At 33.5% G+C, this 72,089-nt stretch overlaps 1 protein-coding gene and 1 long non-coding RNA gene across 3 annotated transcripts; one reads left to right on the forward strand and one right to left on the reverse strand.

Moving 5' to 3' along the window:
* Positions 1-4,556: 4,556 nt before the first annotated feature.
* LOC143052773 (uncharacterized) lies at positions 4,557-21,516 on the reverse strand. Of its 2 annotated transcripts, none has more exons than XR_012971236.1 (4): positions 21,223-21,516; positions 8,024-8,423; positions 6,720-6,929; positions 4,557-5,296 (listed from the first exon to the last, which is right to left on the reverse strand). XR_012971236.1 is itself a non-coding variant. In XM_076225878.1 (4 exons), exons 1-4 carry the CDS (start codon positions 13,769-13,771, stop codon positions 4,611-4,613), a joined length of 1,341 nt encoding a protein of 446 aa, XP_076081993.1. In that variant the 5' UTR covers positions 13,772-13,795; the 3' UTR covers positions 4,557-4,610. The 2 variants fall into 2 exon arrangements, 1 of the variants encoding a protein (XP_076081993.1); XM_076225878.1 differs by lacking the exon at positions 21,223-21,516 and adding an exon at positions 13,727-13,795.
* Positions 14,835-24,598, forward strand: LOC143052774 (uncharacterized). The gene is made up of 3 exons (XR_012971237.1): positions 14,835-15,295; positions 17,851-18,060; positions 23,841-24,598. It is a non-coding gene; the product is annotated as an uncharacterized LOC143052774 (long non-coding RNA).
* The last annotated feature ends 47,491 nt before the right edge of the window (positions 24,599-72,089 follow it).

Raw genomic sequence — 72,089 nt, forward strand, 5'->3', positions numbered from 1 at the left:
TATGCTATCGCTGCATCGAAGCCGCAACAGTTTGCAGCAACAAAGACGCAGCATAGCCATACTGCTGCCGTAACTATGTGCCAGAGGGCTTATATTTCCATAAGGGCAGTCATGCAATTTCAATGACTTGTTTGCCTTAATGTGCTTTCGTCTTTTTTCATAAAATTGTGGTGTTGTCTGTGTTTATTTGACTGATACGTGAACTTCTGTGACATTAAAAAAATATTGAATGTGTAGTGTATAATACACACGAACTTATACAGGTGTGAATCAATTTTCTTGCAACTGGTCATTTCTTCGAGGAGATGTTCTAAAACATACCAGCAGTTCAGTCGTTAAAAGAAACATTGTTTAGTGGTAACTCAGATGCATCTAAGTTTGAGTTGCCTTGTCTAAGTTCTTGTTTAAGAAAATTCACAATTGTATAGACTGGTGACAATTAAAAGCATGTCATATTGAACAAAGTCAGGCTATGTGGTTACTGTCTCGTAGTTTGCTTGGTTGCAGGTAATGAGAGAAACTCTCACTGACCCTTTCAGTTGCTGATTCATTGACCTACACTACAATTAACATTGTGTTTTGGTGATAGTGATGTCTTTGTAGATCTTACCTTACTGAACATTCTTGCTGCTTACAATTATCTCTATCTAATGAACCTATGAATCTATCCCAGTAGTAAAATCTTTTGTAAAAATTTACAAAATTTACAAAATTTATGAAAATTGTTAAAAATTGACTATAAAGGGCAATAACTCCTTAAGAGGTCAATTGACCAATTTGATTATGTTGCCTTATTTGTAGGTTTTACTTTGCTGTACATAATTGCTGTTTACAGTTTATCTATATCTATAATAATATTCAAGACAATAACCAAAAGCTGCAATTTTGTTCTTAAAATTACTGACTCAGGGGCAGCAAACCAATAACAGATTGCCTGATTGGTCTGAAAAAATTCAAGGCTGACAGACCTTGACCTAACCAACAAATTATTCCTATCAGATTTGCTCTAAAGGCTTTGGTTTCTGAGATTTTAGCCAAAAACTGCATTTTACCCTATGTACTATTTTTAGCCATGTCGGCCATCTTGGTTAGCAAGCAGGGTCATAGGACACATTTTTAAAAATAGATACCCCAATGATGATTGTAGCCAAGTATGGTTAAAATTGGCCCAGTTGTTTCAGAGGAGGAGAATTTTGTAAAAGACAAAAATTTGACAAAAAAATGACAAAAAATGACTTTAAAGGGCAATAACTCGTTAAGAGTTCAACTGACCATTTTGGTAGTTGGACTTTTTTTGTAGATCTTACTTTGCTGAACATTATTGCTGTATACAGTTTATCTCTATCTATAATAATATTCAAGATAATAACCAAAAACGGCAAAATTTCCTTAAAATTACCAATTTCGGGGCAGCAACCCAACAACGGGTTGTCTGATTCATCTGAAAATTTCAGGATAGAAAGATCTTGACCTTATAAACAATTTTACCACATATGTCAGATTTGCTCTAAATGCTTTGGTTTCAGAGATATAAGCCAAAATCTACATTTAACCCCTATGTTCTATTTTTAGCCATTGCGGCCATCTTGGTTGATTGGCCGGGTCACAGCACACATTTTTAAAACTAAATATCCCAATGAAGATTGTGGCCAAGTATGGTTAACTTTGGCCCAGTAGTTTCAGAGGAGAAGATTTTTGTAAAGTAAACGACGACGGATGACGACGCTGTACGCCAAGTGATGAGAAAAGCTCACTTGGACCTTTGGGCCAGGTGAGCTAAAAAGGCATCTTTTGAAAATTAGCAAAAAATATGTTACAAGCATCCAATTATTAAAAAGATGGAACAGTAATCATGAACTAGAGACCAATATTGTTTTAAATATTCGACATGTTTGAAGAAATAAAACAAATCATCTGTTGTTCCATTTTTAAGGATGTGAATTTAAGCATTTATTTAATTTGGGTACTCCTCATTACAGAATCATAGATCACTAGAGGTTGGTTCAAACCCATTTTTCTATGTTCCACGATGGATTTGATATAAAATTGATGTAAATATATAGTAAATAATGATACATGTACACAAGAAACACTGAATGGAATCTTTTGTCTAGATCATAAATGAACATAGGTAAAAAAAACAGCTGTCAGAGTGACAGCAACCCGGATTTTCCTGTAGAAGTCGGTCCCGGAACAGTTGAGCAAGTTTGGACACATCATTTAAGCTTTAAATAATTCTGAATTTGGATTGTGATTGAATACACAGCCTAGGTTTGTGACAGAATCGGTATGGAATTTATAGTGATAGAGATATTGACACATATGAATGGGCCAAAGAACTGAAAGGTTTGAAATTGGGCATTTCTATTATGGTCCAATATCCAAAATCTACTTTGTTAGAATCAGCATATCAAAGAACCCCAAGAATTCAACTTTTGATGAAATCAAACAAAATTTTATTCAGAACTCTTTGGATATCAATGTGGACCAATTTGATAAAGGATCCTAAAATCTAAATTCATCTAAAGACATGGTTAGATTCAGCTTTTCATAAATTGTACAGGTAACCTATAAATTCAATTTATGTTATAATCAAACAAAGTTTAATTTTGGACCCTGCTTTAGAACAACTTGAAAACTTGGCCATGAATCACACATTTAAAAACAGGTTAAGATTAAGCATTTGAAAGAACCCTATGTATTGTATATTCAATTAATGTAAATAAAAAAATAATGTTGAAATGAAACAGTTTAATTTTAGGTCCCCTATTTGGACCAACTTGAAAACTTGGTCCATAATCAAACATAATTTGAAAACTGGACTATAAGCATGTGGTAAGCTAAATTTTTAAAGAAGTTTGCTCCATCAAAAAAATATATATGTGTATAGAATCTATAGTTCGAAGTATTTTTCCTTCAATTGTCAACAATTTATATAGATCTGCAACTTACCTATCAATATCAACAACTTTATCTATGCAATGTAATAAAATGAAATATATCATTTAATAAAAATAGATTATCATCAAGTAGAGTAAAAAAATATTTGCAAATCTGGATCTCCAAACAGGATCAAGAACAAATTAAACATTAACACACACACCAACAAAAAAAACCCACAAAAACTGTGACATCTACCTTAAAAAAAAGTTAAAAACACAAGTTTGACAATTCCTGACTAAAATCAATTGAACAGATACAATCTGACATTAAAAGACTATCTATACATACAATTATGAATTACCCCATTCCTGTTCAAAGGGAAGTAACTCAATTTTATAATAAGTATACCTTCTGGTAACTGAAAGGTGTACAACTAAACAACAACAAAAACTAAAATCGATAAAATTGTAGCTGACCTTCATTTAGTCACAGGAAACAACATATCTAAATTTGAAAAGATTTCGTCATAGCATTTGCATTTTAGTGAATGGACACTGTTTGATACTGTTTATAATTAGTTACCTAAAACTGGGGATGTGAACTAAAAAGAAGATGAATATGTTAATGATATTTAGAATCAAGACTCCCTAGTATTATACAATTACTGTCTTTTGATGAGGTAAATATGCGGTTTTATTGACTTTTGAAAAAACTGATATTCACTGAGGCCGACGGCCGAAGTGAATATCAGTTTTTCAAAAGTCAATAAAACCCCATATTTACCGAAACAAAAGACAGTAATTGTTTTATTCCATAGTCCGAGAGAAGAAAATGTATCTAATGACAAACATATACCAATTTTTTTTTTACATGAAACATTTTACCATAACGTTGCATGTAAAAGCGCGTGACGTTTAGCGCGGTGAATAACACTTTCACAGGTGAATATGCTTTTTTATTCAAAATCGAATTCATATAGAAAAGCCTACTAAAATAATACCAATATGGAATAAAATATAATATTATTTTGGGCTTTGCCAGGCAGGGGATATCCGAAATAACATATCAGACTGTAAATTGAGCATCAAAGTAAAATTCTAATTACAATGTTTGGTATTCTACAAGTTCAAATTTATGCAGGAAAAAGACAATACTGTTATAGATTGTCAAAAAAGGCCCATTTACACAAATAGTAAATATTTTGAGGTTGAGTAAAAGTGTAGCTATGAATTCATTTTGTTTCTTTTGACCAAATTTATACAGGCTCTTTGTTTTTTTGTTTACAGCAGTATGGTGCCTATACGTGCTTTCATCTTTTTTTTTTTGTCTCTGATGAGTAGATGTCTCTCATTGGTAGTTGTTTCAGTCGTTATTATACAACATCATCTCAGTAATGTAAATTCAGATATTAATGCTATTTTTGTAGACAATAAACAATACTGTGAGACTAATAATAGTGATTTCATGAAAATTGGAATACAGATGTAATGTATCAGATATCAAAATACAAGTCCTTATTACTGTTGTACTCAACCAGTTACATTAGTCCCTTTTTAAAACCTCGTAATTTTTTAAAATTTGAAAAAACAATTAGCGAGCTCATTGATGAACAAATATTTTTTGACTTTTACAGCTACTGGTATTTGGTAAACCTTAGGTCTCAACTTGAAATGCTACATAGTATACATTTTTATTTAAACAAAATATATCTTGGATCTTTTCATTGTCTACTGTTGACTTTCGACTTTACACATCTGACTGAAATAAGGTTCAATAATATCACATGATTGCAATGGATAAAAATTCTTCTTAAGTTTGACTGTTTTACCAATTGCTTTCTGTAGTTCAACAGACAAATCAAGACCACATGACTTTTTCAGTCTAAGAACTGTCTCGTCTGACAAGCTAGGCTTTATTGTCAAATGATTCATCATCATCCAAAACATAATTACAGATGACAAATTTAATGTTGGTTCTGGAAACTCAAAATCAGCTAAACATTTGAACTCGGGTTCATTCCACAAAGAAATCTGATTTGCATTCCTTAACAAGATATCATTTTCATAATCATATAAATAGATATCAAAAAAGTTTCCATTTATGGCAATTAGCGGCACAAGTGAGACATTATTTTGTAAATTCTCTATTTTCCTATGTCTATGTTGGAAGGCTTTTTGATAATATGAAAATGTTATAGCATGGGCCACAAACTGTGATACATTACTGGGATATCTCAATATCTCTGACTGTTTCTGAACTTTGAGTATCTGCTGTTCTTCAAAATCTAACTCTTTCATCACTTCCTTGTTCTCTTTTTCATCTTCATTTGAATGTGGTAATGCTATACTGTTTATTTCATTGTCACTTTTGTAAACAACAATATCAGGTGCCCCATACCAAAGCCATTCACTTCCTGTAGAGAAAAAGTAAAATCACAAAAAATACTGAACTACAAGGAAAATTCAAAACGGAAAGTCTCTAATCAAATGGCAAAATCAAAAGCTCAAACACATCAAACTAGTGGATAACAACTGTAATATTCCTGACTTGGTACTGGCATTTTCTCTCTTTTATACTTTTGTAATTCTAACTTTTCAAAGACAGAGTTTGAATGACCCTTACTCATTAGGTATCATGATTACATAAATGGGAAATGTATCCATGGGACACAGATGATGCCCCTGCATATCATATAAAGTTATATAGGGACATAACTGAAGAAAGGTAAAAGTTACGCTACCCAAATGTGTACTTGATCTGTATTATGTAGTAACAAGCATTATGTATAAGTTTCATACCATTTGGTTGAGGAAAACTTAAGATAGAGAACAGAAATGAAAAAATCAGCAATTTTTCCATTTGTAAAGGGGCATTACATTTTTTTTGTACTTTAGTACGGTTATAATGATGCCACCAAAATTGAAACTTTATCTGTGTTTTGTGGCAATAAGCATTGTGTATTAGTTTCATAACATTTGGTTAAGGCAACTTTAAAGTTAAAAAGTGGAAACGAAAACATTTTATGTTTATAAAGGGGCATAACTCAGCAACGGTAAAATTTAAGCCACCCAATTTCAAGCTTGATCTGTATTATGTGGTAATCAATATTGTGTATAAGTTTCATAAGAGTTGGTCCACACGAACTAAAGTTAAGAGAACAGAAACCAACTTTGGGATGTACGGATTACAGACATATGTACAAGGGTAAAATTAAACTTATTAATCCTTTTGCTACGAATGGAGCATAAAAAGAGGCAAAGGATACCAAAGAGTCCTTCACACTAGTCTTTGAAAAGTTAGAAAGGTATAAAAGAGAGATAACTCATGTTTATTTGACTGTTTATTTAACTGGTATGAATGATTGTAAAATGTACAGGAAAAGTCCATTGTCTGTTTATGATGCGTAGATTTTAATTTTCAATGCCTCATATAGATTTTTTTTTATCTAGAACTCTGTTTTTTTCTCTCACAAAAATGCTTGTTTCTCAAAATTACTCATAACTTTATATTTTATATGTTTTCCTTTTAACATGTTGTGAAAATTTTGTTATTACTGTAAACCAACTAATTTTCACAAGCAATTTATTTTTCTCAACTTTCGCAAGTAGAAAAATACCGTGAAGTTAAATCATCGCGACTATGTAAAACTTGGATCTTTCCGTATTTAACAACATCAAGTTAATTAGAAAACCGCGAAATTAAATTGTCGCTAAATGGACTTGAAAGGGCTAAACGCGAAATAAAGTATCCGCGAAAAATAAGTTGGTTTACAGTATTTGTTTTGTCTACAAACATCTGTAACAAGTGAAACAAATAAAACAAAAACCCACACTTACCAATTCCAAAATTATTAAACTGTATTGTATCATTACATCTACTACAGGGACATGTGGATTGTTTTGTACAGTAATCTTTTGCTATGACAATAGATGACATAGTCAGTTTTGAAAACAGATGATTGGCTAAAAGTTCTGTGACAAACAACTCTGGTTCTTGAATATGCCAAGGTATGTCCCGAATCTCCTGCAAACACTTTTCATGAAAATCTGAAAAGGATAATTTATGGTACAATATTTTGCATAATATTGGTAAAATCAGCAATTTTTTATGTCTTTTTTAGAATAATTATAGATTATTGTTGTTCATCTCAAGGAGATCGATTTTCTTGCCTGAGTTAGTACGGCAAAAGCGAGAAAAGCAGTCGAGTTGAAATGACCAATGATAATCTATTTGTCGCTATTTTACCTATGACGACGTTGTCAATTCCATGTCAATTTCATTAGCAACGCCACATGCTTCCTTAGTTTTTAGCGATAATTTTCCATCTGAAGCAAGTATCATGATATGAAAAGTTATCAAAAAAAAGATCAAAGGAAAAATGCACAAAATAGCGATTATCTAACTTACATAAATTTTTGAAGAACTTCAAGAAGTATAAGGGGAGATAATTCAGATCCAGATAATAAAATTTAAATCTGAAACATAAAATACATTTACACAATTATATGAAATATATAGTTTAACATGTTTAAGAAAGCCAATTTTCTTTTTCAAGTAGTTTCAAAAACTGTTAATCTGCTCCATTTTTTGCCAAAAACATTAAAAGTAGGAAATAAGAATATAAAACTGTCTGACAGGCATGAGGACTTGTAAGGTACAAATATGCCAAGTATAGTTGTCCTAATACTCGTAATAAGAAGGAAATTTACATTACAAAAAATCTATAAAAAAAATTCAATTAATCACTGAACCATGAAAATGAGGTGTAGGACAATGAACATATGACAGATGGAAACTTCATATCATCAGGCATTTATATACAAAGTATGAGGCTACCAGGTCTTCCACCTTCTAAAATATAAAGCTTTTAAGAAGTCAGCTAAATGCTGCCGCTTTATCACTATCCCTATGTAGAGCTATAGATCTGCAAAACAAAAAAAAAAAGACAGGGTGACAATTTATGTAAAAATAATCAGGATAATCTAATTAAAAAATTGTAGGACCGAATAGAGTGAGAAAAAAGCAGGACTGAGATTTGCACTAAAAATTCCATTAAGAACAAAGAATATGATGATAAGCCAAAACAAAAATACCAGAAAAAAATATAATTAGATTATATACAGTATACATATACATGTACCTATTTTCCTTAAAAAACCTGCCTTTAAATCACTGATTGAATCCTCCAAATTGTCCTCATTTGAAGATTCTGTATCAGAACTACTAATATTCCCATCAATACTTTGTTGCAGCCGTTCAAATCCATCTTTAAAGATTGAATGGAATCCTTCTGCTGCTGGGACTGATATATATGTGTGTATGCCTTTGTGGTTTACTTGTCCATCAACTGGTTCTATTTCAATGGAAGACTGAGTAAATGTTCGTCCCAAACGATAGCCAACCAAACGATAGGGTACAAACGTGACATCTTCAAAACCATCAATAACCTGTCTTATCAGTTCAGATACATTTTGAGGTCTACCAACTTTCTTATACGGAACTTCTTTGGTAAATTTGCTGTAAAATACTGTATGTGGACACTGAAAAAGCAAAAAGAAAATTTACAAATTTTCAATAAATCATAAACAACTTTTTCACTGAGGGAAGATAATTAATCAACATTTAAAAGTTTGCTATCCAAAAAAACACAAAGAACAAAAAAAATCATATTATTGATTGTAGTCTCCAATGTCATGAATGTAGAGGTACAAAGTATAATGGCGAGAGGGCTACACCCCTGAACGCCCCATTTTTTTAGACGATCAATGCATTTGAATGGGGACATAAGGTTGGAACCCCCCTTTATCCTGTGTTGGGACCCCCTTTTTAAAATGACTGAAGAGTATATTAGAAGACAAATCTCTCTTTGAGGCAAACTCATGCTTAACATGCTAAAGAGGTCAGCCTTTCCCAACAAAAACATGACACACCCAGTAAGACCATTAACCCTAAGGGAAAGGTCAGGTTACACAAAAAACACCCTTAAACATTACAAATTTTAAGTTGCTTAAAATTTAATCCCTTAGTTCTTTATAATTGCTCCTTTTTTTCAGCCTTTTTTTAGCGTGTTATATTGATGTTAAAGTGAGGAATCAAAATAACAAAGTTTTGGGATTTATCTCGATTTTTTTATCAGATTCACACATTGTAAATATTTATTTTTGATTAATTTTGACAAGCTGAACATTCTGAAGAATAATTCTTTTAGAACTTGACAACATGTACTTTAAAAGGTAAGAAATAAACAGACAGGACTTTTTAGAAAGTGTGATAATATTGATACAGATAATGAGATTTATAAATAAGTCTTTAAAGACTGCAGTAAGGCAGCAACCATTTGATTTTCTGGGGGGGGGCTATGGATTTTTTTTCTGGACAAACTTTTTTTTCGCCTGTGGCGAAAAGCAATCTATTTTTTTGGCGAGAAGTCGAAAACAATTTTTTTCTTTCAATTTTAGCATTACATATAGTGGCAGCTGAGGGTGAAACAAGCATTTTTTTTTTCTCAGGATCAGAAACAAATTATTTTTTTCTCCCAAAACTCGAAACAAACTTTTTTTTCCAAAAAAACCCATAGCCCCCCCAGAAAATCAAATGGTTGCTGCCTAACATTTAAGTGTTGAAATAAAACAAAACAGTTAAAATTGAAAGAAATTAAGAAGCAGAAAAAAAATTTAAAGGTGATATAATATAATACAAATACAAATACAAATATTTTATTAGCACAAACTCATCAACAATAAATAGTTAAGGCTCATGGTATATTAATTACATAGTTGGTCATACATAAAAATAAGTATTGCAAATAATGACTATATTAATATGTAATATTACATGCATTATAAACAATGATTATGAATTAGACATATTGACAATTTTAAAGAGTTTGTTCTGCTTTACAAGGTTCAGACTCTCTGAAATGAAAGAGGAAGTCAATTTTAGCAGTCAGGGGACTTACTGAAATAAGTGATTTTTAAAACACTTATTTGAGTAGCAAATTTGAAGTTTTGTCACAAATTGTGATTTTGTAGTTTTATCAAAATTTTAAACACATAGGTTTAAATAATATCTTTTCATTAATAAAATTGGAAAAAAATGAACTTTTTGCTTCTTTTATGTAGCAAGGTTTATGCCTTTGATGCTATCATTTATCTGCAAATTCTATTTTAGTTGAAAAAATACTATAATAATGGCTTTACATAATGAACTGATACTTTCTTAACAGATTTTTCCCACCAGTGGGAGTATTTTTCCTGTAAAGTTCAAGGTTTCATCTTTCAGATTATGTAATAAAATTCTACTGTTCGCGAGGGGGGGGGGGGGGTGTTGAAATTAGTGGGAGTTATTAAAATAATGATACTTAAATAAGTGATTTTTGGGAAGGAAATTGAGGTATGATACTTAAACAAGTGATTTTAATGTCATTATCCTAGATTCAGTACAAGGTCATCACTTGAAATGACCTGGTTATCCTAGACAACACAGATGTTGGTTCTGATAATTTTAGAAACATAATCATGATAATTAGTCCCTGGATCATTAGTATTCTATATTTAAAGCTATAATAAAATTAAATCACTTCTTCTAGTGATTAATTTGTACTACTTAAATAGGTGATTATTAAAGAAAAACAACTCTTAATTACTTCCAATCTTTATGGAAATAATGTTACAATGTACTTAAATAAGTCCCTTGACTGTTTAGGATTGTGTATGAATTATTATTTAATAAAAATTAAGATTATATTATTTTCATGTTTTTGAAATTTTGTAGGATCAACGATTATATTTGAAACATTTTGGTAAAATATGGCCCTTTTAGTTGAGTATTTTTCACAATGTAAAAGAAAATGTTTTTCATTTTCAATTTGATCAGAACTACATACAGAGCAGTATCTCTCATTTCTGGGAATATAATACAGTTTTTGTACATGTAATACATTGGTGTCTCAATGTGAATACTAATAAGACAAAGGTGCTGATTTTCAACAAGGCAGGCAGACATGTAAAACAGATATTCACATTTCAGAATATAAATCTGGAATGTGTTTCAAAATACAAATACCTAGGTTTATATTTAAGCTCATCTGGTTCATTCAGTTATGCTCAAAATGAACTATACAAAAAATCCCTGAAAGCTCATTTCAAATTAAGGAAAGATCTTTTATCACTTAATCCTGATGTAAAAACAAGTATTCATGTTTTTGACCACACTGTAAAACCTATTTTATTATATGGTAGCGAAATATGGGGGATGTTTAATTCTCTTTCCTCTAAATGTAAGAAGGAAGATATATCTTTTGAAAAATTGTATTCAGGTTTACCCTGTGAGAAACTTCATATAAAATTTTGTAAATTTATACTTGGGGTACACAAGAAAACAACAAATGCTGCAGTGTTATCTGAACTTGGAAGATTTCCAATATATTTTAATATTATAAAAGGAATGTTATTGTACTGGTATAGATTAGAGAATTTAGGTAATAATTTTCCTCTATTAAAAGAGGCATATACACAATCAAAGACACTACATCACATGAATATAACATCATGGTATGGTTCAATAAATGTTGTTTTTAAAATACTTGGTATTGACTATACAAATGCCATAAATGCTCCATTTTGTGAATCCTTATACAAATTTAAGAAATATATACAAACCAAGCTATCAATATTGTTTATTAGCTGTTGGAAAAAACAAATAGATAAATTTTCAGACAGTAAACTGAAAACCTACCTTTTATATAAAACAAATTTTGGTTTTGAAAAATATCTAACATTGATCAAGAATTTTGAACTTAGAAGAAGTTTTACTAAATTACGTGTATCTTCTCATAGATTACAAATAGAATTAGGTAGATATCAGGGTATTCCCCGAATTAACAGAATATGTAATAAATGTTCTTCCAATACTGTCGAAGATGAGGCTCATTTTCTATTTGATTGTAACAAATTTGAGGATGATAGAAATTGTATGTTAGCTAGTATTGCACAATATAATTCTTATTTTAATCATATGAACAGTCAAAGCAAAATTATCTGGTTATTTAGTGTAGAAAATGTTGAGTTACTTAAAATAATATGTAATTTTATATACAAACATCTTCCTTAGTGAAGATTAGTTAAAGGAAATCTATGTGTGTATATACATTTGATTGGACATAGAAAATTATATTCATCTGAATATCACAAACATACTAGCCGATTAAAAAAAAAAAAATAATTGTTAAGATATATTATTTATTCAAATGTTCTCTTATATCCTTGAGGCATCGTCCCCTGGTATCAACTGCATTCAAGTTACCTATGATGCTTCCTTGTTTGCTTTTGATACAGGTAGGAAAGAGACATTTACACACATTTTACATGCCTATGGCCCATAAGGTATCGCCCCCTGGTGTCAGCTGCCTTTAGGAAACCATAATGCTTTCCTATTTGCTGCTGACACAGGATGAGTCATGGACATGTTTAATTTCTACTTTCTTTTTGGCTAATTATTATATATTTAATTGATCCAACTTTTTGTGTACTATACATATGTGGATATCTATTTTTCTTTTTTTCTTTTTGGGCTGCTTGTTTGTTATCTATATCAACCACACTTGCAATAAAATGCATTAGTATTAAAAAAAAAAACATACTATAGATTCTTTATCTACGTATTCTTTAAGAACTTAAATAGTTCTCGTTTAACTTTTTTTTATTTTTTTTATCTCATTGTTTGTATTGTATTATGAAAAAATTATTGATGTTGTAATGTTTATGCCCTTTGGGGCCCATAATTGGAAAATAAAATATCTTATCTTATCTTATCTTATCTTATCATTATATGGTTAATGTCTCCACAGTCAATTTTGAAGTAACTGTATTTTACAAAGTCAATGTAGGATTTTTGTTGAGATATAATTGTGCCTGGGAGACACAAATGGTGCCTCGGGGATGCAAAGTGTTATTCTCAAATACACAAAGTTGAGCATGGGAGCATATAGGTCTATGGTTCACATACCCGTAGCCAGGGGGGTTCGTGGGGTTCGTCCGAACCCCCCCTTGAAAACAAATAAGGACTGTTAAAGTCAACGTTCTGTTCGAATTGTGACTGTTAAAGTCGAGTTTTTGAGACCAAATAACCCCCCTTTGGAAATTCCTGGCTACGGGCCTGGTTCAATGTAGGAGGAGTTAACCAGTAACTGCACCTCTTATGCAAGAATATACTCCAAAAATGACCAAATATCAAAACCCTGATAACATGCATACCTTCAATGATTGTACAAACAACCAGCAGTTCCTATCCCAAGCCAGGAGCCAGTTGTTGTCTTTTTAGCTACGTGTATGTTTAATATTACATGTTTGTTTTTTCGGGAATCATTTTCATGCTAGTCCAAATAATTATGACATCTTGAAAGGCTATTATTCTTTTTTTTTTTGGACACCTTACATCGACGCTGTTTAATTTAAAAAATTTAAAATAACCTTCCTAGACGTCATAATTAAATTGGACTTTTTTTGCTAGTTTTCTCCTTCATGTCCTTTGGATTGTTTTACATTTGACATTTTTGAGTCTTTTAAATTTGACTGTGCAGTTTGGACTTTGCTCATTGTTGAAGGATGTATGGACACAATATGGTTTGTTTTTTAGGAGTGGGGCGATTGGTGAAAAAATGGGCCGATTTTTAAGTGGGGCGAGTTGTCACATATGGCATTACTGCTGTACACTATAAAAATAGGTTTATATTGTTTGTTCACCCGCTTAGCATAACAATTGGTAATAATGAAGCTATATTGAATGATTGAAATCAAGTGCATGTTCAGTTTTGACTTAAATTGAAGTTCTTATAGTAAATTGCCTTTTTAACAACAATCTTTAGGAGATGGTGTCCTTTCCCTGCCATCTTGCATGTTGTAGTGACATAAGCGTAAAGACATATCGTGTTATTATTTCGCCCTAAAACACGATCGGCCTTGATCCTGTTCTTGTTTTTTTCTGTTTCGAAAGGATTCTTTTAGAATTTTTTTTAAATATCAATAATCGAATGGTTTTATATTTTTTAACTCGCAAACTGTAACCCGCTATTAAAATTGTCTTATTACAGACACCTTTATCTTTGGACCGAGAAAGTCTAGGGCCGAACTTTGATTCTAAATAGGTGGAGCTACTGGGGTTACACTAAAGACCTGAAAGTGGACCTGAAAAGACCTGAAAAGACCTGAAAATATACGACTAAAATTATTCAAATTACAATAACTTTTTTATTATTGGATGGAATTTCTTCAAGTTGGAATTTTATTAATTGTTAATATTCATATTTCATTGACATTTAAATGTTTTAAATTAAATACAATTTTTTGCTGCCAAAAGTTGGACCTGAACGGAGAAATGAAAAGACCTGAAGGGACCTGAAAATCTATGTCGGACTAATTCTAACTACAATAACTGTTTTAATATAATATTCAATGGATATCTTTCAACTTTTGATTTTTTAAAACAAAAAGTTCAATATAATGATAATATAAAAAAAAATACGTGAAAAATATTGTTGAGGTGTCAAAACTTGGACCTGAACGGAAAACTAAAATCTGAATGAGCCTAAAATGCCACATTTTTTTAAAACGAAAATAATAAACATAGACGAAAAATATGGTTGATAACTTTTCATGTTCGATGCCATTTGGTCTCTTGTATGGATCTGTCTCATTGGTATCACACCACATCTTTCTAATTTTTATTGACGGAAGATACTAATATGATACGCAAAACTGATACAAGTAAAAAAAGTCAAAACTTATAAGTCAAAGAGACATAATATACCATAGAAATAAATAATTCAGAAAAAGGTTTGGTGTCTTTAAACTACGATAACCCCGTCACAATTTTTGTGGTGTCCCAAAAATTAAGTCTGGAACCTGCACTTTGTGACAAACCGGATACACTTGGATTGAGACTTTTTCTATCCATTATCAACTGAATTATGGTGTCACTGTTGAAGGAATCCCGACGATTATTCTTCAATATCAATTTGAATTTAAGCAAAATAAATACAATTCGCAAGCTCAGTTTTTCAGCAAGTAGTCCCTTCATTGATGAAGCTTTAAAACAATGTAAAAACAATAACATTGACTTGGTACTATATCGCATCAGAGGATATGTTCTTGGAAACAGATTTTCAAATGCTATTGTAGACATGGTACAGTATTTGGAAGACAGTGACGGTTGTGTTAGGGACCCTTCTTCAGTTACTGAAGAGGAGAAGGAAAATGTATCTGTATTTACCAGTTCTTTAAAATTTAGTTCTTTATATATGGATTTGACAGTATTCAACGAAAAAACAAAAGAGACAGAGATCCTCAATTTATAAGTGATGAACTAATGCAGTTTGCAGTTCAGTCTTTTATCTGTGGATTTTTAATTGACAAAGGTGAAATTTTGAATTGTATTTTTTCTCCCTGTGGAGTGTACTAAAATGAAGATGCTACTGTATGTATAAAACAAGTCTGTCCCCGGGTCTGCTTCTCTCCAAATCTGATTCCAATTGTTCAAAAATCAATCTTCCCATTCATGATAGCCTTTCACTTTCACACCGCTTGCCCCTTGTGGCCTTTCAAGATCGAGCTCTTTTTGGTTTGTAATCTTGTGTCATCAGTAGACAGTGCAATATTCATTATACATTTGGACAAAAAAAAATCACAAAACAATAAAGGAAAGCTGTTAAGGTTTTAGAATGTCACATTATTTAGAGAGGCCCCTCATGGGGGGGGTCCTAGTAATCACATAATCACCATTTTTTTGCCAATATAATCACATAATCATTAAATATTTGCTTATCTTTAGTAATCAAATAATCATAAACTAAAAATACAGTCCTAGGTAATCAAATAATCATGAAATATTTGGCTTAATAATCAAATAATCATTAAAAAAACGGCCAAGTAATCACATAATCAAAAACCCCATGACGGGGCCCTCTTTAGACTTGAACCATCGTGACCATATATTGGCGGGAATATCACTAACCAGTATTCATTCTAACATAATACCATGAATACAAGTCGTAGTTTTAAAACAATAAATATAATTGAATAAAAAGAAATGGATTTCTTTATATAAAAGCAATTCACTATACTTAAACATGATTAAAAAAGATATTGAACAAAAATGTTGAATACTCAACTTCATTAGAGATCATTAAAAGCAATTCTGAATCAAAAAGAGCTCTTAGAATATTTTATAGTAAATCATTGTGAAGGCCACACGACCTGGCTTATACATGTATTTATCTGATGTGTGCATGATAAAGATAAGTTCCAAAACCAGAAGTTACATTTATTAGGGTCTGGCCTAAAGAATAGAGAAAAAAAGGCAAACTTTATAAAAAAAAGAAAAAAATGACTAAAAAATTTAAGAAGTATACTCAATTCTCCCATTATTATTCCCGTACGAAATTATAAGGCGTATTAAGCCTGGAAATAAGGCTTAAACCAGGCATAAGTGGTAGTAATGTGTCTAGATCCAAGCGTGAGGGGACAGGAAACGTAAATTTGTAGTCCTTACGGGCGTAGAAAAAAGCAGTAAACCTGGCGTAAATTGAAATAAGCAAGGTGTAAGTTTTCTTACGGGCGTTAATTGAAATAAGCAAGGCGTAAATTTTCTTACGGGCGTACATGGCGTAAAACTGTTGGTATGGCGTAAATAAAAATACCCATAATGCTTTGTTTAAAGGATCATGGGATTTTTTTTCAAAATTTGGCTCTTTGGTTTTAGTTTGCAAGAGTTGGACACATGACAGCTTCATATGTCCAGGGATAATTTGCTTGTTTTGTGCTTTTTGGAAGAATCTGAAATTGGAAATACTAAATCAAATAAATTTATGAAAATTGTGAAATAAAAGGAAAGTAGTAATACATGGTAAATAATAATAATGTGAGTATAACTAAGTTATTAAGTATTATGTTCTATCAGAAATTTTGAAATCCCAAAACCTTTATCCTTGGATAATAACATTAAAATCTTTTACTTTATGTTAAATTGCAGTAGTAATTATCATTTCTATTTTAGTTCAAAAGACAATAATTTTCAAAAACAACTTAGTTTATTTCAAGAAAGAAATAATTGTCATAATTCTTATTTAAACTTAAACTTATTTGAGCCATTGTCTGCATAAAATGTATTTATTTTTATATTAACTTCTTCAATGGTTAATATATTTCAAGTTTTTTGTCAAACAATAAGAAATAAAAGCAACAGTACAGAAGTTTGTATCAAATACACAAAAGTACACAGCTAGGTTAATACACTGAACTAAAATAAGTGTAGTATTATGTAAGGATATTACACCTGGTTTATTTATTGACCAGGCATACTCATTTGCATATTACGCCTATTTTTTTGTGAACCAGGCATACTCATTTAAATATTACGCCTAATTTTACACCTGGTTTACGCCTTAGTTACGCCTAATTTACGCCTGTTTTAGGACTGGTTGACGCCTGGACATGCATTTTGTAAACACTGCAATGCCGCCAGGATAAAGTATGATTTTTACGCCTGGTTTCCGTGTCATATACGGGCGTCACAGTTTGTACAGGTAATCTAACAAGATGTGCATATCATGTATATAGTGACATGTACCCTCTGACAAAATTATATAGGGGTTAAATATTTTCTTGCAACTGGTCAATTCAGTAATTACTGTGTGAAGAGTTGATTTACATCAGGTTTTGAAACCAATCTTTTTTCATGCACAAATCAGATAAATATAAGTGGCCTTCATTAAAAGTGATGAACAAGAGAAAGATTGATCTCAGTACCTAACAAATGTTTACAAAAAAGCTTAAAAATCAATTGAATTTAAAATTGCACATTATTTAATTATACATACACATGATACATGTACATATACATTTAGATAAAATTGAGAATTGAAATGGGAATATGTCAAAGAATATATAATTCAAATATATATTTTTGTTACAGAATATCATGAACAATGTCTTCGCTCTGTTCTTGAGACCAGTGATGAGAGAAAAATAACAGTTCTTTTGGCAAACCATCTACTGTCCAGACTGATAGCTACCTCTCCAGGACATACATACTGTATTACAGACGATCATTGGTGGCAGTATGAGTTATGTCCCTGTGATGAGCAGTGTGGTGACAAGATTTGGTATGGTAACTCAGGAATAGGTATGAGATCGTGTTAGACAGTCAGCCCCTAGGAACTACTTTAATTTATATAAGTGATTTGTTAAAGAATCATTTTTCATTCCCAGAAATAAGGCATATAGATAGCTAATCATATAAAAAACTATTTGAAAATGATTAATCATATCAAGGATTAACATATAAATATGAACACCTAATGTGCTTCTGTTGTGCTCTTTTAGCTCACCTGGTTTGAAGGGTCAAGTGAGCTTTTCTCATCACTTTGCATCTGTCGTCCGTCCTGGTTAACTTTTACAAAAATCTTCTCCTCTGAAACTACTGGACCAAATTAAACCAAACTTGGCCACAATCATCATTGGGGTATCTTGACCCGGCCAACCAACCAAGATGGCTGCCATGGCTAAAAATTGTACATAGGGGTAAAATGTAGATTTTGGCTTATATCTCTGAAACCAAAGCATTTAAAGCAAATCTGACAGGGGTAAAATTGTTTATCAGGTCAAGGTCTATCTTCCCTGAAATATTTAGATGAATCTGAGAACTTTTTGTTGGGTTGCTAGAAAAATCTTCTCCTCTGAAGCTATTAAGACGAATTTAATAGAACTTGTCCTCAATCATCATTAGAGTATCTAGTTTAAAAAATGTGTCTGATGACCCCTCCCGTGAACCAAGATGGCGGACGTTGCTAAAAATTGTACATGGGATAAAATGCAGTTTTTGGCTCATATCTCTGAAACCAAAGCATTTAAAGAAAACCTGCTGAGATAAAATTGTTCATTAGGTCAAGACCTATCTGCCCTTAATTTGAAATTTTCAGACCAATCGGGCAACTTATTGTTGGGCTGTTGCCCCTGAATTGGTAATTTAAAGAAAATTTTGCAGTTTTGGTTGTTATACATTGTATCTTGAATATTATTATAGATAGAGATAAACTGTAAATAGCAATAATGTCATGAATGTACAGCAAAGTAAGAGCTACAAATAAGTCAACTTGACCAAAGTGGTCAATTGACCCCTTAAGGAGTTATTGTCCTTTATAGTAAATTTTTAACAATTTTCATAAATTTTATTAACTTTTGGAAATTTTTATACAACTGCAAAAATTATAGTTTTTTATGCCCCACCTACGATAGTAGAGGGGCATTATGTTTTCTGGTCTGTGCCTCCGTTCGTCCATCTGTTCGTCCGTCCGTCTGTGCGTCCGTTCATCCGTCCGCTTCAGGTTAAAGTTTTTGGTCAAGGTAGTTTTTGAAGAAGTTGAAGTCCAATCAACTTGAAACTTAGTACACATGTTCCCCATGATATTATCTTTCTAATTTTACTGCCAAATTATAGTTTTGACCCCAATATTATGGTCCACTGAATATAGAAAATGATAGTACGAAGTTCAGGTTAAAGTTTTTGGTCAAGGTAGTTTTTGATGAAGATAAAGTTACATCAACTTGAAACTTAGTACACATGTTCCCTATGATATGATCTTTCTAATTTTAATTCCAAATTAAAGTTTTGACCCCAATTTTACGGTCTACTGAACATAGAAAATGATAGTGCGAGTGGGGCATTCGTGTACTATGGACACATTCTTGTTTGTCGTATATTGGTATGACGTTGTCGTCGTCAGCGTTAGTGTTGTCCAAAGATGGATGGTTTCCCGATAATAACTTTAGTATAAGTCATTAAGTTAATAGAATTCAATAAAAATTTAACACAATGTATATAACCACATAAGGTAAGTTGTGATTGAATTTGGGGGTTATGATCCCAAAGGTTTAGAAATTAGGGGCCTAAAACAAGCATTTATCTATTTTCAGGACAAACAGTTGTGTATAAGTATTTTAGATGCTCTGAAATTATACCAAAATGTTAATACTATTTTTAAAAGTAGAAGGGTGGGATTTATTTTAAGGGTTTAGGGGCAAACAGGCTAGGCATTAAAAGGGCCAAAAAGAGGCCAAAACAAGCATTTTTTCCTGTTTCCTTTGTTTAATATGCACATAGACCAAGGTGAGCGACACATGCTCTTTAGAGCCTCTTGTTTGTCATTTTTGCATTTGATACATGTAGTTAAGGCATTAAAAAGATATATAATTTGCTTTAAAAAATTTAGTGTTCTTGGTTGTTGAAAATGTCAGTCATTGTCAGTGGAAAGCTTGGAAATTAATGCTACTTAAAACAAGTGATTTTTATCTAACATGTCTAAGGATCCAGATAACACTATCAAACATTTATCATATTTTGATAATAATATAAGAGTTGCTTAGCAGATATAATTATCTCAGTTATAAATATTCTTTTTAACAACACAGTTATATTAGTTCAATAATTTTAATTAAGAAATAATTCATGGAAGCCATAGATTGTTGGAAATTTACACATGGCCTGGGCCGTGATATTCTAATTTTATCCTGAGCGTTGGCTAGGGATAAAATTAACGAATATCACGGCCCAGGCCATGTGTAAATTTCCAACAATCTATGGCTTCAATGAATTATTTCGATTCTAATAGGACAAATACGGTCATTAAAAAACTGAAGCGAGGGTGGGTATGCTGTATATGTGGCTGTTCTTTTTTACTCCCTGTTAGATAAAGCTCAAATATCTTTATAAATATGTAACTTGCGTACAAAAAATGTAGGTTATTTCGAGAATAACTGCTAGAAAAAAACTTTTAAATTCTTTAAGTTCTCAAACCCAACATTTGTCATTTTGGAGATAACTGTATTGTATTTTAAGCTCCGACGGCATCAATTGGGGATTTGATGGTCGCAAATTAAGTTTACTGGCGACGCGTTAGCGGAGACAGTAAACGGGTATTTGCGACCATCAAATCCCCAATTGATGCCGTCGGAGCTTAAAATACATTATTGTTATCTCCATTCTAATGAAACTGACAGAAAACAACGTTAAAACATGTAATTAAAATCTGCAATATGTCGTCTGCGCTTGCGCGTACGTCCCATAACATCAATTGTCAATTGATGCCATGTAAAAAAAGTGACGTTATCCAATCAAAATGAACGTCACAAACGTTGTTGCATTAGAATTTTAATTTACATGTTTTTCTCGTAAGCTTCCGTCAAATCAAAAGTTGACATTTTGTAACTAAGGAGCCGCCATGTTGACTTGCTGAAATGGGTAAATATGCGAATAATGCAATAGAATAGAAAATAAAACAAAACCTACCTCAAAAAATCAGTTTTAATACAATATCATATGAATTCCGATGGTTAACGTAACAGAAAACTTTCAAGTTTAGCGATTTCATTTGTATGACGTCATGTTTTGAAATGACTTAAATGCTCCAAAAAGATTAATAGACTTTCGCGGAATTTTATTTAATTTTTATTTTGTTGATTTCTCCGAGCTCTTGTGCATTACTTCTTTTTATTATGCATACGAATAAGAATAAAAGTTATTTTGTCTTTTTTAATTGCACTTTTTAAAACAATAAAATCGGCAAAGGATCTGCAAATAGGATTTAATACATGTAGATTTACGTGGGAAGGATATTGTAACAGCCATTATTATGCATGTCTCTGAGTCTGCGCCAAGTATATTTTATCAAGAATTTTATCACAGTGTTGTTTACAAAGCTAAAGAAGCACATCATATTAGAATACATAACAGGCTATTATTTGAACTTGGAATTATTTTCATTTATGGAATTTGCATTATTTCTTGTGCATGAATTTTTAAATAAATTGTATGTTTATTTGGTATTATAATGTTTTGAGCAGTTCATAAAACTTTCCATACAATGTATTTTGTATAGATAGTGTTGTGGGCAGCACAGTACATTTTATGGAAAATGTACTATCTTCTTTGTATTAGATACTGTTGTGCGCAGCACAGAGCATTTAAGTACAGAATAAACCTGGAATTTATTAAAATTTCAAGCACAAGAAATTATGCAAATTCCACAATTAAAAGTTCAAATAATAGCCTGCTACATACTCATTTTTTTGTGATTTCAGACTTAAGAATAAAGGTAGATAACTCCTTATTGAAATGTTTGGTGACAAAAGTTTTCTTAATTGGATGATTCCAAAATCACTTATACAAATTATTCCCCTGACTGTATTGAATCATCCTGTTGTGATCAATTAAAAAAACATAATAAAAGTCAAACAAATTGCTTTTTTAAGTATTTTTTTTCTCTCCAGAAGATTAGGGAAGATTACTGAAAGTTCATAAGAAAATTTGAATCTTTCAAATTTTCTATACAAATTAAGATTACTTACATCTTAAAGTAAATAAACATGACTTGTATAAGTATCAACCCTGACTGTCATTGTTTCTTTCAAATGCATTAAAAAAACTGTAAACAATATTGTATAATTTTTATGCCCAACCTACGATAGTAGAGGGCATTATGTTTTCTGGTCTGTGCCTCCGTTCGTCCGTTCGTTCGTCCCGCTTCAGGTTAAAGTTTTTGGTCGAGATAGTTTTTGATGAAGTTGAAGTCCAATCAATTTGAAACTTAGTACACATGTTCCCTATGATATGATCTTTCTAATTTTAATGTCAAATTAAAGTATTGACCCCAATTTCATGGTCCACTGAACAAAGAAAAAGATAGTGTGAAGCTCAGATTAAAGTTTTTGGTCGAGGTAGTTTTTGATGAAGTTGAAGTCCAATCAACTTGAAACTTAGTACACATGTAAACTATGATATGATCTTTCTAATTTTAATGCCAAATTAAAGTATTGACCCCAATTTCACGGTCCAGTGAACATGTAAAATGATAGTGCGAGTGGGGCATCCGTGTACTATGGACACATTCTTGTTTTATTAAAAGTTTAAAAAAAAAAGCCTGTGCACATGTATAAATCGATATACTGGCTCTATCATAGATAAAAGTCTACCAATTTTTGTCATCTACGTTTAGTTTTTGGTTCATTAAATCATATCCAGAGAAACTTTACAACACAGACATATATGTTACATGTTAATGTAGTTAGAAACAGAATAAAACTTCTAGATAATAGTCAACAATCTATCTTACAAGGGGGTGTATGGTTACAAGTAGTGATACATGTACACAATAAACAACTCAGAATAATAGTCAACAATCTATCTTACAAGGGGATGTATGGTTACAAGTAGTGATACATGTACACAATAAACAACTCAGAATAATAGTCAACAATCTATCTTACAAGGGGGTGTATGGTTACAAGTAGTGATACATGTACTCAATAAACAACTCAGAATAATAGTCAACAATCTATCTTACAAGGAGGTGTATGGTTACAAGTAGTGATACATGTACTCAATAAACAACTCAGAATAATAGTCAACAATCTATCTTACAAGGAGGTGTATGGTTACAAGTAGTGATACATGTACACAATAAACAACTCAGAATAAGAATACAGGTTTCTGTACGTTTTTTCTTCAATTGGAATTTTTAACACAACGAAATCAACATAACGTTTGCACATAGGTTAAATTTTATTTACGTGTGGATTAACAATGATTAAAGTGGGAGGAATTTTTCAAAAGCCATTATCATATGCATCTCGGAATTCTGTGCTTAGTATTGATATATCAAGAATTTTATCATTGTGTTTTTTACAAAGCAGAAGAAGCACATCATATAAGATCAAAAAAGCAAATTTAAATCACAAATTTAAAATTAAAAAATGGCCTCTGTTGACAATGTTTTTACTTGCGGTATCATATATCTGCTGTATCACACTCTTAGCTATGTGCCTAATTTATTCTTATACCTGAAGGTATGTCATGTACGTGTTATATATAATATTACACCATTTAGATAGAAATTTTATCTTTTGTAGGCACTGAATTATTATGGTATGGTAAACCAGATATAATGTTGTTTCCCCTTGGTGGAAACTGTAGTATTGTAATTCCTAAAGACAAGAATTTGGAAAATTTATTAGAAAATGAAGAGCAGCAAGTGGACACAGATATTAAAAAAGAGTTAACATCATTAAGAGAACATTCAAATGTAAGCCAGTTTGTGGCACAAGCAATTACATTCTCTTTTAATCAGAAACATTTTCAACTCTTAAAGCCTCATTATTATCAACCAAGAGTAACACTGATACCTACAATCGCCATAAGTGATAAGTGCTTTGATGTTTATATGTATGATACAGATAATGATATTCTCTTGAGAAATGAAGGAGATCCTATACCATTGTGGAATAATTTACAAAATTCATCTGAAGCAACATTGAACATGGGTTCAGTTCTCCAACTGTGGATGTTGATTAATCACTTACCGATTCAATCAGATCTGTCTCAATCAGAGCTAGAAAAGTTTTCTGGAACATGTGGATTTTCATCAAGTTTAACGTACAAACATTTGAAAAAGATTGAAACGGAATGCACAATGAGGAGCAAGTTTATTGATCGTAATTAGGCTGAGTTATCAATCTTTGTAACATTTTTTTATGAATTTGTAATTCAAAGTTGGAGTTTTATAAGAACCGGTATTTGAAATTAAAACAAATTGCAAACTTTTCCAAACCTTAAGGATGTACTTAAGTGATCCAAGGTGAAATTAAATAAATCAAGAATTCAAAATTGATACTTTTAGCTGGCAGAGTTTTAGTTAAGGATCAAAATAAGCTAAAAATATTTTTTAGGTCATGGAGCTCCCTTTTGAGATATATTTGATTAATAAAATATGGCGGGAAAAGGCTTAACCAGACTTTTACCTTATACATGTTATATTTGCATTGGTATTATTTGGGTTAAATCAAAAGAAAGAAAATCAAGAATCTGCTTAAATTTTGTCAAATGACCTTTTATGAGCTATTAAGCCTTGTAATGTTAAAAGATAAATAGGTGTTATGGGGCAAAATATTTTACCTTGTATGGTATGGAAAAACACTAAGGAGTCCGAACATTTGACACTCATTCCAAAACCTCACCTAAGTACATCCTTAACATTAGTTGAATTGACAAATGAGTTGTGTCAGATAGAATATCAATACATCTGTGTTGAAAAAAAAACCTCCATGCAAAGTCTATAATAATAATTGATTGAAAATTGAATTGATAGGACCCTACAAAAAAGACTAAAATTCATCTTTTATTTCATATTTGAATGTTTGAAAATCAAACACAGTCTTACACATTTACAAAATGTAAATGAATATGTGTACTTGCATTATTATAGGTCGATTTCTTTCCAATGCAGCTCAAATATTTGATATACAATCTGTGCATGTTAGACTAAAATTAAGATAAGAATTGTCAGTTGTAATGGCACGGAGACAGAATAAACATGTTCAAATTAAAATTTTATCCTGAAATTTTGCATATAATTATTTAATATTCTAATATGACGTGCTTCTTTCGCTTTGTAAACAACACCGTGATAAAATTCTCGATATATCTATACTTAGCGCAGACTCCAAGATGTACACAAATGGCTGTTTAAATATGCCTCCCACGTAAATCCACATGTATCGTAACCTATGTGTAAACGGTTGTGGATTTCGCTGTGTTAACAATTACAATTGAATAAAACCCTACAGAAAATTTATTCTGATTCTGATGCATAATAAAATGAATTTACCCATTAGAGAACGGAAAAATGGACAAAAACAAAACAAATTAAAATTCCGCAAAATTCCAGTAATGATTTTTGCGCATTAACGTCATTTCAAAACATGACGTCAAACAAATGAAAAGGTCAAAGCTGAAGGTTTTTCTATTGCGTTTACCTTCTTAACTCGGATACAATTGCATTAAAATAAAGTATTTAGGTAGGTGTTGCTTGTTTTCTGTTCTATTGCAAAATTCGCACATTTACTGATTTCAGCAAGTCAACATGGCGGCTCCTTTGTTACAACATGTCAACAGTGAATTTGACGGTAGCTTACGATAAAAAATGCAAATCTAAAATTGCAAATGTTGGGTTTACTGAGAAGTAAAAAAAGTAATCACATTTTTTTCTAGCGGTTAGTTAAGAAATCATTCATGCAGGTTTATTAGATTTGTTTTACATTTATCGAACAGTGGGTAAAATAGAACAGCCACACACACGGTATACCCATCATCTATATTTGGTGTATGAAAATATATTATGATCTATATGTCAGTCCCGCAGGTTTTATTTGACCATGACCTCAATTGCACGGTTCATTGCACAGTGTTAAGTTTTTGTGTTTTGGTCTATTTTTCTAACTATAAGTAATAGGTCAACTATATTTGTTGTACGGAAGCTTTGCTAGCTGTATATGTCTGCCTGGCATGGTTCATCTGACCTTGACCTCATTTTCATGGTTTATTGGTCTTTGTTTAGCTATCTTGGTTAATGTTAAGTTTATGTGACAGTTGTAATAAAGCTTTATACTTAGGACTATCAACATAATATCAATGATTAGTAAAGAAGGCGAGACATTTCAGTGTGTGCACTCTTGTTGCACAAAAACTTTAGTAGAAGTTAATAGAAATCTATGAAATTTTAACACAAGGTTTATGACCACAAAAAGAAGGTTTGGACTGATTTTTGGGAGTGTTGGTCCCAACGAATTAGGGTCCAAATGGTCCAAAATTAAACTTTGTTTGAGTTTAACAAAAATTGAATTCTTGGGGTTCTTTGATATGCTGAATCTAAACATGTACAATATACTTGGTTTTTTTATTATGGGCCCAGTTTTCAAGTTGGTCCAAATCGGGGTTCAACATTATTATATTAAGTATTGTGCAATAGCAAGAAATTTTTAATTGCACAGTATTGCGCAATAGCAAGAAATCTTCTATTGCACAGTATTGTGCAATAGCAAGAAATTTTCAATTGCACAGTATTGCGCAATAGCAAGAAATCTTCAATTGCACAGTATTGTGCAATAGCAAGAAATCTTCAATTGCACAGTATTGCGCAATAGCAAGAAATATCTAATGCACAATATTGTGCAATAGCAAGAAATTTTCGATTGCACAGTTTTTATGAAATATTCTTTGAAAATTGAAGTTATCTTTCTTTGTCCAGAATAGTAATTGAATCAACTTAAATCATTGTTTTATAGGTCGATTTCTTTCCAATGCAGCTCAAATATTTGATATACAATCTGTGCATGTTAGACTAAAATTAAGATAAGAATTGTCAGTTGTAATGGCACGGAGACAGAATAAACATGTTCAAATTAAAATTTTATCCTGAAATTTTGCATATAATTATTTAATATTCTAATATGACGTGCTTCTTTCGCTTTGTAAACAACACCGTGATAAAATTCTCGATATATCTATACTTAGCGCAGACTCCAAGATGTACACAAATGGCTGTTTAAATATGCCTCCCACGTAAATCCACATGTATCGTAACCTATGTGTAAACGGTTGTGGATTTCGCTGTGTTAACAATTACAATTGAATAAAACCCTACAGAAAATTTATTCTGATTCTGATGCATAATAAAATGAATTTACCCATTAGAGAACGGAAAAATGGACAAAAACAAAACAAATTAAAATTCCGCAAAATTCCAGTAATGATTTTTGCGCATTAACGTCATTTCAAAACATGACGTCAAACAAATGAAAAGGTCAAAGCTGAAGGTTTTTCTATTGCGTTTACCTTCTTAACTCGGATACAATTGCATTAAAATAAAGTATTTAGGTAGGTGTTGCTTGTTTTCTGTTCTATTGCAAAATTCGCACATTTACTGATTTCAGCAAGTCAACATGGCGGCTCCTTTGTTACAACATGTCAACAGTGAATTTGACGGTAGCTTACGATAAAAAATGCAAATCTAAAATTGCAAATGTTGGGTTTACTGAGAAGTAAAAAAAGTAATCACATTTTTTTCTAGCGGTTAGTTAAGAAATCATTCATGCAGGTTTATTAGATTTGTTTTACATTTATCGAACAGTGGGTAAAATAGAACAGCCACACACACGGTATACCCATCATCTATATTTGGTGTATGAAAATATATTATGATCTATATGTCAGTCCCGCAGGTTTTATTTGACCATGACCTCAATTGCACGGTTCATTGCACAGTGTTAAGTTTTTGTGTTTTGGTCTATTTTTCTAACTATAAGTAATAGGTCAACTATATTTGTTGTACGGAAGCTTTGCTAGCTGTATATGTCTGCCTGGCATGGTTCATCTGACCTTGACCTCATTTTCATGGTTTATTGGTCTTTGTTTAGCTATCTTGGTTAATGTTAAGTTTATGTGACAGTTGTAATAAAGCTTTATACTTAGGACTATCAACATAATATCAATGATTAGTAAAGAAGGCGAGACATTTCAGTGTGTGCACTCTTGTTGCACAAAAACTTTAGTAGAAGTTAATAGAAATCTATGAAATTTTAACACAAGGTTTATGACCACAAAAAGAAGGTTTGGACTGATTTTTGGGAGTGTTGGTCCCAACGAATTAGGGTCCAAATGGTCCAAAATTAAACTTTGTTTGAGTTTAACAAAAATTGAATTCTTGGGGTTCTTTGATATGCTGAATCTAAACATGTACAATATACTTGGTTTTTTTATTATGGGCCCAGTTTTCAAGTTGGTCCAAATCGGGGTTCAACATTATTATATTAAGTATTGTGCAATAGCAAGAAATTTTTAATTGCACAGTATTGCGCAATAGCAAGAAATCTTCTATTGCACAGTATTGTGCAATAGCAAGAAATTTTCAATTGCACAGTATTGCGCAATAGCAAGAAATCTTCAATTGCACAGTATTGTGCAATAGCAAGAAATCTTCAATTGCACAGTATTGCGCAATAGCAAGAAATATCTAATGCACAATATTGTGCAATAGCAAGAAATTTTCGATTGCACAGTTTTTATGAAATATTCTTTGAAAATTGAAGTTATCTTTCTTTGTCCAGAATAGTAATTGAATCAACTTAAATCATTGTTTTATAGGTCGATTTCTTTCCAATGCAGCTCAAATATTTGATATACAATCTGTGCATGTTAGACTAAAATTAAGATAAGAATTGTCAGTTGTAATGGCACGGAGACAGAATAAACATGTTCAAATTAAAATTTTATCCTGAAATTTTGCATATAATTATTTAATATTCTAATATGACGTGCTTCTTTCGCTTTGTAAACAACACCGTGATAAAATTCTCGATATATCTATACTTAGCGCAGACTCCAAGATGTACACAAATGGCTGTTTAAATATGCCTCCCACGTAAATCCACATGTATCGTAACCTATGTGTAAACGGTTGTGGATTTCGCTGTGTTAACAATTACAATTGAATAAAACCCTACAGAACATTTATTCTGATTCTGATGCATAATAAAATGAATTTACCCATTAGAGAACGGAAAAATGGACAAAAACAAAACAAATTAAAATTCCGCAAAATTCCAGTAATGATTTTTGCGCATTAACGTCATTTCAAAACATGACGTCAAACAAATGAAAAGGTCAAAGCTGAAGGTTTTTCTATTGCGTTTACCTTCTAAACTCGGATACAATTGCATTAAAATAAAGTATTTAGGTAGGTGTTGCTTGTTTTCTGTTCTATTGCAAAATTCGCACATTTACTGATTTCAGCAAGTCAACATGGCGGCTCCTTTGTTACAACATGTCAACAGTGAATTTGACGGTAGCTTACGATAAAAAATGCAAATCTAAAATTGCAAATGTTGGGTTTACTGAGAAGTAAAAAAAGTAATCACATTTTTTTCTAGCGGTTAGTTAAGAAATCATTCATGCAGGTTTATTAGATTTGTTTTACATTTATCGAACAGTGGGTAAAATAGAACAGCCACACACACGGTATAACCATCATCACTTCAGTTTTTTAATGATCGTATTTGTCCTATTAGAATCGAAATAATTCATGGAAGCCATAGATTTGTTGTAAATTTACACATGGCCTGGGCCGTGATATTCGTTAATTTTATCCCTCGTTAACGCTCAGGATAAAATTCGAATATCACGGCCCAGGCCATGTGTAAATTTCCAACAAATCTATGGCTTCCATGAATTATTTCTTAATTTATCATGTTTATATTTAATATAAATGTTTTCAATTGTATTTATAGCATATATAGTAAACACTTTTGTATTTCAAAATACTTGACTAAATGGGAAAATCTCAAAATGAAAATAGTTCAGGTTTCCTATAACATGTATAACATGTAATAAATTCAAACAATGGTCAAACAAACAAACAAATATGTGAAAGACAGTGTTCAAGACTTATGTCTTGTGGTCCTTTAATTTGAAGGATATTTGATACAATTACAAAAAAAGCCTCATTCGTGAAACTTTCTTTAAGAAAAATACAAGTGTTAACATTAGTTTCTCTTCTATATTTATTTGGTCACCTGACCCTATTGGCTATATGAGTTATTGATATCACATGACATTGTGGTCCATTGTAAACCTTTAAAAAAAATCTACTTTAAAATTAATGGCCACTAGAGTTGACTGATTCCTAGACATTTGGTTTTCGCACTCTAACTAATAAAAGTAAATAGAAATCTATGAAATTTAAACACAAGGTTTATGACCATAAAAGGAAGGTTGGGATTGATTTTGGGTGTTTTGGTCCTAACAATTTAGGAATTAGGGGCCAAAAAGGTCCAAAATAAGCATTTTTCTTGGTATGCGCACAATAACTTTAGAATAAGTAAACAGAAATCTATGAAATTTTAACATAAGGTCTATGACCACAAAAGGAAGGTTGGGATTGATTTTGGGAGTTTAAGTCTTAACAGTTTAGGAATTAGGGGCCAAAAACAGGCCCAAAATAAGCATTTTTCTTGGTTTTTGTCGAGCCTGCAACTATTGTTGCAGAAAGCTCTACATAGAGATAGTGATCCGGCGGTGGCTACGGCGGCGGCGTTAGCTAACTTCTTAAACGGTTTATATTTTAGAAGGTGAAAGACCTGGATGCTTCATACTTTGTATATAGGTGCCTCATTTTACGAAGTTTCCATCAGTCACATGTCCAATGTCCTTGACCTCATTTTCATGGTTCAGTGACCACTTGAAAAAAAAGTTCAGAATTTTTGTAATTTGAATTCTCTCTTATTATAAGTAATAGGATAACTATATTTGGTATGTGCGTACCTTGCAAGGTCCTCATGCCCGTCAGACAGTTTTCACTTGACCTTGACCTCATTTCATGGATCAGTGAACAAGGTTAAGTTTTGGTGGTCAAGTCCATATCTCTGATACTATAAGCAATAGGGCTAGTATATTTGGTGTATGGAAGGACTGGAAGGTGTACATGTCCAACTGGCAGGTGTCATCTGACCTTGACCTCATTTTCATGGTTCAGTGGTTATAGTTAAGTTTTTGTGTTTTGGTCTGTTTTTCTCATACTTTATGCAATAGGTCTACTATATTTGTTGTATGGAATGATTGTAAGGTGTACATGTCTAGCGGACAGATGTCATCTGACCTTGACCTCATTTTTATGGTTCAGTGGTCAAAGTTAAGTTTTTAAGTTTTGGTCTTTTTATCTAATATTATATGCCAAAGGTCAACTATATTTGGTGTATGAAAATATATTATGATCTATATGTCAGTCCCGCAGGTTTTATTTGACCATGACCTCAATTGCACGGTTCATTGCACAGTGTTAAGTTTTTGTGTTTTGGTCTATTTTTCTAACTATAAGTAATAGGTCAACTATATTTGTTGTACGGAAGCTTTGCTAGCTGTATATGTCTGCCTGGCATGGTTCATCTGACCTTGACCTCATTTTCATGGTTCATTGGTCTTTGTTTAGCTATCTTGGTTAATGTTAAGTTTATGTGACAGTTGTAATAAAGCTTTATACTTAGGACTATCAACATAATATCAATGATTAGTAAAGAAGGCGAGACATTTCAGTGTGTGCACTCTTGTTGCACAAAAACTTTAGTAGAAGTTAATAGAAATCTATGAAATTTTAACACAAGGTTTATGACCACAAAAGGAAGGTTTGGACTGATTTTTGGGAGTGTTGGTCCCAACGAATTAGGGTCCAAATGGTCCAAAATTAAACTTTGTTTTGAGTTTAACAAAAATTGAATTCTTGGGGTTCTTTGATATGCTGAATCTAAACATGTACAATATACTTAGTTTTTTGATTATGGGCCCAGTTTTCAAGTTGGTCCAAATCGGGGTTCAACATTATTATATTAAGTATTGTGCAATAGCAAGAAATTTTTAATTGCACAGTATTGTGCAATAGCAAGAAATCTTCTATTGCACAGTATTGTGCAATCGCAAGAAATTTTCAATTGCACAGTATTGCGCAATAGCAAGAAATCTTCAATTGCACAGTATTGTGCAATAGCAAGAAATCTTCAATTGCACAGTATTGCGCAATAGCAAGAAATATCTAATGCACAATATTGTGCAATAGCAAGAAATTTTCGATTGCACAGTTTTTATGAAATATTCTTTGAAAATTGAAGTTATCTTTCTTTGTCCAGAATAGTAATTGAATCAACTTAAATCATTGTTTTATACAATATACAATGTATAATCACTTTTACTACCAACTAATAAATTAAAACAATCTTTACCATTCAGTGATTACAAGCACTTTTTTTACATTTTAATATTTTATGATGTACTTAAATGAGTAGTTATTGTTGCAAACTCCGGGTACTAGTATTAGAAATTTAAATTGAGATCAGTTTCGGAATAAGGGAAAGGGGGATGTGAGAAAAAAAATTGGGGAGGGGGGGATTCAATTTTTCTCATTTCAGATTTCATAAATAAAAAGAAAATTTCTTCAAACAATTTTTTGAGAGGATTAATATTCAACAGCATAGTGAATTGCTTAAAGGCAAAACAATTTTTTTAAGTTCATCAGACCATGTAGACCACATTCATTCTGTGTCAGAAACCTATGCTGTGTCAACTATTCAATCACAATCAAAATTTAGAGCTGAATCCAGCTTGAATGTTGTGTCCATACTTGCCCCAACTGTTCAGGGTTCAACCTCTGCGGTCGTATAAAGCTGCGCCCTGCGGAGCATCTGGTTGCTCCCGTTTTCTGATATGTCGCGTGGGAGATAGAACGAAACCCGCTTTGAGGTCACATGTGAGTGAACTGGAAGTTATGAATTTATAATGATATGCAAATGAGTTGACGACCTATTAATAAGCCAAACAAAAAAGTTTATGAATTATTTGGACTGACGATTTTTTTGTAAATAAAATGAGTTAATCCCTTTACCTTACGATAAACTTTCAAGATCATGGAAGACTCATTTTCATTGGTCGAAAAAGACACACCTACGAGGTCACTCACATGTGACCTCAAAGCCGGTTTCATTAGATCTCCCACGCAACATATCAGTAAACGAGAGCAACGAGAGATCGGTTTTTAATTAGATTGGTGTTTAATGAAAAGTAAATAGAATGTCGAGATCTATTTTTTCTATTTCCATTAAAATTCAGATGACTTATTGTACATGCTACATGTGCTATTGGAGTTATTGCTCTTAAATAAGTATTTTTGACTAATATATTTGATTTTTGTTTAGCCTAGCTCAACATAGTGATAGTGATCTGGCGTTGGCAGCAACCACTGAGTTGTAAACTTACTACTATAACATATAAAAGCTTTATAATTTAGAAGGTGGAAGACCTGGATGCTTCATACAATGTACTTTGTATATTGATGCCTTATGTTATGAAGTGTCAGTCTGTTATTTTCTTTGTTCAGTTTCTACTTGAAAGGCATTTTTTTGTAAGGTTAATTTTTTTATCCAATTAGTTATGATGAAAAGAATAACTATATTAATAGTATGTGTTTACCTCAAAGGTACTTGTGCCTGTACGATAGGTTCATCTGACCTCGACCACATTATATGGAGGATTGACCAAGATTAAGTTTCGTGGTCAAGTCCATATTCCAGATCTATACTATGATCAATGATTCAATTGGTCAACCATAATTGGATTTGAGGTGGTTGCAAGGTGAACTTGTCAAACTGGCAGATGTCATCTGACCTTGAGCTCATTTTCATTGTTCAGTTGTAGAAGTTAACAATTTTGCGTTTATTGAATATTTTATGCAATAGGTCATCTAATTTTTATAGTGTCTGGAAATATTTTACGATGTACGTAACATGTCAGTCTGGCAGTTATTATTAGACCTTAACCTCATTTTCTATGGTCATTACTGATAGTTAAGTTTTCTGTTTTGATCTGTTTTTCTAAAACTTTTAGCAATAGGTCAACTATATTTGGTATATGGAATGACTGTAATGTCTGTCTGGCAGGTATCATCTGACCCTGCTCTCATTTTTATGGAACATTTGTAAATGTTAAGTTTTCATAGTTATGTTTGGTTTTTCGATACCATGAACATTACACATGATATGTCAACTGCATTTAATGCATATATTGATTGAAAGGTGTACATATCTGTCTGACATGGTTCATTTGATCTTGACCTAATTTTTATAGTTCATTGGTCAATGTTAAGATTTCCTGGTTAAGTTTTTTAAGAAACTGGAAGCAATAGGTCAACTTTTGTGTATATGGCATGATTGTTAGGTGTATTAGTATTTCAGGATTAGTTTATCTGACTTTGACCTCATTTGTATGCCCGCACCGTAGCAGAGGGGGCATTAAGTTATAACTAATATAAATACACTTGTCTGTACGTACGTCTGTCCATCTGTATGTCCCGTATTGTTCTCTAACTTAAGTTTTTCTAATACATCTGTACTCTGTATAAATTGCTTATTTCTTGACCAATTTCAGTGGGGTTTTATTCTTGAATTCTTAGAGTTCTTTAATCATGTTAATATGCTGAATCTCACCTTGTATTAAGTTTTTGGAATTTGGGCTCTGTTATCAAATTGGTCCACATTAAGGTCCAAAAGGTCGAAAAATGTGTTGTTTGATTTCATCAAAAATTGAATTCTTGGGGTTCTTTGATATGCTGAATCTAAACATGTATTTAGATTTTTGAATATAGGCCCAGTTTTTAAGTTGGTCCAAATCAGGGTTCAAAATTAAACATTGTTTGATTTCAACAAAAATTGAATATATGGGGTTCTTTAATATGCTGAATCTAACCATGTATTTAAATTTTTGATTTGTGGGCCCTGTTATCAAATTGGTCCACATTGAGGTCAAAAGAATCCAAAATTAAACTTTTGTTTGATTTCATCAAAAAATGAATTCTTGGGGTTCTTTGATATGCTGAATCTAACAATTTATTTAGATTTTGGATATTGGACAAAAGAGGTAAATGTCCAATTTAAAATTTTTAAGTTCTTAGACCACGTTCATTCTGTGTCAGAAACCTATTCTGTGTCAAATATTTAATCACAATCCAAATTCAGAGCTGTATCAAGCTTGAATGTTGTGTGTGTCCGTACTTGCCCCAACTGTTCAGGGTTCGACCTCTGCGGTCGTATAAAGCTGCACCCTGCGGAGCATCTGGTTTAATTTTTATTCATTTGGTTATCACAGGCCTGGTTTAGACTACGGTAATAATTTTGCTCATTGTTCATTGATGAGGTATTGTGGACTACAATACTTTAACCAAGGTTATTTCATAGATATTTGTTGACCGAGCAATAGTTAAGCCCTTTTTCCAATATCCGTAAAATTTTTGAGTGTCAATGAGACAACTCTCCATCCAAATAACAATTAAAAAAAAAAGTAAACCATTAGAGGGTCAATGTACGGCCTTCAACACGGAGCCTTGGCTCACACCAAACAACAAGCTATAAAGGGCCCCAAAATTACTAGTGTAAAACCATTCAAACGGGAAAACCAACGGGCTTATCTATATATAAACAAGAATGTGTCCACAGTACACGGATGCCCCACTCGCACTATCATTTTCTATGTTTAGTGGACCGTGAAATTGGAATAAATTCTCAAATTTGGCATTAAAATTAGAATGATCTTATCAAAGGGAACATGTATATTAAGTTTCAAGTTGATTGGACTTCTACTTTATCAAAAACTACCTTGACCAAAAACTTTAACCTGAAATTTGCACTATCATTTTCTATGTTCAGTGAACCGTAAAATTGGGGTCAAAACTATAATTTGGCATTAAAATTAGAAAGATCATATCATAGGGCACATGTATACTAAGTTTCAAGTTGATTGGACTTCAACTTCATCAAAAACTATCTTGACCAAAAACTTTAACCTGAAGCGGGACAGACGGACGGACGAACGGACGCACAGACCAGAAAACATAATGCCTATCTACTATCGTAGGTGGGGCATAAAAATAAAAATGTAGATTTTGGATATTGGACCATAATAGGTATTTTTATGCCCCACCTACGATAGTAGAGGGGCATTATGTTTTCTGGTATGTGGCTCCGTTCGTCCGTCTGTGCGTCTGTCCGTCCGTTCAGGTTAAAGATTTTGGTCAAGGTAGTTTTTGATGAAGCTGAAGTCCAATCAACTTGAAACTTGGTAAAATGTAGATTTTGGATATTGGACCATAATAGGTATTTTTATGCCCCACCTACGATAGTAGAGGGGCATTATGTTTTCTGGTCTGTGGCTCCGTTCGTCCGTGCGTCCATCTGTGCGTCTGTCCGTCCGTTCAGGTTAAAGTTTTTGGTCAAGGTAGTTTTTCATGAAGCTGAAGTCCAATCAACTTGAAACTTAGTAAAATGTAGATTTTGGATATTGGACCATAATAGGTATTTTTATGCCCCACCTACGATAGTAGAAGGGCATTATGTTTTCTGGTCTGTGGTTCCGTTCGTCCGTGCGTCCATCTGTGCGTCTGTCCGTCCGTTCAGATTAAAGTTTTTGGTCAAGGTAGTTTTTCATGAAGCTGAAGTCCAATCAACTTGAAACTTAGTAGACTTGTTGCTTATGATATGATCGTTCTAATTTTAAAGCCAAATTAGGCTTTTGACCCCAATTTCACGGTCCACTGAACATAGAAAATGAAAGTGGGAGTTTCAGGTTAAAGTTTTTGGTCAAGGTAGTTTTTGGTGAAGCTGAGGTCCAATCAACTTGAAACTTAGTAAACTTGTTGCTTATGATATAATCTTTTTAATTTTGAAGCCAAATTAGCATTTTGACCCCAATTTCACGGTCCACTAAACATAGAAAATGAAAGTGGGAGTTTCAAGTTTTTGGTCAAGGTAGTTTTTGATAAAATTGAAGTCCAATCAACTTGAAACTTAGTACATATGTTCCCTATAGTATAATCTTTCTAATTATAATACCAAATTAGATTATTACCCAATTTCACGGTCCATGGAACATGGAAAAGGAAAGTGCGAGTGGGGCATCCGTGTACTTTGGACACATTCTTGTTTTTTTAAGTTTCAATAAGACCAATTTCATTCTGTGTCAGAAACGTATGCTGTGTCAAATATTTAATCACAATCCAAATTCAGAGCTGTATCAAGCTTGAATGTTGTGTCCATACTGACCCCAATTGTTAAAGAGTTCAACTTCTGCGGTTGTATCAAGCTGCACCCTGCAGAACATTTTATTGTTCTCTTACGTTAGTTTGCCTCAATCAAATGCCATGAAAGACAACTGTTACATCTACCACAAAACTCAGATCTAGCACAAAGTTGGATAGCTTTAGTTTATTTTCCGTTCGATTTATGAGTTTGTCCCTCTGGTATCTTTCGTCCCTCTTTTACTGTTACCGTTCTTCAGTTATTTCTATTTATAACTATGATTTGCAAGTGGGAGAGTCATCTGTGTCTTATGGGCACAATCCCCATTTATTTGATGTGATTATACATCTATTTAACTGTTTTAAAACAGTGATAAATAATTTGTATGCCCCCGCCGTAGAAGAGGGGGCATTAAGTACGTCCTTCCGTCTTTCTGTCCCAAAGTTGGTTTTCGTTCTTAAACTTTACTTTGCCTAAACCAACTAATATGAAACTAAATACACAATGCTTGTATCCACAAAAAAAACCAGATCAAATTTGAAGTTTGGTGTCATCACTCAAACCATTCTAGAGTTATGCCCCTTAACAAATTACAATTGGACGCATTGCTGAATTTTTTGTTTCCGTTCTCTAACTTCAGTTTATCTCAACCAAATGTTATGAAACTGATACAACATGTATATTACAACAAAATACTGATCAATTATGAAATCTGGTGGTGTTGCTTTAACCGTTCTAGAGTTATAACCCTTTACAAATGGAAAAATGTATTCGTTTCCATTCTCTTACTCAAGTTGCCTCAACTAAATACTATGAGACTTATAAACAATTGTTATAACCACAAAACTCGGACCAAGTACAAATTTGGATAGCTTCACTTTTACCGTTCCTCAGTTATGTCTCTTTATAACTTTATATGGTGTGCAAGCGATCTGTGTCCCATTGACACATTCCCCATGTATGTCCCATTGACACATTCCCAATGTATTATATTCATGTATTTCATACATGTTATGCAAGTTATCAGAGGTACCTGGGTTATAATTCAATACGCCAGATGCGCGATTCGTCTACATAAGACGCTCAGATCTAAATAGCTGTAAAGCTAAAAAAGTGCAAAGTTAAAAAGCATTGAGGACCCAAAATTCCAAAAAAGTTGTACCAAATACGGCTAAGGTTATCTATTCCTTGGATAAGAAAATCTTAGTTTTCCGAAAATTTTAAAGTTTTGTAACAGGAAAGAGGTATGGCCAATTTCCCCTGAATTCTTTTTATTCGATAAGATAGGCGAATCATGTTAAATAGCCCGATAGATGCTAATTATAGTACATTAAAAGTCCCTAAAAGGGGTCGCCCCGATATTCCGACACCTCATCAGTCCGACACCCCACTAGTCCGACAAAGGTTAATAACTGCAGTATTAGAAAATCTACTTCATAAGGGTGTGGATTGGGGTTTGCAGTATAGAGAAAAATGGAACAAAAAATATGAAATAGAGAATAATGAGGAGCTAAAATATAAAGATTAGAGAAGAATGTGCAAAAAGTATAAAAAGAATAGAGAAAATGCCCTAAAAATGAAAGAATACAGAAATAAACGACACTCTTTCGTAGAATCGTTATTGACGTTATATTTGAACTACTCTTTCTTATAAGTAATTCACAGAAACAGATGATACCATACCACTTATCTGGTATTACTATAAAAGAAATACCATGACCAGATGCATATTAAGAAATCGAGAACCTTTCAAGCATTGGTAAACTAATACAAGATGTGTTCTATATCACATTCTTCTGAAAAAGAAATGAGAGCTATCGTTTTGTTATTTGATAATATACTCGAAAATTGGCAAGTTTGTATAACATCGTTGATAAAATTGTCCAATCGGTGATATAATTTTTTCTATACAAAAATATAATTTTATTAAGGGTTGAAACTTCGATAGAAATGGATGAAATGTGCATTCAGAATAAATTTTAACTGTCTAGTCTTGAAACATTTGCCACTGGACATGAGACAAACAAATACATGTAATAACCTTGTCCATGTTCTGTTTACATATATACTACTATAGGAAGAGACTGAGTCATTGAATCCGCTTAGCTCATCTGAAACCATACAAATTGAAAGTCGGAAAGATTTTATTTCTGTACTTTGAGAGAGATAAAAAGCTGCGTATTTTCATGTAAGTTATTCGACAAAAACTTCTCAAATGTATTTAGTTTGACAAAGTGTTCGCTCCTTTGCATCTTAATCATTCTATATTTGTTTGCATACATATATATTTTTTTAATTATACATATCTACCAGCCAACCTTGAGAAATTCCATTACCTGTTCTTAGTCATTCGATGAACAAGGTCAAATGAGTTCTAATATATATCTAAAATGCAAGTGGAATAGAAATATGGTCAATTTGGGTTTCTTTCGACTGGCAGTCGAATGTCCGTTGTTTGTGCGGAGTTAATATTTTCAAAAACTGTCATAAGTGGTTAAATTAAATCCGATGCCTTGTGTAGAGAGTGCCACGCTCTATGCAGTTTAATCACCTTTTCAACAACTCTTTTAGGGGCAGTCGGTGGCCTTTTGTCTGAGCCTGCTGCATGCATGGCAAATTGGTGTCTGCATCCAAATACCTTTATTGTCCAGTGACAGTCGTAGATTCATTGACCTTTTTTCATCTCGGATGGCATCTATTACAGGACCTACCTATTGTATTTATTGTTCAATTGTTCCCGTCCTGAACATGTATCTAATATTTGCCACTGAACATAAATCAAAATTAAAACATTTTAAGTACTTTATGAATATGTTATTATTATTTTGATGATTCTCAAGTGGATAAGTGTTAACTAATACATGGCATTATCCTCTTAAAATACAAATTATTTATTTAAAATATGGTTTAATTATTCCTTGTCGGACCAATGGGGTGTCGGACTAATGGGGTGTCGAACCAATGGGGTATCGGGATAATGGGGTGTCAGAATAACGGGACTGCCCCCATTAAAATACGTCACATCATCTATTTTCATACTTTGAACAGGTATTCCTACAAAAAACAAGGCCAACACTATTGATTTTTTAATATTGATTTTATCTTATTGTTAACACCCTTTATGTGCATAAGGTACCATACAACGTAACTTGTTAAGAAGCCAAATAATATCGAACAAATTAAATATGGGATGCTGTTTTCTCATTCTGAATATATATATGTATTTGTCCTGGTCTTTAAGGTTTTTCGTCTATAAGCTAAGATAAGATCATATATATTTTTACCGGACGGCAACATCTGACATCAGTTGGTTATAGAACACCTTGTGTTACAACCACACAACATATGCAATATGTCCTTTTCTGGCATTTTAACAAATACAACAGCTTCTTGATGTTTTACATACAATCAAGATTTGAAGTGTAATTGATTTGTTCTGTGGTGTTGCTTTCATAGGTACCGGTGTAGGACAGTGGTAATTTTTTTCAGTACTAGTATCTACACAGTTGGTGAGTTGGCGACAAAATTGCTGATGACCGCATTTCTTACATATACTACCATGTTCAAAAAAGGTTTCCAAAAATTGTTAGTGTTGTTTTGAAACTTGAAAATTCCAAAAAGTTGTGCCAAATACGGCTAAGGTTATCTATTTCTGGTATGAACGTCAATGAGACAACTCTCCACAATAGACTAAAAGACGCAGAACTCAACACTAAAAGTCAGCTTACAGCTTTCAACAATGAGCAAAATCCCAACTGCATAGTCAGCATATGATCTCATGTATATATTTTACTCTGTTATGAACTTTTTTTATGGCCCACTAAGGGACATTTTATGTTTTTAGGTTTGTGTGTCCGTTCGTTCGTTCGTCCTACAAAAACTTTAACTTTAAGTAGACAGTAGAAAATGATAGTGCCAGTGTGGCATCAATATACCATAGACACATTCTTGTTTTACATATATAATATATTTGATTTTTTATTTCTCTAAATAACCTGTTTACAAGCTATTTGAATACATGTTTTGAAATTATACATATGCATTTTTATGGCCCACCTAGTGGTTTTAAGTTTCTTTCTGTTGGTCCCTTTCGTTTATTAGTTGGTTCGGTCGTCCAACTGTCCTACTTAATTTCAAAGTGTTTTAAATTTTAAATCTTAATTAATTTGAAATTTATTACACATGTTTCTTTTGTTATGATCTTTCTTATTTTCATGCCAAATTAGAGTTTTGATCTCAAATTCACGGTCCATTTACATAGAAAATGATGCGAGTAGGGCAATTGTATCAAAAGGACATCTTAAATAAAGATTGGAAATTTTTGGCTTGAAAGCACTTTAACCACGTATGGCGCAGGATCTGGGATTTGTGTTGCTCAGTCTTTAGTTTTTTCTGTGATGTCATTTTGTACTATTGTTTGTCTGTTGGTCTTTTTCCATTGTTAGTCACGGTGTTGTCAGATTATTTTCGACTGAATTTCAATGTCGCTCTGGTCTTTTGCCTCGCTTGAACAACCTATGAATGACCTCAGACATGCAGATGAAAATTTTATTTTCTTTTTTTCTTTAGACTCTTGAAGTTCTTTGACCTCTTTCCTAAGAAAAAAAATTGTATGCACCAAGGAGGCCCCTCATGGGGGGGGGGGTCCTAGTAATCACATAATCACCATTTTTTGCCAATATAATCACATAATCATTAAATATTTGCTTATCTTTAGTAATCAAATAATCATAAACTAAAAATACAGTCCTAGGTAATCAAATAATCATGAAATATTTGGCTTAATAATCAAATAATCATTAAAAAAACGGCCAAGTAATCACATAATCAAAAACCCCATGAGGGCCCTCACCAAGGGTGACTTGATGGTGTGTTTTTTGCCTCCGCTCACTAATGTCTCAAGATACTGTGTACTATTTGGAGAAGAAGTACTGTGTACTATTTGGAGAAGAAGTACTGTGTACTATTTGGAGAAGAAGTTTCTTCAAACAGAGTTTTTATAGCATTTTGCATAATAGTTGATGCAGCTTTGACTGTGTTGTTACATCATTTCAGAATGGTGATATGTAGTTTAATAATAGCTGTAAGAAGATGTGGTATGAGTGCCAATGAGACAACTCTCCATCCAAGTCACGATTTATAAAAGTAAACCATTTTAGGTTATAGTACAGTATTCCACACGGTGCCTTAGCTCACACTGAACAGCAAGCTATAAAGGGCCCCACAAATTAAATTACTAGTGTAAAACCATTCAAACGGGAAGACCAACGGTCTTATCTATATAAAAATAAACCCAGATAATGTATATTTTGATTTACTTCATTGAACTGACTAGGACAGTTGAAACTGTTGGAATGATTACAATTTCCAGTCCCATAAATGATGGCACTTTCATCAGTAAATTGATTTCTTTGGTTGAAATTAGTGTTGGCACAATTGCTAGTACCTGTGTATTGATTTCCCGGGATGAAAGTGTAGGCACTATTGCTGGGATATTATAAATTGGTTTGGTTGATAACTGTGTTGGTACTATTGCTGGTACCTGTATATTGGTTTACATTGTTGAATTATGTTAGCACCATTGCTGAAACCAGTATATTGATTTCCATGTTTGATATTAGTGTTGGTTCTATTTCTTGTACCAGTATATTGTTTTCATAGTTTATATTGTGTTGGCCCTTATGCTGGCATTTCCCTGATTTTCTTATCCCAGGCATAGATTACCTTAGCCGTATTTGGCACAACTTTTTGGAATTTTGGATCGTCAATGCTCTTCAACTTTGTATTTGTTTGGCTCTATACATGTTTTGATATGAGCGTCACTGATGAGTCTTATGTAGAAGAAACGCGCGTCTGGCGTACAAAATTATAATCCTGGTACCTTTGATAACTATTAAATAAGCTATGGTACCAAATATTTAGTTTTAGTGTAAGAATCTAATTTGATTGTTTGTTATGACCAGTTTGTGTTTTTATTAGTCTGATAAGATGGACATTATTGCTGATTTCACGGTCTACTTTAAATTTGCACTGTGACATTAACGTGTTTTAATCATTTGAATCACTGTAATCCTTTAAGCTTTCAATAGCTGGAAGATTGCATTAAAAAAAATAAAGTTCTATATTCTAACATATCTGGGTTGTTAATGACTTGCAAACAGTATCATGTTTTAGTATTTATATCAATTAGACGTGAACAGGAAATATGTGCATTTCCGGTTTTTAATTTCACGAAAAGGTTTAGTTTTGTTTTTAAATTTTCCTATATATAGTTATCACAGGTACCAGGATTATAATTTAGTATGCCAAACGCGCGTTTCGTCTACATAAGATATCAAAAGATTTTAAAGTAACAAAACTCTTTTGAGAGAACTACAATTTTATGCTTGAAATCTAGCATTATCCATGCCTTTCTTTTCAAATAACATGGACTTTTTTCATGTTTCTAACGATTCAGCATTGGAAGGATATGTGTTCACAGAAACCGATGCCACTCCTCAGTGACCCATGCAGTCTCGGTCAAAACCCCATTTTCGTCGAGTCTGTGACTTTTGCAGCAGAAAACTTGACATAGGGAAAATGTTCCGGCGGCGGCGTTAACTACCTTCTCAAAAGCTTTATATTTTAGAAGGTTGAAGACCTAGATGCCTTATGTTAAAGTTTCCATCGTCACATGTCCACTTTACCCATGTTTTGAATATTTTATTTATTATGTCTGTTTTGTACACGCATCGTTGTAGATATAACGGAATTTGATGAGACTGTCGTAAAAGTGAGAGGTTTAGCGCTTTAAAACCAGGTTCAATCCACCATTTTCTACATTTAAAAATGCCTGTACCAAGTCAGGAATATGACAGTTGTCCATTCGTTTGATGTGTTTTGTCATTTGATTTTGCCATGTGATTAGGGACTTTCCGATTGAATTCTACTCAGAGTTCTGTATTTTTGTGATTTTACTTGTCATTTACCTCATTATCATTTTCAGTGACTACTTGAAAAAGTTAAGATTTGTGTAATCTGAATTTCTCTCTAATAATTATGACTAACTATATTTGGTATGTGCGTACCTTGCAAGGTCCTCGCGCCCATCAGACAGTTTACACTTCACCTCGACTTCATTTCATGGATCAGTGAACAAGGTTAAGTTTTGGTGATCAATTTCATATCCCAGATACTATAAGCAATATGTCTCCTATATTTGGTGTATGGAAGTATTGTAAGGTGTAAATGTCCAACTGGCAGGTGTAATCTGACCTTGGCCTTATTTTCATTGTTCAGTGGTTATAGTTAAGTTTGTGTGTTTTGGTCTGTTTTTCTCATACTGTTCGCAGGGACTTTCTACACTAGTAAAGGAAGTCCCTGTTGTATGCAATAGGTCTACCCTATTTGGTGTTTTGAATGATTGTAAGGTGTACATGTCCAACTCGCAGGAGTCATCTGACCTTGACCTATTTTCACGGTTCAGTGGCCAAAGTTCAGTTTTTGAGCTTTGGTTTCCCCCTTATTCTGTATTGAATAGGTCAACTGTGTTTGTAAAGAAATAGTTCAAGATGTCAATCTCGTAGATTTTGTTTGACCTTGACCCCATTTTCATTCTTCATTACTCAATGTTAAGATTTTGTGTTTTGGTTTGTTTTTCTATAAATGTGTTGGCAAGGATTATAAGCTGTACATGTCTTCCTTGCATCTGACCTTGTCTTCATGTTCATGGTTTAACTATAAGCAATAGTTAACTATATGTTGTGTATTGAATGATTGTAAGGGGTGTTTCTCGTTTGGTTTATATGACATTGACCTCGTTTTCCTGGAACATGTTCAGTTTATGTAATAGTTGTAGTAAAGCTTAATATTTAGGACTATCAATATAATAACAATGGTTGGTATAGACGGCGAGATATTTCAGCGTGTGCACTCTTGTTTCAAATATAGTTTCTATTAAACTTTTTTTAAACTAGAGGCTCTCAAGAACCTGTGTCGCTCACCTTACTCAACTTTTTAAATTTTTAAAAAATCATATCAAAAAAGATAAAAATCATTACAGCCAGATACTTAAATAATGATTGAGGCCATATTTGGTTTTATATTGGTCCCTTAATCTAATTATAAATCCTGTAGGCCATCTTTTACAGTTAATCAGCAACAAAATAGCAACACTTCATCAACACCTCATAAGGAACATGTATGATATGTTTAGTTTCAGTCCAAGCAGTGGTTCTCTAAAAGAAGACATTTATATGTATTCCCCATATGGCCCTATCATAAACTAAGTCCCCCGCTGGCGGCCATCTTGGATGATGGATTGACAACAAAGTAACAACACTCTGTCAGTTCATCATAAGGAACATTCATGCTATGTTTGTTTTCATTCCATTCAGTAATTCTCTTAAAGAAGACATTTGTATGTATTTCCCATAGGGTCCTATGCTAAACTAAGTCCTCTACTGGCGGCCATCTTGGATGATGAATCGGCTTAAAAGGAACAACATTAGCAACTCATAAGGTACATTCATGCTATGTTTGTTTTCATTCCATTCACTGGTTCTCTAAAATAAGACATTTGAAGGTAAATACAGAAAAGCGGTTCGGACGCAATAAATTAATAAACGTGTTGTTTTTCATTTTTTTACATCGATACCTCTGCTGGTGGACTATCAGTCACCGAGGTTATCATAAGCTCAGTAGTCCGTGCTTTGGTACTGACACGGTTTAGCAAACTTTACTAAAATTGTCCGTTTTTAAATTTTTAAATTATTATGAAACTAAGGTTTAAACTCCCTCAGGCAAAGTTGGCTTTAGATGAATTTGGCTATTTATTTTAGGTAATTTTGACATATATAGCTCTTCAACATGTTCAACTATCTTCGGAAGGTAAATACAGAAAAGCGCTTCGGGCGCAATAAATTATTAAACGTTTTGTTTTCCATTTTTTGTATGTATTTCCCGTAGGGTTCTATGTTAAACTAAGTTCCACGCTGGCGGCCATCTTGGATGATGGATCGGCTACACACTAACAACACTTGGTCACCACTTCGTAAGATACATTCATGCTATGTTTGATGTCATTCCATTCAGAGGTTATCTAGAAGAAGTTCAAAATGTAAAAAGTTAAAGACGACGACGACAGACGCCAAGTGAGCTAAAAATGTAAACTACGAATATAGGAAAAAGTAAAATCTCAAAAATACTGAACTCAGATGAATATTAAAACGAAAAGGCTCTAATCGAATGGCAAAATCAAAAGCTAAAACGAATGGATAACAACTGTCATATTCCTGAATTGGTACAGGCATTTCCTTATGTAGAACATGGTGGAATGAACCCGGCTTTATAGCTAACTAAATCTCTCGCTTGTATGACCATTTCATCAAATTTCCATATAAATAAGGCCTTTAGTTTTCTCGTTTGAATTGTTTTACATTGTCCTTTCTGGGCTTTTTCATTGTTCAAGGCCGTACGGTGACATATAGTTGTTAATTTCTGTGTCATTTTGGTCTCTTGTGGACAGTTGCCTCATTGGTAATCATACCACATCTTCCTTTTTATATTCAAATTCATCAATGACAAGATTACGGGTTCTAAGGAACCAATTAGTTATGCCCTATGATCATTTAGAAGCACCATGTTTGCCAGTCATTTTTTCTGTACCGTTTCATATACTTCTAAATGTTGGTTTAAAGAAATTAATGATCAATTCAGCTTGAATTGTTAGAAGGATCCCAACCCTCCCCTAACGTAGGACAGTGGTATAACAGTACATCATAAGAACGAACTATAAAAATCAGTTGAAAAAGATATCACCAGATAGAAAAATATACAAGTGGACGTGACCGGGTACTTGTACATCCCTACAACAAAAAGACACTAGGAACCGATCTTAGAGTACTCGCAGTTATCTGACAGCTAATTCAAAGACACTAACAACTAATAAAAGTAGCATGCATCTAAGACTAAATTATCAATCTGTACACATCCAACATCCAATGGATTTAGTGTAAAGACGTCATAACATCAGAGAAAAACATGACCTTGTGCAATGCCAAGATACAGGTTTCGAGAGATTGTAGATCCATGAACGCTTTTTCAATGTGGAATAGATTAGATACCTCAGCAGGTGATGACAATGACGGGTGATTCAGGCATTGGGCCTACTGGTAATGCTAATAATGTCTTGCATAATGGTTAGCATAAAAACTTTATGTATCATGAACGAGGAATGCCTCGCCTTTTCACAACCTCACGACCAACACGACAAGAAATAGATTTCCTAGAACTTTTCCTGACATGCTAATTGAAAATTGACTGCTTTGCCCATAATCAGAAAGAGCAAAAAGTTGATAGAAAACCATCTACCAGAATGTACTGGTCAACTGAACAATTTGTGCATACTCTTGTATTTCCAAACACCAGGAGTCGTGAATACCAGGTGCTGAAAATTATGACCCATTGTTTAAAGTCAAACCCTTGACAAATCGATTCAATACCTACTTCAACCATTAGTAATGTATAACCCTAAAAGAAATGTCACTATATACTAGAGTATGATTCCGTTCAAAGGAATAATTCAGTTCCGACAAAACATACCTTCAAAGCCACAAGTGGGAAGTGAAAGTGTGGATGCTAGTCGAGACTCAAAGAAGCAACATACAGTAAATAGACAAATATCTAAGAGGACGAGCACTCCTCAATTACACCTCGCCAGTGATGTTGTGAAATGATGTCTACAGGGAGCACAACTAAAAGATAAAGGGTACCATGTCTATATATTATTTTTAACTTTAGATTTTTTTGGGATTTATTAAAATTATTACGGTACATCAGCGTGCGGAGCAGTCCGAATTATTCGTAGGGGACTACCCGTTGACATAATTTGTTAACGCAAAGGAGGCATAACTTAACGTGGGGATATGGAACATGCGAAATTCCGCAAAACAAAAGATGTCTTTACAGTTGTAGCTGTAGCTTGGAAAGACAGAAACATTGTAAATGTCTTGTCACAACAGAACAGTCGAAGTGCTGAGACTAGTCAATACAGATGGCAATTTCTCAAGGTCTGTCCCCAGCCCGTTGCAGATTATACCATAAATATAGGAGTCATGTCAGCACAGCTCAGGCGGTCTGCCAGGAAAAGGAAAAATTTGCCAATAGTGGCTGCTGCATCAGCAAGGAAAAAGGCTAACCAGAGAGTACCTGACACTATGTCAGTAACTGCACCACAGTTGCCTACAGTTGATACTGGTACCCCATTCATACCCGTTACTAGTTCTACTGGTACATACTCAATGTTGTTTTCACAGACTGGGGCAAGCATATATACCAGTGCAAGTACAGGGCCAGTCGATTTGACGAGCACAGCTAATACCCTTTTATACTCAAGAGTACCACTACCAGACCAAAGAGTGTGCAACACTGTAACCAGTCAAGATCCTCCAGAACATTCCTTAGGTAATACTGATGGTGCCTCAAGTTTTACAATGCCATTTAGTACCTTTGACCACCCTATTCAGATACCCAGCATGCATGCTAATATTGCTTTTAATGTTTCTCAAAGTATTAGAGAAAAAATTAAGAAAAGTGAATATATTGATTTAGGCATTTTGTTAATTAACAATACTCAACAGGCTACACAAAAGCTTGTTTTTAGAGGGGGTGAATTAATTGTGCAAACAGAAAATATGCAAAACTAAATTGGGTCTATTGACCAATGGACAGCAGCAGCATTTGTCATTTTTTTAGTGTATATTGTACTGTGCATTCAGGTAGATTACAAGAATTACTTAAATACATGTCAGTTGTACGTTTGGGTGCAAAAAGAAATCCTAATAATTTAGGTTGGAAGTTATATGATGAGCAATTTAGGTTGCGCAAAACACTGGATCCGGCAAGTTCATGGGCTATAGTAGATCCAGAGCTTTGGTTATTATATATGGCTGATAGTAGTGGCACACAAAATTTGGAAGTAGTTTCTTCTGGTTACAATACATTTTCTGCTAATAGAAATGTGAATAAAAAGTCGAAGTGCTATGCCTTTAACTATAACGGCAAATGTTTCAATTCATTTTGTCAATATAGTCATGCATGTCTACAATGTCATGGTGTTCACTCAGTTATAAACTGTCAATTCAAGCAATATAATCTGCCTTCGCAAATAAGACCAAATCAACAGCCAGAACGACCCCAGCAGGGATACCAGAAGATTTAAACATTAATTTCAAACTGTAATTGGGTCTCTTATAGATAGTTCAGTTGCCCAAAGTACCTTAACAACATATCAAAGAGGTGTATTGGCCTTTAATGAGTTCAGAAAATTGTTTGGTTTATAAAATGTTTGGCCAATATACCATTGTATGAATTGTGCAATTTTATAGCATATTTGTTTCAAGCAAGTTACTCCCATTCCTTTATTAAGTGTTATTTAGCAGGGATAAGTTTTTTCAGTAGGTTGAATGTCTTTGGAGATTTTACTCAAATTTATTAAAAAAATGATGGAGGGAGTTAACCAGTCAAGGCCAAAATTAGGGATTCAAGATTGCCTATTACCAAAAAATTACTTCTATCAATAGTTCAAATTCTACCGTTTATTTGTTCCTCCTGTTATGCAGTTAAGTTATTTAAGGCTGCCTTCTCGTTAGCCAATCATGGTCTTTTGAGAATAGGAGAATTAGCAGTAAGTAATGGAAAGGGTGGGACTAACCTCTGTCTTGACAGATTAAAGACAGAAATTCGGTGGCAAGGGAAATCGGGCATGGTTACAAGTCAGCTAAGAAGACAAATAAGAATAATAAAAAATATGAAGATCCTCCTAAATTTCTAGTCGTACATGTAGGTGCTAATGATTTAGGGAATATAAAAACTAAAGACTTAAGAGAAAAGGTGATACAAGCTATGACTTTTATTTCAAAGGACTTGCCTGACACTAAAATTGTGTGGTCACAAATGTTGCCTCGTTTAAATGGAGATATCCGAACAATGGTAAGGCAATGGAAAAATGTAGATACATGGTTAATAATGCAGTAGCTAACTATATATTGGAATCGGGTGGTTATTGTATACGCTAACCAGACATTTCTAGGACTGAAAACGTATAAATCTGATGCATTTGTCTGTTATAGGCATAATCAAGCAGCTCTTATTCAGGTCAGAAACTGCCCTTTGACGACATTTTGAATATTTTTGCGATTTACATGTATTATAATTGTTGCCTTTAATTTTTCCGTATATCTTGTTCATCCGTTTTATCCGGTACGCTTCCGTTAGGTGTCCGTTTTATGCGGTACTCGTCCGTTGAATGTACGTTCGACATCCGTTCTGTCCGTTACGTTTCCGTTTCTCGTACGTTGCATATCCGTTGTGTGTCCGATATGCATTCGTTACGCGTCCGTTTTATTCGTTCAGTACATCAACGGACTCCCAACGGTTAACAATTTTGTCAACGGACAACTTTTATTTATATCCGTTAGGCGTCCGTTCGTGCTATCCGGTAAGGTGTGACCGAGGCTTTATGAACGTCAATTCTAATCTAACACAAATTCTGTTTTGATATACATATACAAGTAAAATTGATAATGGAAATGGGGAAAGTGAAAAAGAGAAACAACCCGACCACTGTACAGACAACAGCAGATAAGCATGAAAAATATTCTTCTTGATCATGTGTTTATACTTCCATTCCATAAAATTCTATTCTGTGGTCATCAGTTTTGACACAAACCCAATCACATTATGGGTCATCAGTTTTGACACAAACCCAATCACAATATGTATAAGAACTATTTACAAAAGATGCCAATTTTTTTTGGGTAGGTTTTGAAGAAATTACTTGTTCACCTCACCACATAATCATGTACCCATTTAAAGTCAGAAACCTTTTTAGTGGTTGTCTATAATCTCATCTTAATTAAAAGAAAATTATTCAGCTCTTGACTCATATTGTCATTGTTTATAGTCTGGTCAATTCAATAGATCATGGCATATCTTTTAAACACCTGGGCGTTGTTGTGAACTGCATGTTAGCACCTAAATGCCTTTGGGGTATTTTGTTGTTTTATTGTTGTCTGATTGATGTGTACTAGTACCTCATATCTCATTGTACTAATAAGAAAATAGAAAGTTTTGAGACACATAGGCTACCGGATATACAAATGTACCATATTGAAAGTCTCTCAGTAATTTACAACTAATTATTTCATTTTTCATTTATATGCAAAATAGTTTTTTCTCATTTAAACACCAACTTAAGTGTAACGCAAAATGTTGACAAATAACAGGCATATACCATTAAAAGATCTCAAAGTTCGGCTGCACAATATAAAGCTAAACATTCTTGTAATTTCATTTTTTAATAAAATTCAATTTAAAAAACATACATGTAACTTGTACATTTTTGTATGTTTACACAATACTTTGAATTTGAATTGTATTATTTCCTGAAAGTACTTTGGTTGAAAAAATATACACAATAGTTAATTCCAGTTGGTATACATTTCTTGAATACACCACTACTATGACTACATGCATGTTAATAATATTTAAGAGTCCACTTCTGAATAAAATTGATATTTGTACCCAGTTTGTAACAAGGATTCCTATATACATTTGCACTTATCCTCCTTCGATGTTGCTCCAATGATAAAATCCTATAAAGCATACTTTGCAATCATACCAATGGAACACTTCCTCCAGTTCCTGTAATATAATAAAATCAGCATGTACAGTTTGTTTCTGTAGTCGAGCAAAACAGATTTATTTTATCTCCAATGACTTACCAAACTAATAATTAGGAAATTCATTAATTGTCATTTACTTTACGTCCAGTGGTAAATAGATCATGCATATTCAGGACGAGAACAAGTTAACAATAAATACAAGGTGGGTCTTGGCATAATAGAGGCCATTTGGGATGATGGTCGGGGAAATTTGGACTGCCACTTGAAAATGAGGGTATATTGGATAGAGACAGAAATTTTGTCTTGCAACAGGCCACCTACGGACCCCTCAAAGAGCGTGGCACTCTCTTTTCAACGGGCATCGGATTTAACGTCCCCATTCTGACCGGACGTGACTGCAAACTTGATACATCCCGCACAGCCAAACGGACGCCCCACTTCGGCAAGCGTTTTACTGCCGGTCGGGAGAAGACCAAGTGACCATATTTCTATTCCCCAGTCACCCTTGGGGGTATAACTAGGAGAATACTGTATTGTATTTTAAGCTCTGACATGATCAATTGGTGAGTGTATGGTGATTTACCCAGTAAAACCGGGTTTTCCCAGTATTTCCCACTGAACTGGTCAATACTTGTAAAATCCAGGATTTTGCCAACCCTGTTTCATGACATTTTATAGCTCGCTATGATGTATCATTTTTGCTCATTTTTGAAAGCTGTACATATGATCATTTATAGTTGGCAATATTTAGTTATTTGGACTCTAGTGCAATCATACCATGTTATATTTTTAGAATAAATTACTTATGAAAACAAACTCTATTCATGTATGTGAACTACATATAACATGTATATATGTAGTACTCTATAAAGTGCGATGAGGACGCTAAAGTACGATGATCACGCTAAAGTGCGATGCTTACATACGCTAAAGTCCGATGGTCCGCGAAAGTATAGATTAAAAACGTAGTTTGATTATGACGTTAAAAAAAGAGGGACGAAAGATACCAAAGGGACAGTCAAACTCATAAATCTAAAACAAACTGACAACGCCATGGCTAAAAATAAAAAAAAAAACAAACAGAAAAACAATAGTACACACGACACAACATAAAAAACTAAAGAATAAACAACACGAATCCTACAAAAAACTAGGGGTGATCTCAGGTGCTCCGGAAGGGTAAGCAGATCCTGCTCCACATGTGGCACCCGTCGTGTTGCTTATGAGATTACAAATCCGGTAAATAGTCTAATTCGGTAGGTCATATTCATGAAAGGGAAGGGGATTGTAGTGACGACGTAAGGAACATATCCGATATCATTTGTGAAACGGTTATTCCATAACGGTCAACCAACTCGTGATGGTGACCGTAAAATTTACGAAGGGATGATTTCAACTTCACCATTTGGAACTCTTGGTTTAATAGCTTCCTTGTGAGCAGCAAACCTCTATCAAGAAAATCATGATAGGAAATGCAAGCACGGGAATGTCGTATCAATTGGGAGATATATACCCCGAATGCAGGTGCTGCTGGAATGTTGCTACTTAGAAATGAAAAGTTCACAATTGGAAAGCTGAAATCATCTCTTTTGTCGTAAAGTTTTGTTTTCAACCGACCCTCATTGTCAATCTCTAGATGCAAGTCAAGATATGAAGCCGACTTAACTGTATCTGTAGTATCCTTTATCTCTAGTTCGATTGGATAGATGCGGTCCACATAGTCACCAAATTTTGAATTGTTTAGTGAAAGAACATCATCTATATAGCGGAAAGTAGAGTTAAAGGATATTGCTAACTTCTTATCTTTCTTCCTAAGAAGTTCCTGCATGAAGTCAGCCTCATAATAATAAAGAAACAAGTCGGCGAGTAGAGGGGCACAGTTTGTTCCCATTGGAATGCCGACAGTCTGTTTAAAAAACACGTCCTCCGAACGTAACAAATATGTTGTAAATCAAGAAATCAAGCATCTTGATAATTTCAGTTTCAGAGAATTTTTTGTTTGAATCAGAGTTATTCTTTACAAAGTAGGATTTATCCCTCCCTAAGACAAGATACTTAAGCTAACAGTCGTTATACAAACCAAAAAATTATGTACATGTCGGAAGATACATCACAAATATTTGATTAAAGGGGCACTAGCTGTCAAATTCATGGTCACCGATTTGACTCAAATTCTCATATTTGATTTATAACAAGGTAAAACATTTATCAAAACTATCAAAAGTCTAAAATAAACAGTTTGCAGAGTATGGGGTAGGTAATATATAGGTTCGTTTCGTGTGTATTTTAGTCCAGACGCTATCTAATTAACTATGGATTTGACCTCAGATGACAATATAAACGATGCAAACATAAATCAAGATATGAATAGATTAAATCAACACGTGCAATTGGATTTTTATAGGTCTGTTTGATTTTATTTTATAGATTAAAAATAGATGTTTCTCGTTGCTTTTAACCGTATAAGAATGATATTTTGTGCATCGAATTAGTAATCAAATGATTTACCGTAGTTTCACTTTCATTGTTGACATTCTTTTTCTTTAAATAACCAGTACACGTACAATGCATGCGTTGTCAATCTCTAGCTAGGGGTTAAATGGAAGTTCACATGAATACGGATTTAAAGAGGTCGTCTCATTCACTTGCAAGTGAATAACTAATTATCAATGTTTCTTAGCGTTAAAACATTTTTTTTTATTCCAACGTCACTGTTGAGTCCCATGTAGACGAAACGCTCGTCTGGCGTAAATATAAAATTTTAATCCTGGTATCTTTGATAAGTTTATATTAATGAAATTTGGGTGAGAAACGACACTTTTCATTCTTTCTGTAAGTCTGTTTTGAGAATCTTCCCTCAATACAGAAGCACCTTAATTGATGAGTAATTATGCACTAAAATAAAAGTTAATGTATCTGATCACTTAAAATGTGACATTTAGTGTATGACAAGTAGTCTTCCATTTAATCAAAATTTTGTGTAGGTCCGACCAAGGAGGTTATATGAGAAGGAGAGTGAACACTCTGCTTGATTCAAAATCAGCATCCCCAGGATAGCAGTTCGATCAGAGAAAAATGTTAAAAATATAAAGAAACCGACATGTTTATCACCCATTTGACATGGCCTTCTGATGTACCAGGCTGTTACCGCGAGCAGTTCGGGCTATTTGATAAATCGTATATGTCACGTGATTGTTTTCAGTGACTGGGTCATTAAAGTTCAGGTGTATTTTGGTAACAATGCAGTGTATAGATGTTTATGATATGGAAAAAAGACCGGACGCGCAATTTCAAAATCAATCGTCTGTCTACCGTGAAAAAAGATAAAGAAATGACAAAGTTGTGCGGGTTTAAAGGAAAGTTAGTGTGCGATTTGTATTCTACACTACATTACATTGCTGTAAACAAAGATCTTCGCATCACCTTTCAATATCTGTTGATGAGAATTGGCAGGTACTAATCATTAAAAATATTCGAATATGCAAAGAACTTTAGTTACGGTGACCGGTAACGACCGGAAGGAATATTTGCTATTGAAACATAGAGAAATTTATCGGGAACAACGTAAAAGTGCTTTCTGTTGATATTAACAATGACAGCAATGAGAGATATTATTTATTACTAAAAAATGTTATTAACATGTCAACAAGAATTTGCATAGTTAACTATACAAATCCCTGATGTCAATAATTGCATATCCGGTCAGTTTATGATACCTCGGGTGTTTCCGTTCTTACTAGGGTATGTTATTAGGACAAAATCTCCCTCTGTGACAGAGTCGATCTCAACTAATTAACACACTTACAGCAAAGTCGGTAACATTTTATGTGTAATTATCGTCTGTCGTCCTCTCTCCTTCTAATATAACCTCCTTCGTCCGACATAATCATTGTAAAAAATAAGAAATTAAAAATGTTTCATTTTATAGGTTAAACCTATTTATTCATAAAATTTACAAATATACCAAACTCACACAAAAAATGACCCTAGCATGCAGTTTAGTGGCACACAATTAAAATTTCGAAACTTATTAGTTACTAAATGATACTGATTTAAAATTCAACTGAAAACTAACTTTCATCTTTAATCATGTATGTTTTGATTAGGTGCCGATCTCTTTTATTTGTCCAAATTGTCTCCATGATGAATTCTAAACTAAGGAAATGAAATTACATTAAACAACAATTGATTCCAATATTGTCAACCTTTCTACATGGTCTAGCTGTTCTTTCTTTGTATGTAGACTATCAAAAGATCCCCACCCCCCCCCCCCCCCAAAAAAAAAACAATGGCGGTTTTTCTCCTCAGAGCTCTTCAGCTGTTTAATATTAAGTAGGGGTGTTTGAATAAGTAATTTATCAGTGGATTAAGTTATGTGTCGCATATCTTTTTTTTAAGCGGTTGATACAACAAGACAACATAATACTTGGGAATCAAGTAACGGTTAGTATATTTATCCGTGTGGTATAAGTTAATACATGTATTACACAAACAAAAGAGACATTTTAATTTTTTACGAGATTGATGGATGTTCTATTCATAAATACTTGACATACAACATCTACATAAAACATTTGAAAAAAGTCCACAATTACGGTCTGTTGAAAATGTAAAAATCATTTAAAAGGAAAAATTATCTGCTTAGGCACTTTAAAACATAAACTATGTAATGATACAGCAGCAGTAATGCTAACTTATGCGAAGTCACAAATTACTACAAACGATTCTTATGGTAATGCAGGCAATGTTTTACCTATAAAAAAAATAAAAAGTTAAAACATGATAACTGAATCTTATTAAGGACAGATATAACTGAAGATAACATTTCATCAATATATTAAACAAAAAGCTCTAGTGTAAAATTTAACAGTCTAAACGAGCTCATTTAGCAGCTGTAATAGAATGTGGTAACTTCATTTTAAATAATGGACCAATTGTAAAAACTCAGATTGTATGTACAGTCTTAAAAGTTGCAAAAACTAGTTACAAAGGTTCAGATATTAATTTGAGTTTAAGTTTAATTTAAAAAGAAAACTGTCCATTTAACTTTAAGAAACACTTTAAAAATACCTGCCAGTAATGCAAATTTATATCTCTGGTACAGGATATATAATGGAGCACAGGGATGGAGATGTCCACGGCTTTGTAGATACAATTTCTTTTGTTATAAACCAACAAGAACTATCTAACAAAAATCTGGAAATAACCACAGAGAACTTCAAAGACTACATGCAATTTATTGACACAGAGTTGTACAAAAGCATTGTTCGATCCATTCTTGTGGACATTTTAAAAAAAAAAATGTTGTAAGCAACCTGAAAGGATCTACTTTTAAAAGAACATTAAGACGGGCAAGAGATGAGGTTCCTGTAAAAATTTAGAAAAAATGAAGAATCGGAAAAGAGACATGTCAGAATGATATGACAAACCATCAACAGCATTGTTTCTACTATAGACGCATATCAAACATGAAAGCGAAAGCTTTTAAAAACAGAACAGAAGGTGCTGGTAGAACAAAAATTGCAGATCAATTTCCCCAATTGGCCGAGGTATTTTAGAATTGGCATTTGTTGAAGGCTCCAAGATACACCCTAGACTTGAGAATGACACAAGATATAAGAATCCTAACCTTGTCTTATTCATGTCTCAAGCTAGAGATTTTTTACTGACAGCAGCATAAAAAAAAATCCAAACATAGCTTTGTCCACCTGTTAAACAAACGCACATAATTTTCGGAAAAAACCATACCAAGCAAAACGCCACCATTTCGGACAAGATGTATGTGACGAACTTCATTTATGTGATTTTTATCTTTTATTAATTATTTGCTTATTATTCATAAATTGTAATTCATGAAAGGCAGCTCACTATCTTATTTTCATGGTTTATAAAGGTATGTATAAATTGCACCCTGGTCGGCATCCCACTCATTGATTTACGCGCCAGGTGAAAATCATGTCACATGGTTTTTCATACAGGCAAAGTGGTAAGGCAGAACACACCTAGATTTTGATGTGAAAAGACGTTTTGTCTGCTGCAGTTCAGATATATTTGGTGATACCTCAGAATTGTCAATTCAGGACATGGAGATTCACAGGACAATAAAATGAATTTGCTCAGGGGTTGGTCCATGCAGTTTTAATGCTCAGTTTTAGAGTGGCAACGTTTAAATGGTCAGACAACGTACGTCCCATTTATTGACACAGATCTTCCCAAATACCAGTTGTGAGATTTAGTTTAAAGTATCATACAACGCCCAATATATATATGTTATGTGGCAATTAGTGAAATATTTAATAAGTGAATATCTATTGAGCCATACATCTTACAAGTGTATACAAGTCAATATTAAATAGTAAAAAGTTTAATAAAGTGAAAGATTAGAATAAATCAATCTGACGCACCAACGTCCTAGATCTTGACCACAAACAGAGTATGTAGTAGTAGCTTTGATGAGACATTTCTTGATTGGTTTCAATTTATACCAACTAACATTTCAGTTGTATTCATTTGCATGTTATAATTATGTTTTAATTTTGTTTTAGTAAAATATTATTTTTTACTTGTGTTTCGATGAATGTTTGCCAACTGACAATCCGATTATCCTACGTCTTTACAAAACTTTCCCTCAAGAAACTACCACGTGTTGGAAAGATGGAAGCAAGGGCCAATGCCCATTACTGTAGGGCTCATATAAATTTTTAATTGGAAAAATCAGCCTCTGTAGAAACAGATACATGGGTAGACGCAAAAGAAGCAAAGGGGATAGTGTGTTCAGATATAGACCCAGTACACAATATTGGTAAAAGTTGGCTAGATAAGACATGTCAAGATCATCAGTTTGACCAATCCAGGACAAATGCTTGTACACCAATGACAGACCTTTTTCTTAACTATTTCATCAGATGCAATTATTCAATCTTCAAATTTAACTGTTATGAATATGGTCAGAACAGGACAACCTGAAACGCTAGGCAAAATTTCATTTTTTGAACCTGAAACTGTTTACAGATGTTTAAATAAACTTTTCGATCTTCTGTCTATACCTGCACTATAATTAATTTTATTGTAAGTAAAAGGATTTTTGGCAGTAAATTTGAGTTCTCTTGTTAATCTTATCATCACAGTGGGTAACCCCTTATCAATATCGTAATATGAAACTGGGAACTTTCCATAGCCACTGTCTATGTATTATGAAATTCTTAATCAAATGCAGTCAAGGTCAACATGGTCATCTCATGATCATGGTATATATATAAGTTGCAATTGGTCAATTATAATTAGAGTGACCAATCAGGAAACCGCACATGATAGCACCATTGCATGTGAGGGGACGCTTGGTCTTTTACGTTTTCGTTTTGAAAGCTGCTAGACGCCATTTTGTGATTTCAAGAAAAAAAGCCAATTCTGTTAATCTTAGACGTTTTCCCAGAGCTGAAGACGATTTCAAGTTTAGAAAAGAGTGTTGGGAGTTACAGACTTCATTTACAAGGTATTAGGCCATCCTATTTACATTTTTTATACCTTTATTTGAATCCGAAATACTTATATCATATATTGAAGAAAATAAAGATAATTCATTTTTAAGGACATTATGGTTCATACAGTTTTAATTTTCGGTCACTCATTCGTACGAAGATTCGATTCCTTTTTATATAGGAATCGCGAGTTTGGTTGGTATAATTTGGGTTTCGATGGTACTGAAATTCAAGTAGAATTTGCAAGCATGGGAGGAGATACTATACGACCGGGCCCTAAATGCATTCAAAAAGAAAATTTTATGCACATATTTCACACTTTTAAACCAAACACAGTTTTTATGCAGATCGGCGGTAATGATTTAACACAGGAAAATTACCCAGACAAATTAGCGCGCGATATCGTCTCGTTTGCTGATTATGTTATTACTGTCTATGGAGTAGGTCACGTGGTCAAAGGTCAATTATTGCCGAGGTATTCCAGAAGTTCCGGTCATGACTATAACGAAAAGGTAAACAAAGTGAACAGCTGGTTAAATCTAACATTGAAAGGCCGGGTAAAAATTACTTTCTGGCATCATCGAGGCCTTTGGAATAATACTGCGTCGTTATTAATAGATCAAGTTCATTTAAACAATGCACATGGTTCAACGTGTATCAATATACACATGGTTCAACGTGTATCTATATATACATGGTTAAATGTGTATCATTTTGCACAGGGTCAAACGTGTTTAAAAAACACATGGTTAAAAGTGTATCAATATACACATGGTTAAACGCGTATCAATACGCACATGGTGTTGTATGGTTTATAATGATGAGGTTTTATTGGTTGTTACATTTTTTACCATTTAAAGGGGTGCTCTGTACCTACAAGTTGGTACATGTCAATATTTAAAAACTTTTGATTGTTCTTTTAAAACAATCAATACATGTACAGATTTCATTATTTTATATCATATGGTTCATTTAAAAGGAATTTTGGCCATATATACCAATTGTGAAAAATGCCATATATTCTGGTTGTTTTATTTATAGATGCCAACTCAGAGATCTAGAGTGAGAAGGGTGGCACCACCAGATCTGAGGGATGTTGACCCTGTTCCAGTCATCCCCGACATAGATGTAACACAGTCAAGACGGCGTAAGCGTGCAAGGGCTGATCCCCCCAAGTACCAGCTGATCGACCGATTCCTTCAGTGCAGCAACCAACAGAATCAATACCCCATATTCCTGTTACACATCCATCAGCAGACCAAATAGCTTCTGCAATGATTAGCCAGCTGAAAGATTCAGGTGTTCAACTTACCGTCAACAGAGAACCGCTAACAACAAACTTTCTAACGAATTATCTAACAGATGGTGTTACACATGAAAACAATAGAAGGGACTTACACAATGCAGAACCAATACAAATTGCAGAAAGTCAACCAAATTCATCATATGTATTGGCACCACCACTAGTAACGGACCCTGATGTGTTAGCGTACACAAGTCAAGACACAGTTGAAGGTCCATCACAGGCTTTAGGCATTGACAATTCTGCAGTGGGTAAAACAGCTTCATATATTTTACAGAACACTTTACCTCTAGGTTTTAATGTAGATGAAAAAATAAGGAGAGACATTTGGTCCGATTCATATTTGGATTTGATAAAACTTTTACCAAATTTCAATGAGGAGGAAAATGATGACATTCGGTTTTAGTACAAAATCTGTTGATATTTCAACAAATGCAAAGGCAAAACAGTTAACCAACATTCCCCTATGGACAGCAGCGTTCGATATATTTATGTCTATTCACCATGTTAAATATCCTCATTTAATTCTCAGTTTGATTAAATATGCTTATAATTAGAGTGATCAATCAGGAAACCGCACATGATAGCACCATTGCATGTGAGGGGACGCTTGGTCTTTTACGATTTCGTTTTGAAAGCTGCTAGACGCCATTTTGTGATTTCAAGAAAAAAAAGCCAATTCTGTTAACCCACCCTCCCACACCTTTAAAATATTGTTTTAGCATATGTTTATGTTTTGGGTTTATTTGTTGTTGTTTATTTGTTGTTTTTTGTCTTATTGTGTAACATATTGTATTCTTTATACTGGCGGTTTTTATTCGCCACCTTTGCTTATTTTTTGTCATTTATTCAGATTTGGATTTATTGCATAAATTCCATATTTGATTATATAATACAGAATATTATGATTTTATGGTATGTTTGAATAAATAACCTTTATCGCAAATAGTTATTTAATTCACTGCAAATGAACTCAAACTCCTTGGAAATTAAGGTATGGTTTTTAATACGACTGGAACTTGGTATTATGCTGTCTGTTATTTTCGGAGGTTGGATTTGCCCTCTTTTAGTTTACTTGACTCTTCTTTCTTTCCCTATGTTTGGTATGAAAATTTAGGTGTCAAAAATATCTTTTCTCGAAATCAAGAAACAAGAAATTTAAGAAGAAAAAAATGGATTTTTGTTGTGGGCAATGGACCATCTGAAGCACCAGCAAGAACTGTGGTTAGAATTATCCTGGTACGTTTGGGGAACTTTTTAAATTTGGAAAAAAACTACACAATCTCCTCTGAAAAGTCAAATTCAAAAGACAACCCAGCAGAAGGACCACATGCTTCTGAACACCTTGCACTAAGCAAACAAGGTCCTTTGAAGAGTGCTGAAAATTTTCCACATAAAAATGCTAAACCAGGTACACCAAAACATCTTGAAAATAGGGAATTAATGGCTGAACAAGTTACAAGTATATCTTGTCTTGAGTTCAGCAAAATTTGGCCATAATCAGTTTTATTGTTTTAGAGGTGTGAAAGATAACTTTATATTTGATGATGAAGATGATCTGTGAAATTTTATAAAGCTATCAGAGCATGGAAACATTGAGTGTGATAAAGAGTTTAAAGTTGTGGATTGTCCTCTCCTTGCATATATATCCCAAGTTTAGGGAGTGAATAGAGATATCAGTGGTTCTTATCTAGAGGACTTTAACCCTTAAGAAATTCACTAATTGACAATGTTAGGACCGCATGGCTCACAGAATATTGTGCAACAGTCAATACCGAAAATCCTGAAATTACTAACAGATATCTTGAAAGAACCACTACCAAACTTTGTGCGGTGGATAGAAAGCAATGGATAACTTCATTATCTTTGCTTTGAAGTACGTTATCTAATTCAATATGGTGATTGGGATTCAGAATAATTATTTCTTCCATCAAATATAATATCATTGTGTGAACTTTGTACACATCCCAGATTCAGCGAGTGATTCTGCTGCCCTACTTGCTTGGCTCACACCTGTTCAACTTAAATATGAAATAAAGAAACAACATGACAAAATGGAACAGGGTCTTGATAATGACATGAGTAGAGAAAGGTGGGAAAAATGATTTGTTCAAAAAGACTGTAGCTGATCTTCATATGGAGGCAAAACTGCTCATATTATCTATTCTGCAAAGCATACAAAAACAGATCTTGTACAGCTTATAGCAGAAAAGAAGAACTCAAAACTTCCAAATGACATTGATGATTACCAAGGAAATCTTTCTGATATTCCTTCAGACATACAAAATTTGACAAATTTGAGAATTTGCGAACTTCGCCATAGTGGTACTAAAGATGAACTTGTTATGAGAGTATTTTTACTACGACATCTATTATGTCATTAAATTAGGAATTTATATTCATTATTTTTTTACAGACATATGGCCAATTCTGTTGCAATGATTTATAGCCCTCACATGGCATGTCTGTGAAAAAGAGGGATGTAAAAACTCTCACTTCCCCAAAAACGACATGTATGTCAAGCACTGGAATAAATTCCAGGAAAAGTCTATAGTTTATGACTGTAGCATGGCAGGATGTATGATACAATCTACAGAGACGTCAAGAATGTTCACACATCGGAAGAAATGCCATAAACAGCTAAACAAGTACAACACTCTAGCCATTAATATAGAACCTAATATGTTCTACAGAGCAACAGGGGGGTGTAACGTTCAGGTCAATATTGCTGTAAGGGAAGCGTGTAGAAAGGAACGCCAACGGTATATAATGGATCATCCCGTTAATTTCCACTTATAACGGAAGAACAGCTTAGCAATGTCGAGAGGACAGTATTTTGTCATTGATTTTAACAAAAACTGGGCCAAAGTGAATTTATGCTAAGGATCAAAATAACATTAGTGAGGAAGGAGGCACCTTGTTAATAAAATTGTGTATTTTATAATATGATCTGTTTCAGAAGAGCATGTAGAGTTGCAGGAAGACCTATAGCTACAGAGAATAAATAAAGAAAACATTCAAAAGGGTGATGCTAAAGTTTGGTTTTACGCTGAGTCTGTCGGCTTTAAATTCTTTTGGATGTATTTTAATACATTTGTCAAGCGTGGTGCTGATAATTAAAATTATTGGCAAGGAGAGGCACGTTCAATGGGACAAAGAACTTACCATGACCCCAAGTGTTTGTAAACCAGGAAAGAAAAGATTTGTAAGGCCAATCGATGAATTTTTAATGACTTGCAAGAGATTAATATTAGCATTTAGACCTGAACATCTTGAAGAAATGTTTGTGTGTCTAAATCTACTGTATCTAGAATAATGAAGACTTGGATTTGTTTTGTATATGATCATTGCTTGACCCTAATTTCCTGGTCAACACGAAAACAAATTATGTGCAATTTTCCAAAACATTTTACATGACATCTTGAGAATTGTTGTTGACTTTACAGAATCATATATTGACAAACCAACTTCATTGAAAAAACAGCGTTTAACTTGGTCTGAGTATAAACATTTCAATACCTTATGCACCAAATGAAATGATGATTGTCTAGACTATGGGGTGCAAATGTGTCGCATCGACATATTTCTGAACAAGACCGATTTTTACAGTAGTTATCGCCTGGAGATGTTGTCATGGCAGACAAAGGTTTCACAATAGAGGTTGTTACCGGCTGATATTGCTTAATATGTGTCACCTTAAGTTAACACAAAGTGTCAAATGTTGACCCAAAGACTTTTTATAAACTACAAATATTGCATCTGCAAGGATTGTTGTTGAAATAAAAATGGAACAAATAAAGAACTTTAACATTTTGATTTCTGGCATTCTATTAACTGAAGCCAATCAAGCTCAGGCCTGGATGTTAGGGACGACATCAAAAGTTCAATGAAGGATAAAAAACTTAATTCACATAGTTTTTTCACTGACCCCCACACCCTCCCTCTTTACTTAATTTGGGAAAATTGATTGACCAATAGGGATATATGTAAAATCGATTTTAGATAAACAAAACGTGCAGCAATGTTGAACCCCACCCCCAAACTATTTGATTTAAGTTTTTTTTTTTATCCTACATCGATCTTTTGATGTCGTCCCTTAGTGGGCGGGGATTTAGAGGATTTGGTTACCCACATCAACATACTGTCGATAACCCGACCCCACATCATTGGGCAGGCTGTCCAGGGCCAGATGGAGGTAGTATGTTTGGAAGGGGGCGACCACTTCCCCCTTACTTCTCTACAGCACCGGTCAACTCTCCTGGAGCCCTCATTGATTGGAGGGTCCAGGCGGCCATAATGGGAGAGCTGGGGATAGGGCCGAGGCCTTCAGGGGACATTTTAGGTTGCAGGGACCCAGGGCAGCCACAGGGTCCCCAGCAGGCCAGCTAGGACAGGCAGAGGGGGAATAGTATCATGCATGTTTTATACATATCATATTCACGGATCTACAATCTGTTAATACCTGTATCTTGGTAATGTACAAGTTCATGTTTTTCTCAGACTGTTTAATATGTCTTTACACTAAATCCATTGGATGTTGGACATGCACTAAATGCATTATTTTGTTTATTAGTTGTTAGTGGCTTTGAACTAGATGTCTGTTAACTGCGAGTATTCTCATATCATTTTTTTGCTTTCGCTATGTACTTACACTATGGTTTAAATGTAAATTATGTTTTTATTTGACAGTTGTTATACAGGAGTGAATCTGTAACATATGTAGGATATAGTGATAACACTATTCAAATCATCAAACATTTACCAGGGAAAATCAGATCACGATGCACACCCATGGATTTTGGGATAGATTTTATATGTTTTGATGGAGTGCATCTCATTTTGGAATGCGCAAATACTTCTTAAGAGTTCGTGCTGCTGTATTCTGACCAGTGACACTGTATTTGGTGTTTTATCTAAGGACAATAATCGTGTAAATAATGGATTTCGGCTTGTGGGTATTACAGACTGTTAAATGACACTGATTGACAGTTCTTGGTGGTGATGCTTTATTGTACAGAAGAAAGTTAGGATTATTATCGGACTATTTTTTTTATATGTGACTTGTCTAGGAGAAAATTACAGATACTGTAGAAACATCTTGTAAAGGAGCACGAATGCTCTCAAGATATAGGTGAATGGAGGTAACAAATAAAAATTTCGTCGATCCAAAGGATGTTTTGCCGTATAGAGTCAGAGATGTAAATGAAAGGAAAGAAGCTCAACAAACGCTGGAAAACGTTGATGAAAGAAAAAGAAAAGCTCAGGAAGATGCTCAGGAAACGCGAAAACGATGTTGAGTCGCGAAGGAAACCACATGTAGAGGACAAGTACTATAATTCTAGGGACGAACGTTTAATGTTTAATTTTGACCAGAATACTGTAACAAGGACCGTAATGAGAGCAAAGAACATCGACATTTAGAGACCATTTTTTGTTTATATTCCTTATATACATTTATAGAATATTTTGATACATATTTTTTTAATATTTTGATACATATTTATTGAATATTTTGATATATTTTCTATAAAAATGTACTATTACGTTTACAGACTTCCTTATGTTTTTTAGATAAAATGATGACATTTGTTCTTTAAGTGGGGAGGAATGTGGCAATATTGGAATTAACGAGTTATTTCGTTAGCTCCCTTGTTAGATTGAGCCTATTTACATTTTATATAATTACAATTGTTTACATGAAAACTTTCACCTGTGTTTATGTACACAATAAATTGACTTTTCTAAACCAGGTATTCATAATTGAAGGTAAAACTGTGTAGGAAATTGGTTTAATTGCAAATCTCATTTCAAGAAAGTGCCATTTGTTAAGTCATTTTGTTATTAATTATATACTGAACTCACATTTAATGCATCCAGAATTCATACATTCCTCGAAGGTAACGTTCAGTATTCATTCCACCATGTCGTTTACTATTACTGTTCTGGACCAATTCTTCTCTTAAATATTTTGGCATTATTTATGGTTCAAACGCTAAAAAATGGTTTAAATGGTATAGTTTAAAAGTTCCTACCTAAAGTAAGACATTTCCCCACTTTATTTAACTTCTGTATTGTTGTAAAACTTAGTGTCATAATATGAGAATATTTATTGTGTATTTTGGTATGAAATAAATATGAAATAAATATGATAATTTAGGTATTATTTCTTTAAAACTTCCCTTCCTAGAATGCTGGCTTATAATTGTCTGGTCAAGTATTAGCTTTGTCCTACCAGATAATTGTCCGTTATGTCGGTTGTTGTAAACACTTGTCCCGTAGTGTGACAATGTGTCCAGGGCAGAACTGGTCTTGATTGTTATGATAGGGGTGTCTGTTGTAGCCTTAATTTTACTACTTTACTGATTATGTCTGTTTTGTTCACGCATCGTTGTACGAATATCGGAATTTGATGTGACTGTCATCAAAGTGAAAGGTTTAGCGCTATAAAACCAGATTCAATCCACTATTTTCTGCATCTAAAAATGCCTGTTCCAAGTCAGAAATATGACAGGTGTTGTCCAATCGTTTGATGTGTTTTGTCCAATGATTTTGCAATTTGATAAGGGAATTCTCGTATTCAATTTTCCTTGGATTAGTGTATTTGTGATTTTACCTTTTCCCCAATTGTTGGATATACTTAACTGCAGTTTCAGACATGACATATACCTCAGTACAGATGGTCTTGAATCACAATTGATTTTTTTTTGTGGCAAGGCCACACCAATTTAGTTCCTTGTACGACGGACCTGCCCGCACGCATTTTTTTTTTCCGTATAACATATATTTTTTTCCGCATTCGGGAATGTTTTGGTGTCTTTTTCCAGCGTCATTTTTTTTTTATAAACATTTAACGATAAAAAGCGATCGCACGAGCGTTTAAGTCAACGTCAATTGTGACCCTTATAACTGTTTCGGGTATCAACACAGATTTATTATCGAAGTCAAAAAAAAAAAACGTAGAACAAGTTTATAAGGACATTCAATACTATGATGATCTGTCAATATTAATTAAAGGTCCAAGCTTAAGGTTTTTTTTAACATCGCTTTTAGATTTTTAAAAAACTATAATAACTTGTTGATAAATTACACTTACAAATTTTATATCCGAAAAAGCAGATATCCATCTAGGTTCTTCACCTAACATACATTCACAATGTATCATGCATTCTCAAAAAGTTTCTTTGTGTTTCCGCAGTTACCAATTGAGTCTAAATAATAAACGTACATCTATGATGGGTGCGCATGTTTACTACAATAATATGTTGTTTTAATTACCAATATTTGATGATGCATACTAGTCAATGTAGTATGATGATGATTTAATAAAATTTGTGACTCGAAAAATAAAAAGTGTATTGCTTGTGTTTTTTCATAGGAAATGGTAAATCGAGCGCTCGGAATAACTCCACATGTTCTATTACGTTTGGAGAAGGAGGCACAATCACCATGAACAGAACATGTGACAACCCGACTCTTCGTAAGAGCGTATGTATTTTCACAGTTAATGGTGGGCTGGGCGCTTGGATAACTCCACATGTTCTATTACGTGTGGAGAAGGCATTGTTACCAAGAACAGAATATGCAACAACTCTTGTCTCTTCGTAAGAACGTATTTATTTTCACAATAATGGAGGATCGAGCGCTAGGAATAACTCCACATGCTCTATTACGTGTGGAGAAGGTATAGTCACCAAGAACAGAAGATGTAACAACCCGGTCTCTTCGTAAGAAAAGTATTATTTTTAGTTAATGGTGGGACGTGCGCTTGGAATAATTCCTCATGATCTGTTACGTGTGGCGAAGGCAGTATCACCAAGAACAGAACATGTAACAACCGTCATAATCACCATGACCAAAATAAAATGTAACAACACCCCGTCTCTTCGTAAGTAGGTGTGTATTTTTACAATCAATGGTGGATAGAGTGCTTGGAATAACTCCACATGTTCTATAACGTGTGGAGAAGGCATTATCACAGAGAACAGAAAATGCAACAACTCTTGTCTTCGTAGAACGTATTTATTTTCACAATAATGGTGGATCGAGCGCTAGGAATAACTCCGCATGCTCTATTACGTGTGGAGAGGGCACAATCACCATGAACAGAACATGTAACAACCCCGTCTCTTCGTAAGAACGTATGTATTTTACACAGTTGATGGTGGGCTGGGCGCTTGGAAAAATCCACATGTTCTATTACGTGTGGAAAAGGCATTGTCACCAAGAACAGAACATGCAACAACTCTTGTCTCTTCGTAGAACGTATTTATTTTCATAATAATGGTGGATCGAGCGCTAGGAATAACTCCACATGCTCTATTACGTGTGGAGAAGGTATAGTCACCAAGAACAGAACATATAGCAACCCGGTCTCTTCGTAAGAAAGTATTATTTTTAGTTAATGGTGGGTCGAGCGCTTGGAATAATTCCTCATGATCTGTTACGTGTGGAGAATGCAGTATCACCAAGAACAGAACATGTAACAACCGTCATAATCTCCATGACAAGAAAATGTAACGACCCCGTCTCTTCGTAAGTAGGTGCATATTTTTACAGGAAATGGTGAATCGAGCGCTTGGAATACACCACATGCTCTATTACGTGTAGGGAAAGCATTATCACCCAGAACAGAACATGTAATAACCCTGTCTCTTCGTAAGACGCAATGTATTTTCAGTTAATGGTGGATCGAGCGCTTGGTTAACTCCACATGTTCCATTACGTCTAGAGAAGGCATTGGGTCTCAAGAACAGAACATTGACAACCCCGTCTCTAGTTAAAATTGTCTGGAAAAAAATTGAAGAGATCCAGTGAGATAGCTATTTGATTCATTTACAATTGGCTTCTTTATTGACCTAGTCAAATTTATCTATAGATTTAGATAACTAAGCTTCTAGTCTTGTACGTCTCAATCCTCTTACCACTTGTTATTTTTTTATATCCTTTCAGGTCCATATTTTTTAAAAACTTTTTTATCAATGTGTTCTTTGAAGTGACATATTTGCATACCGTTCTAGCGTCACTTTCTGTTGAAACGCAAGTAAAATCGCATAACCAACAATTTCGAAAGAGTATTCTGTCATGCGTATATGAAGTATCACATCAATGTTTATTGTCTTTATGATTTATTATAAATAAAGTCTATCCGCCTGATAAAATAATTGATTGCCTGTTAGTTATTCACCATCCAGTTGAAATTAACACATGCATACTCAGGATGAAAACAGATAAACAATAATTATAATAGGTATCTCCCGTCATATTCTGGGCTGAAGGTCCGGGTAATTTCTACTTTCACGGGAAAATCATGGTTAAATGGACAGGGACAGACATTTAGCTTTGCAACAGGCCATCCACGTACCCTTCAAAGAGGAATTGCGAGGGTACTTAACGTGCAAATAATGTGGCACTTTCATTGCACGTAGCATCGGATTTAACGTCCCCATTCTAACCGGACATGGCTACAAACTTGTACACCCACACTGCAGATCGTAAGACCGTAGTTACTAAGTGACTTTATTTCTTATTCCTAGTCATCATTGAGGGGCACCTTGTTCATAAACAGTACACATAAAAGACTCCGTCTCTTCGCTTGGTGGTGGATAGAGCGATTGGTACACTCAACATGTTCTGTTATGTGTGGAGAAGGCACCGTTTTTAATCAAAGCGGAGATTGCTCTGAGGGATACGATTGCCATTGTTTTCATTGACACATGTATATTTTAGCTGGATAGCATTTGTTTCAAAACTTATTCAACTGCACATGTAAAATGTAGTTTACGTAATCTGAATAGTTACTCAACTTTAAAAATAGCCAATCTCGGATACAAGTGTATTAACAATGTACTTATTGTGTTTAATTTTTCTACTATCAATTTATATATAAATATCAAGTTTACTTTCCACAGCAGTCACTGAAAGTGAGAGAAGGTATTTCATTTTATTTTTTATTTTGCAATAGGCCCCAAAGGAGCAGATTATACATTCCAATACAAGCACAAATTAATCTGTTAATTAGATTATTTAGAATAACTCATACATGTGCAATGATAACACCGAAGAGGTGACTAACTACAAAATAAAACACACGTAAAACAACCTAAATCAGCACATAAAAATCACAGCCAGGTTAGCCAAAGATATCGTTCATAGAATTCAAGGTGAGGTTTGTATTTAAGGAAAGACTGATATGAAGAAATAACATAAAAAAAATATGGTGCACACGAAATAACTACACACTGAATAACGCGCGTAGCGGGTTATTTAAAGTGTGCATCACATTTTTTAAGTTATTTGGAATAGGCAGAATTTTTTTAGTCATTTCTTATAATTTAATTCTTAATTCCATTTCAAACCGGAGTAAATCATGAAAAAACTTTGATGCCGTCACGGTAACATGACAAAATTATGTCTATGGGCTGATACGCAAAACGACGTCAGCAAATCAGAAGACACATTACATCCAAAATTAAGTGTTTTATACTGGTACATCATGAATCAATAACAATGAAAATTACAATACTTATCAATATAAAATTGTGGTAGTAATTAGATAATGTATGTCGGCGTTTTTTTCTAAATTAAACTGTAATTTGTTGTGTTGCATTGTCGTTTGTCTCTATTTCCCTCGGTTTTAGTTTGTTACCTGGATGTGTCGTTTTGACTCAACTGATTTATGTCTTTCGAACAGCGATGTACTACTACTGCCTCTTTTTATAACTAAATACCCAAGACGCGCGTTTCGTCTATCAAAAGACTCATTAAAGACGCTCAGATCAAAATAGTTAAAAACAACCCAACAAGTATAAATTCAAGAGCAAGTACAAGTTTAAAGAGCACGGAGGACCAAAAATTATCAAAAGGTTGTGTCCAATAGGGCTATCGTAATCTATGCTCTGGATAAAAGATCCTTAGAATTTTGAAGAGTTGACAATAGTTAGTTCATTACAATGACCATAGCTAATCATGTCTACACAGAAGTGCTTACTGACTGAACAGTTATGTCTTAGAAACGTCATATTATGAATACCTTTAAGAAAATGCTCTGTTAGATCCCAATAGAACGATTGATTTGATTATTCATTCTTCACAGGTTGCCATTACTTTTAGTCAATAGACGTGGATTGGAACTGTTAAAGTAAAGAAAAGGTTGAACCATATAAACCCAGTAGATGATTGATTGCTTGTTGGTTAAATATATCATGCATGTTCAGGACGTAAACAAGTTAACAAAAAATACAATGGGTAGATTCTTGTAGTTTTTTCGAAAAACTAA

The sequence above is a fragment of the Mytilus galloprovincialis genome, chromosome 11 (assembly GCF_965363235.1).
Source record: "Mytilus galloprovincialis chromosome 11, xbMytGall1.hap1.1, whole genome shotgun sequence".
Taxonomy (NCBI): domain Eukaryota; kingdom Metazoa; phylum Mollusca; class Bivalvia; order Mytilida; family Mytilidae; genus Mytilus; species Mytilus galloprovincialis.

Excerpts from the sequence above, each read along its gene's own strand:
- LOC143052773 (XM_076225878.1), bottom strand. The coding sequence starts at position 13,771 with ATGGCAGGGAAAGGACACCATCTCCTAAAGATTGTTGTTAAAAAG. Across the intron at positions 8,424-13,726 it reads TAAAGATTGTTGTTAAAAAG|TGTCCACATACAGTATTTTA; the intron begins GCAATTTACTAT and ends TTGCTTTTTCAG. Across the intron at positions 5,297-6,719 it reads GTTTAATAATTTTGGAATTG|GAAGTGAATGGCTTTGGTAT; the intron begins GTAAGTGTGGGT and ends TTTTCTCTACAG.